The sequence below is a fragment of the Cibotium barometz genome, chromosome 29 (genome assembly GCF_041138505.1).
Source record: "Cibotium barometz isolate CiBa-2024 chromosome 29, ASM4113850v1, whole genome shotgun sequence".
NCBI lineage: Eukaryota > Viridiplantae > Streptophyta > Polypodiopsida > Cyatheales > Cibotiaceae > Cibotium > Cibotium barometz.
Genome location: NC_141074.1, coordinates 14,581,982 through 14,654,070, shown reverse-complemented (window position 1 = coordinate 14,654,070; position 72,089 = coordinate 14,581,982).

The window sequence follows — 72,089 nt, the reverse complement described above, 5'->3', positions numbered from 1 at the left end:
CTACATGTTTTTTTGGCATGCCATGTAAATGCCTTAGTGTAACATGCAAAAACACACACACTACATGTTTTTTTGGCATGCCATGTAAATGCCTTAGTGTAACAGTGTTCACTTGAGGTTTTTGGCTAGGGAAGTTTTTGAGGCACAATAAGTTAAAAAATTTATTAAATCACGTAGCCATCTCTTCATGATGAGCCCTTTTTAAAATCCTATATATATATATATGTATGTATATATATATATATGTATATATATATAGATACATATATATATATATATATATATGTATATATATATATATATGTATATATATACATATATATATATATATGTATGTATGTATATATATATATATATGTATATATATATGTATATGTATATATATATGTATATATATATATATGTATGTATATATATACATACATACATGTATATATATATGTATATATATATGTATATATATATATATGTATGTATATATATATATATATATACATACATATATATATATATACATACATACATATATATATATACATATATATATATATATACATACATATGTATATATATACATACATATGTATATACATACATATATATGTATATACATACATATATATATATATATACATATATATATACATATACATATATATATACATATATATATATATATATATATATATAGAAAACTACCTTTAAAAATAGGGTGTCAAAAGAAGGTGGCCCAACATAGATTCTACTATTAATGGGTCTCATTTGAAGACCAAATTACCTTCTTCTTCTTTTTTAAGCCCCCATGGTAGGGTTGCAAATTCTCGCCCTATGCTATATGAAAATTATAAATGCCGGATGGGTTTATTTTCCCTGCCACCATTTAAGGAGAAGTTTGCGCAATGTTTGAGAAAGATTTTTATTGTAACTATGCACACTTAGATTTTTATTGTAATATGCACATTTCCCCCTGTGAGATCTCACTTGGACAATGAAAAGGCACATATTGTGACACATTTCCCCTAGTGAGATCTCACTTAGAGCAAATTTATTTTCAAAATCACACTATTGATGTCATTTTTACTAGGGGCTAGATTCCTTTTTGAATTGAGATTAATCAGTAATTTTGAGATTTTAGACAGCTCTAGGAGGCACCACTCTCGTGAACGTTATAGCTAGTCTTTATTCTAACACTCACACATTAATGAATTTTATAACTAAAATTACCAATCCCATCAATCAATTTTTTAACTTTTTTTCTTTGTTATGAGAGATGGTAGTGGAATTACATGCCATTGGGGTAGATTTGAACCCAATACCTCCAACGCTAATGTTGGGCTAACTAAAATTACCGATTGCATGACCAACCAAAATTTTAATCAATCTCAACCATGAAAAATACATTAAAGGGTCTTCTTTTCTAGCCACAAACTTTTATTGAATGGGTGATTGAATGCTATTTTAACAATTGAAAAAGGAAGATAATTTAACAAAAGAATAATGGTAACTTATCACCGCAACATTTAAAAGCATCAAAATAATCTTAGCACTATTAGATACATCCTCATTTTTCCCAACCAATTAACAAGAAGTCTCAAACTTAACCAATTTTTATTCCAAAACTCTGCACACACTGACCAATTAAAATTACCAATCTCATTAGTCAATTTTATAGCTAAAGTTATCTATCATTCAACCAAAATCTCAACAAGATTTATTTTTTTCAATCTAGAAAGTTAAAAAATATGTCAAAGAGCATTCTTTCTAGCACTTCTCAGGGCTCAGCATTACTTTGCACAGTGCAAAAGAAATGAAAACTTTTAAAAAAAATAAGTTATTAGTTGCTATTTTAACAATTGAAAAAGAAAAGATACTTTAACAAAATAATGATGCAAACTTGTTAACACAATATTTACAAGCATTAAATTAATGATAGGACTATTTTATAAAATTGATTGAGCAAATTTGTTGCTATGTGCTTTTGAAAAGGGAAGGCCTTAGAGCCCTTCCCCATGGAAAGGGGTGTTTTAACATTTGTAACAATTTCAATGTGCATGTTACAATTCCTAGACAAATCTTAAAAATTCCCAAATTTGATAGTGCCATGGCAATTCCAAAAGTGCCACAATCATTCCGAATGTGCCACGTCTGTGCCATTCCCTCTGTGGCCACTTGATTGAGGAAGCAAACGCCCGTTCCTTTCTCTTTCTGAGAGTGAACGTCTGTTTCATTCAGCCTTTGGAAGCGAACTGTTGTGCCATCGCTACCACGCCCATTCCATTCTTGACCCAATTCGGAATGCCCGTTCCTTTCCATACTTGAGCAAATGCCTGTTCCTTCCTTCATTTCAAAGCGAACATCCATACCATCTTCCCTAAGAAGCATATGCCCGTTCTCTTCTCGTTTTAAAAGCGTACGCCTGTTTCACTTCAAAGCGAATGTTTGTACCATCTTTCCCTGAGAAGCGTTAGCCCATTCCTTTCTCATTTTGAAAGCGTACGCCCATTCCACTTCAATTCGTATGGCCGTACCATCACAAAAAAAACATAAAAAACACTCTTTCCACAAAGGGATTCTGCACAACAGTTCCACATTTCCATGCACCTACATCATTTCTCATCACTCCATATCATTCCACATCATTCCATGTCATTTATCATTATTCCACATTTTTCCACATTGTAAGACCCCCGACCCGTAGGGTGGGGGAATCCTTTTGATAGGCGGTCAAGTCTCGTGTTATTTTCCGATTGACGACACCTCGATCTTGTAGAAATACGAGGTTACGAGCAAACGGATGGACCTAACTCTATCTCGCAGGGGAAGCGTAGTCATACTAAAGGAAATTCTAATCCCCAGCACGAAATGTGCGTGGAGATGGAACAAGACGCCTTTTTCCCCCGTATTTCATGAGGCACGGCCGCTGGCTCGGTCCCCTAAACAAGTCCTGTTCGTGACTCTACTATTCCCTAAGTATCGTAAGTTACGACTAGTAGAAAGCTACCCGACTGATCGGGTCCACCCATCCTTAGAATGGTACCGTCAGGGCATCCATTCTCCCACTTTCCACACACTCACCCGTTCAATTGTTTTCTAATTAAGTCCTACCACACTGTGAAAACACTTAAAAACAAATTCCTTTGTTAATTAATTACACTTGATTCCTTAAAGAAAATCTTCCTTAGCACAACATTGAAATCAACGAACATACTTACAGTGAAAAATATTTACAAAGACCCTGAAACCGGGCCGATATTCCAATCCAAACTTCATGTCCAAACCATAACCATAACCACAACCACAATCCAATCACAACCACAACCACATCCACATCGATGATCTAGAATTCGATCTTCCAGCCTCAACCAGCTGGGTAAACCTCACGGACCGTCTCCCCTCGTCGTCAGCCAGCCCGATGAGGGCCAAGCCGTCCTGTCACCCCCTCAGGTACTGTTGCTTGTACCAAACCCTCTCGCCCTTCGGAGGGGACGTCTCCTCATGAGGTGGGGGTTAAGTCACCGCACTAGCCTGGACCCACAGAACTAGGCAGCATATATACATCACCCTGGTGGTGAAATCCAATTCCCAGTGGCATAGGAGGGGATTACCCTGGGCCGACTCCCGGCCTCGCTATATCCTCCGCCCGGCTACACAGGCAAGCACGGAGTTAGCTAAGGGGGGGGAGAAGCTGTACCTGCATGTTAGCAATAAACCAGTAGTGTATCCAATAAAAAGAGACATAGCCTTTATTCAATGAATTCACACATTAACAAAAACCATCGTTTCGGAAAGACAATGATTCAAAAGCAAGATTATTTTCTTATAACTTTACTTAAGAGTAACCATAAGGTACTTTAGGCCATCTATACTAGGGGTTTAACCTTAGTCCCTTTCCTATTATTTCAAATCTTTGCATTAAGCTTCATAAGAGAGAATTTTACTTAAACTTGTTAAATGACCAACCTGGTTATCATTTTCGTGCCTATTCGCTTCAAGAGGGGCGAAGTCGATTGCAGGGACGCGATTCGCTTCATTCCCTCCTTGGGCAGCGCGTGGTTCTTCAATTCGATGGCGTTTCGACGCCATAGGAGCACTAAAGTTTTAAGAGGATAGAGAGAAAACGAGGTGAATATAAGAGGTTGGGAGCGTGGAGAGAAAAGAGAGAATTCTACTGGTTCAAACGGATTCGAAAACGGAGTCCGTTTGGGGTAGGAAAAGCTTGTTGGGCTTATGGGTAGGAACGACCTCTTAGCCTAAGTTTAAGTCGCCGCATATGGGGGGGGGGGGGAATTGATTCTGACTGAAATTTTATCCATGATTTCTCAATGCATTCCAATGAACATTTTCACATTCTTATCTCAATTTTCCCAAAATAAAATATGCTTAATATTCCTCTTTTTGAATAAATGATTTATGCATATGACCTCATGGGATTTACAAAATCAATTATACCCATAATTCCTCTTTCTGATTAAAAATTTATCCATGTTTTCTCGATGCACCCCTATGAATATTTTCACATTCTTTTCTCTATTTTCCCAAAATAAAATATCATGGAAATCCCTCTTTTAGCATAAAATATTTATGCACACCTACTAATCCATTTTTATCTAAATGAATTATATTCATAATCATTTTCATAATTCTCATAAATTGAATGAATCTAGAAAATTTTGTGCATAACCTTGTTTATTTTTTATGGTAAATGAATAATGCTCAAAACTCCACTTTTAGCATAAAATTTATTATGCAAAAATTCATTTACTAATGATACAAATTCTGCGATAGTTTCCTCGCATTTACTATGAAATGAGAATGCTCAAAGTTCCTCTTTTAATATAAAAATTAGTTTATGCAAATCCTTCGTTTTCTAATTATAAAATTTTGCCATAGCTTCCCCACATTTTCTATGAATTGAGAATGCTTAAAATTACACTTTTAGAATAAAATTTATTATACATAAACCTTCATTTTCTAATGATAAAAATTTGCCATAGCTTTTTCACATTTTCTATGAATTGAGAATAGTTAAAATTTCACTTTTAATAGAAAGATTAGTTTACATGAGGGAGTTTAGGAAGAAAGATTAATATAAAAAAGAGAGAATAAACTTCATTGTTTAGGCTTGCCCTTGGTTTGCTTGATTCTTTACCTTGCAAAAGTTGTGTAGCCCTCAAGGAAGAGGCTTGGCCACCAAGACAAAAGGGTAATCTTCAAGAGAAGAAGAGGTTTAGTGAAGCACCAAAGCTTCACAATGGAGGACCAATGAAGAGGGAAGAGGAAAATACACTAAATTAAAAATTACACTAGAATATAATTACTCTAAGATGAAAATACAAAGGAATGGGAGTCTATTTATAGGTGAGGAAGGCCACCAACCAAGTCCAACTGGGATCTAGAGGCTTCCAGCTTCAGTTTGATCCAATTTGGACAAGTTTTGGACCAGCTAGGCCCACTTTTCTGATCTAGTTTGAAAGAGGTGAGATGAAGTATCTCATTTTTTTGATTAAAAAATTGGGGTAATGATGGAGATTCTATGCACCTCCTTCATGAGCTCCACTCGCCCTCCTGAGGTTTCAAAAATCCATTTTTTAACTAATAAATCCCAATACTTAATCAACTCTTCATCTTATGTGAGAATTTACACCTTTTTGGGGGATTTTCTTTTATTCTTGCATTTTTCATATTCAAACACTTGGATTAATCCTATAGGCCCATTAGAATACTCTTTGGACCTTAATCCATAATTTTCAAAAAATAGGTACCCTTAGGCTAAGGTGTCGAGTGCACATTTCAATTAATTTCTATAATGCACATTGGAAAAATCTTTTTAAACTTCTGTTTTAGCAGATCATTTCCTATTGACTGGAAGAAAATACTTATCTAAAAATATTTCAAAACTGTATTATCTCTCTCTAGAATATTTTCTCTCTCTAGACCAAAAACAAGGAAAAAATAGATCTTTTTCCATTCTGAAGGGGGAAATGTTTACAAGAGACTGAAGGGGAGGTTCTTACATCTTTATATCTCAAAAGCTGGAGAGAGGAATCTTACAGCCTCCTACAGTCTTGAGCCATGCCCATCGGTCTCAAATCTGAGACCTGCAGAAGAAGCTCAAGTACAAGCTCCCAGACCAGCCACCCCCACAAAGGCTAGAAGAAGCAGCAGCTTCCACTACAGCAACTACCCCCTAGCAGGGAGACAGGGTGGCCGAATATCTTAGAAACCTAGGGGATGACCATCTTAGGAGAACAAGCACAGAAATCCCTGTTCCCATCCCACTCAAAAGAGCTTGAGACTAAGCCAAACCAACCGTCCTCGCCGTAGAACAGCCCCTGCTCCAAGAGACATTGCAAGTCTCTATTCTTTCCTCTCTTCTTAGATCCAAATCCCTATCAGCACCTTCCTCCAAGGTAGCCCAAGTTTATGGAATGATTTGAAGGATTGGATGGAAGGACACCTCAGGGTAGGCATGCACGAATCTATGGAGCCTAACATCTCTAATGAATTCAAAGAAAAATAATCTCTTATACCCCATAAGGTGAATGGTACCCCTACGGTTTGAGTGAATAAACTTGGATAATACTTTGAAGGAGATGAACTCAATGCAGCTTGGACAATACTTTGAAGGAGATGAACTCAATGCAACTTTACCGATAACCTTTGATGGCCTCCAAGTTATAGCAATCTTGGATGGAGGAGTAGGAGTGAGCATTGTTACAAAACAATGCTGGGAAAAATGGGGAGCACCTGCCTTGGTGGATGACACCACATTGTTGGTCAAACTTGTTGATGGAGCCACAGCTAGATCCATCAGTCTACTGAGGGATCGCAAAATTAAGATCCTTGTAACTACTTACCGCCACACCTTTGTGGTGATGAACTTTGGACGTCAGCCAGTTTCTTACAACTGCATCCTTGGCAGACCATTCATGAGAGAATAAAAAATGATTCATAATTGGGATACCGACAAAATCAATTTTCAATCAGCATTTTTCAATCAGCATTTTCAATCAGAATCAAAATCAATTCATCAATTCTCAAACAGAATTAAAAATCATATCAATCACATTCGAAATCATCATCTAGATAGCATTAACGCTTATAATTTCAAGTCTTAGATTTACTCGTATATACTGTCAGTAAAGAGCTGCAGTATACTCTCGGTATATACGGGTAGTCACGGCCCTTGGAATTATAAGGTAAATACTATTATGTCTAGGCCTCAAGCAAGTCAAGGATTCTATATAATTGCGGCACTTCCATCTGAAGACCCAATTACGAATTTCCGTTTGAATATCAAATTGTATGAATTATCTCACACAATTATAACCTTTTTGTGTTTCTTGATAAATTTTTGACATATTTGTCTTCTCAGTTGATCTTTATTAACCAAATGCTCTGATACCAACTGTAAGATCCCTGTTCCCACCGAGCAACAGATTCGGGATACAGGTAGCGGAAGTAGCACTTCTCGCGCGGGACAGGGGTCCCACATTCGGGGCCTCACCCACGGATATCCGGATAAGAGACTAATCCGTCGGTTGTTCAAAAACCGAACCCGGAAAAACTTCCTTTACCGGAAAGCACGGGCGATTCCACCAAGATAACTTTTTACTCTAACGTAGTCAAGATCATTTCTGATCGAGCTGATCCAATTACATCTATAAGATACTTGGTCAGATCAAGGGAAAAACTTGCACTTGGATCATTGGGATCAACGCTTTTTTCCCCATTCAAGAGGCACAGCCGTTGATTTCTATCCATAGAACAGTTACTGTCCGGGATTTATTTTATCTATCGTAAAAACAAAAGTTTGAGTCTCGATTTACAGATCCATCAGTCCAGCCTAACCCCATCCAGTCCCATGGGTTAGCCAACCGCCCAACCACTGTAGTGATGGGATCCAATTAAGAATTTGGTTAGGTTTTGTCCCGGGTACCAAGGAAAAGAGTTCCAAGGCCCCCTAGCCGGATGTTCATGCAAAATAAAACTAGTCACACCACTCACACACCCAATATGAAATTACCTTTTTCACAAATTCAACCAGTTTAAAACAATCCTTTAATAAAACCATAGTATCACTGATCACCATCTTCCAATTTATCCAGTTGATTCTTAATTTTCCCATCATTCATCAGAGTATCTATGGCATCATTGGCAACTAGAACGCTCAGGAGCCGTTTCGATAGTTCCTAGCCCTTAATACTCGGCAATATAATCACTTATCAAGATGGACTCTCGTTGAAGATCAGCAAGATCAACCAACAGATCCATATAAAGAGCCATGGACTCATCCATTGAAGACCAGCAAGGTCAATCAACCAGATCCATGCCCGATTTCAGAAAACAACTCCTACTCTTGTTCCAATATCTTCCTCGACGCACGCGTGGGTATCCTAGGCGACCCAGAGCCCGAGCACCGTATGGTCAGCACCCTCTAGGATCCTTCGCAGGTGACCTAGCGCTTCACTCATAGGCCGCTTCCTTGGCCCCTCATCCACCGTACCGGAAGCTCACCATTTTAATCGCACCGAGGCTGGTCAAGACCTTGGCCGACCTTGCTACGCGAGACGTCCTTCATTGACTCTCCGTCAGCAGTTGCAACTTTATCAGTTAGGTCCACGACCTTAATCACAAGATGGTCAAAATGCTCCCCCAGCATTCTTGACATAAAACAGTCATTTACAAACAGCATTTACAAACAGTTTACAATACAATTTCTATTTTAACTTTCATTTTTCCACATTATCCCTCATCAATCTACATTACTTATTCCCTATTTCCATTTATATGTATACTCATCCCATCACATCATTTCCATCTCATCACTTCAGATTCCCTCACATCACATATCGTATATTCACATCCATACATCCACATCTATATGCGTACATTCACATCTACATGCATACATCTACATCTCTATGCATACATCCACATCCACATTCACATTCACCTCCATACATCTACATCTACATGCATACATCCACCTCCATAGTCACATCCACATCTATACATCTACATCTACATGTATACATCCACCTCTACATCCACATCTACATCTATACACCTACATCTACATGCATACATCCACATCTCCATTCACATCTACATCTATACATCTACATCTACATGCATACATCCATATCTCCATTCCCATCTACATCTATACATCTACATCTACATGCATCCATCCACCTCCACATCCACATCTACATCTATACATCTACATCTACATGTATACATCCACATCTCCATTCACATCTACATCTATACATCTACATCTACATGCATCCATCCACCTCCACATCCACATCTACATCTATACATCTACATCTACATGCATACATCCATATCTCCACATTCACACTCACATCCATACCTCTATATCTACATGCAAACATCCATATCTCCATGCATAATAATATTCTTTTAATTAATCTAGGATGATAGTTCCTAGAATATGGTAGGAAGTCCTCTTTTTATGCTTTGAATGAAATTATTTTATGCGTAATTTCTATAAAAATTTTGCCATAGCTTCGCTACTATGACTGATAAATCTGGATTTTTTTCTAAGGGATAAGGCTCATTATTAAAGAATAATTAGAATGGTCTCTAATTGGATCATCAATCCATAATGGTCAATTGGATCATTAAGAAAATAATTAGAATGGTCTCTAATTGGATCATCAATCCATAATGGTCTCTAATTGGATCATTAAGAAAATAATTAGAATGGTCTCTAATTGGATCATCAATCCATAATGGATTGAATCATCAATATACATAAACTAAAAGCATAGAAAAAAGCCATTAATTTGGCCTCAAGCATAGCTTAATCTTGGATTAAGGAAAAGCCTTATGAAAAGCTTCATTTGGATTGAGAAGGGTCGTGAGTATGATCATTTCTTAAGTGAGAGAGAGAGAAAAACCATTAGAATTAAATATAAATAGAATTTTATGTAATTCTTTACTATCATTACTTAATTAACTTCAATAGCATTTCAAAAACCATACCAATTAAGCTTCTCAAGCTTGAGAGGGGTTGAGAAGAGAGAATCATTGAGAAATTATAGAAAAGATCAAAATTCACTATACTTATCTTATAATTTGCTTGATTCTTTGATCACGGTAGAGGCCCCCAACCAATCAATTGGTTTAGTATGTTGATGGAGCCACCAATGGGGATTGAAGAAAGAGAGAAGTATCAAAAAAACTATTGAATTATTAAAGAATTCACAGTTCTTGGCTTAGGTAGAGTAGAGTAACAACGCATAAGACACTATATCCTTTTTCAACAAGGGGAGGCTTCTATTTATAGGAAAAATTGAGCTCTTAACCAAACAAACTGATTCTAGAATTTTCCAAGTCAGTTTGGTTGAATTTGGACTAGATTTGGACCTAGTTTGGTTACTTTTTTATTCGATTTGGTTCCATTTTGATTTGGTTTGGTTCAAGAGATATGAGAGATAAAAATATCACATTAATTTTTGAGTTTAAAACTCATTCAAGCATGTGAAATATGCACCTCCTTTAAAGAATTCCCTTTCCTTACATATGTGTCAAAATTTTATTGCTCATAGTTTTTTACTAATAAACCTTGTACATTTTCAACTCTTCATCTTATGTGAAATATGCACCTCCTTTAAAGAACTCCTCTTCCTTACATATGTGTCATAGTTTTTTTACTAATAAACCTTGTACATTTTCAACTCTTCATCTTATGTGAAATATGCACCTCCTTTAAAGAACTCCCCTTCCTTACATATGTGTTTATTTACTAATAAACCTTGTACATTTTCAACTCTTCATCTTATGTGAGCATTTACTCATTTTTGGATACCCAAAATATCTCATATTTTTAATATTGCTCATAGTTTTTTACTAATAAACCTTGTACATTTTCAACTCTTCATCTTATGTGAAATATGCACCTCCTTTAAAGAACTCCTCTTCCTTACATATGTGTCATAGTTTTTTTTACTAATAAACCTTGTACATTTTCAACTCTTCATCTTATGTGAGCATTTACTCATTTTTGGGTATCTTCTTTTTCAAATTGGATTTATCTCCTCCCTACACATGGATTGATGCTATTGGTCCATAGGAACCTTAATTGGACCATAATCTAAAATTTTTTGAAAATCTAGACCCTTAAACTAAGGTCCTTTATACCCATTTCCAATTAATTCCAATTGCACTTTGAAAAATTCTTTTTGAATTTCTGTTTCAGGGAAACTTATTTTAATAAGATGAGTTATTTTTCTATCCAAAAATATTCATAATCTGAATATTCTCTCTCTAGAATAATTTTCTCTCTCTAGGCCAAAACAGCTAGAAACAAGGTCTTTATATTTTTGAAGAGGGATTGATTACAGGGGAAGATACTAGACATCAAAAAAGGGGGTTGGGGGAGGAATCTTACATTCTACCCCACTTAAAAAATGCGAGATGCCCTCATCTCGCAACTTTTGGGATAATTTCGCAAGATGCACGAATATGAGACTTAGAGAAAAATTTTAATCAAGATTAACCACCAAGAAAAGTCTTAAAGAGAGCAAGATAAGAACAAGATTTAAACTTTATTCATTCTCGGAACTTATACAGTAAAGATAGAAGAACTCTTTACACTTCCATAAGCCCGTCCATCATATGGTCACAAAAGCAGCACTCACAAGCTGCACAAGTATAGGGTAACTCATCTATGGGAATGATCCTGCAAGTTATTGCCGCACCTATCTCAGTGGTATGGGGTGATCTAACAAAAGGACCTCTGAGAGGCAAGCCAAAAACGGGATAAAGGCATATCTTCTCATGAGGAAGAAAACACGCCAGTAAGAAGACCCACTCAGAAAACCCAAGATGTCTTGATCTCATGACGCAGTAGTATCGGGGACCCAAACCCAAAGCTTCAATAACCATGGCCAAGCGGACATTGTTACGAAAGTGCTGCTGACCCCAGGGTGTTACCCTAGTTATGTTTTGATAGGTCCACCATTTGGTCTGCACTACAGAAGTTCCTAGGTGAGGAAAAAGTGAGCGCTCATACTGTTCTATAAAGTCTTTCTTCACAGACTCTCTTGCGTCTTGAAGGTGAGAAATCATCAGGGATAAAACTAATTCCTGTTGCCAAGCCATGAAGGAGATTAAGAAAGAAGGGAGATCGATGGGAGTAAGATTACTGTGAGCGACAAGTAAAAGTTACGACTTATATAAAGGAGGAAGCTAGCGTAACCTAGAAGCCAACGGTAACTTGCCACTGAAGTTTTACCGTCTTTCCATGATTTGTGTTTGACACATTTTTCTATAGAAGGCATTAAGAATTTTGAGATGAGGAGATAAAAGAAGCTTGTAGGCTAAGTCACCTACTTTCGTTGAATTCAGATATAAAGGTCACAATATCTAGGGGATAACTTCTTATACTCCCCAAGAGATAAAGAACTTCTTTTGGGCCGTACTCGAATGAAAACCAAAACCTTGGTATCCAAAACACCGATTCTCACTTCTGAACTCATTGTTCTAAATCCTTAAAACAGGTGGGACTCCTGAGAAGTATTCTAGGAAAAGGGTCTTCCTTTTTTAAACAGAACTTTCTTTTATTTTAGAAAGGGAATAATTATAAGATCAGAAAGGGAGATTCTTACTCCTGTATACCTCGAAGGCTGGGGAGGAATCTTACATTCTACCCCACTTAAAAAGTGCGAGATGTCCTCATCTCGCAAGGTAGAGGACAGCTCTTTTTCTTAAGATCCAATTTTATTCTGGGGTTCCTTATATTCTGGTCAACCCAACAGAACACTGGGATAAATATCCCTTATATAGAACTCATCATTAAATAACAATTCATTCAGATCATATCATTCATATCTTTAACATGATAATGGTCCATTAGACCGAAAAGTTTCCTTCGGAACATTCCTCCACGGAAATTTTAGTCAAGCAGGTTCTCAATTTGACATCCCTTAACTTGATCTACCGGTCAAGTATTAACAGTAGCAATCTGACAACACAACCCACTAATCTCATAGTGATTTGCTGAATTCGTTATCATCATTCTAGTTATGAATATCATCACAGGGACTCGTCCCATTCCCCCTCATTGTGGTTTCATTATATTTCAACTAATTTTTTAAAAATCAACATTTTTCAATCAGCATTTTCACTCAGAATCCAAATCAATTCATCAATTCTCAAACAGAATTAAAAATCATATCAATCACATTCGAAATCATCATCTAGATAGCATTAACGCTTATAATTTCAAGTCTTAGATTTACTCGTATATACTGTCAGTAAAGAGCTGCAGTATACTCTCGGTATATACGGGTAGTCACGGCCCTTGGAATTATAAGGTAAATACTATTATGTCTAGGCCTCAAGCAAGTCAAGGATTCTATATAATTGCGGCACTTCCATCTGAAGACCCAATTACGAATTTCCGTTTGAATATCAAATTGTATGAATTATCTCACACAATTATAACCTTTTTGTGTTTCTTGATAAATTTTTGACATATTTGTCTTCTCAGTTGATCTTTATTAACCAAATGCTCTGATACCAACTGTAAGATCCCTGTTCCCACCGAGCAACAAATTCGAGATACAGGCAGCGGAAGTAGCACTTCTCGCGCGGGACAGGGGTCCCACATTCGGGGCCTCACCCACGGATATCTGGATAAGAGACTAATCCGTCGGTTGTTCAAAAACCGAACCCGGAAAAACTTCCTTTACCGGAAAGCACGGGCGATTCCACCAAGATAACTTTTTACTCTAACGTAGTCAAGATCATTTCTGATCGAGCTGATCCAATTACATCTATAAGATACTTGGTCAGATCAAGGGAAAAACTTGCACTTGGATCATTGGGATCAACACTTTTTTCCCCATTCAAGAGGCACAGCCGTTGATTCCTATCCATAGAACAGTTACTGTCCGGGATTTATTTTATCTATCGTAAAAACAAAAGTTTGAGTCTCGATTTACGGATCCATCAGTCCAGCCTAATCCCATCCCAGTCCCATGGGTTAGCCAACCGCCCAACCACTGTAGTGATGGGATCCATTTAAGAATTTGGTTAGGTTTTGTCCCGGGTACCAAGGAAAAGAGTTCCAAGGCCCCCTAGCCGGATGTTCACACCACTCACACACCCAATATGAAATTGCCTTTTTCACAGATTCAACCAGTTTAAAACAATCCTTTAATAAAACCATAGTATCACTGATCACCATCTTCCAATTTATCCAGTTGATTCTTAATTTTCATATCATTCCTTCATCAGAGTATCTATGGCATCATTGGCAACTAGAACGCTCAGGAGCCGTTTCGATAGTTCCTAGCCCTTAATACTCGGCAATATAATCACTTATCAAGATGGACTCTCGTTGAAGATCAGCAAGATCAACCAACAGATCCATATAAAGAGCCATGGACTCATCCATTGAAGACCAGCAAGGTCAATCAACCAGATCCATGCCCGATTTCAGAAAACAACTCCTACTCTTGTTCCAATATCTTCCTCGACGCACGCGTGGGTATCCTAGGCGACCCAGAGCCCGAGCACCGTATGGTCAGCACCCTCTAGGATCCTTCGCAGGTGACCTAGCGCTTCACTCATAGGCCGCTTCCTTGGCCCCTCATCCACCGTATCGGAAGCTCACCATTTTAATCGCACCGAGGCTGGTCAAGACCTTGGCCGACCTTGCTACGCGAGACGTCCTTCATTGACTCTCCGTCAGCAGTTGCAACTTTATCAGTTAGGTCCACGACCTTAATCACAAGACGGTCAAAATGCTCCCCCAGCATTCTTGACATAAAACAGTCATTTACAAACAGCATTTACAAACAGCATTTACAAATAGCATTTACAAACAGTTTACAATACAATTTCTATTTTAACTTTCATTTTTCCACATTATCCCTCATCAATCTACATTACTTATTCCCTATTTCCATTTATATGTATACTCATCCCATCACATCATTTCCATCTCATCACTTCAGATTCCCTCACATCACATATCGTATATTCACATCCATACATCCACATCTATATGCGTACATTCACATCTATATGCATACATCTACATCTCTATGCATACATCCACATCCACATCCACATTCACCTCCATACATCTACATCTACATGCATACATCCACCTCCACAGTCACATCCACATCTATACATCTACATCTACATGTATACATCCACCTCTACATCCACATCTACATCTATACACCTACATCTATATGCATACATCCACATCTCCATTCACATCTACATCTACATGCATACATCCATATCTCCATTCCCATCTACATCTATACATCTACATCTACATGCATCCATCCACCTCCACATCCACATCTACATCTATACATCTACATCTACATGTATACATCCACATCTCCATTCACATCTACATCTATACATCTACATGTACATGCATCCATCCACCTCCACATTCACATCTACATCTATACATCTACATCTACATCTACATGCATACATCCATATCTCCACATTCACACTCACATTCACACTCACATCCATACCTCTATATCTACATGCAAACATCCATATCTCCATGCATAATAATATTCTTTTAATTAATCTAGGATGATAGTTCTTAGAATATGGTAGGAAGTCCTCTTTTTATGCTTTGAATGAAATTATTTTATGCGTAATTTCTATAAAAATTTTGCCATAGCTCCGCTACTATGACTGATAAATCTGGATTTTTTTCTAAGAGATAAGGCTCATTATTAAAGAATAATTAGAATGGTCTCTAATTGGATCATCAATCCATAATGGTCTCTAATTGGATCATTAAGAAAATAATTAGAATGGTCTCTAATTGAATCATCAATCCATAATGGTCTCTAATTGGATCATTAAGAAAATAATTAGAATGGTCTCTAATTGGATCATCAATCCATAATGGATTGAATCATCAATATACATAAACTAAAAGCATAGAAAAAAGCCATTAATTTGGCCTCAAGCATAGCTTAATCTTGGATTAAGGAAAAGCCTTATGAAAAGCTTCATTTGGATTGAAAAGGGTCGTGAGTATGACCATTTCTTAAGTGAGAGAGAGAGAGAAAAACCATTAGAATTAAATATAAATAGAATTTTATGTAATTCTTTACTATCATTACTTAATTAACTTCAATAGCATTTCAAAAACCATACCAATTAAGCTTCTCAAGCTTGAGAGGGGTTGAGAAGAGAGAATCATTGAGAAATTATAGAAAAGATCAAAATTCACTATACTTATCTTATAATTTGCTTGATTCTTTGATCACGGTAGAGGCCCCCAACCAATCAATTGGTTTAGTATGTTGATGGAGCCACCAATGGGGATTGAAGAAAGAGAGAAGTATCAAAAAAACTATTGAATTATTAAAGAATTCACAGTTCTTGGCTTAGGTAGAGTAGAGTAACAATGCATAAGACACTATATCCTTTTTCAACAAGGGGAGGCTTCTATTTATAGGAAAAATTGAGCTCTTAACCAAACAAACTGATTCTAGAATTTTCCAAGTCAGTTTGGTTGAATTTGGACTAGATTTGGACCTAGTTTGGTTACTTTTTTATTCGATTTGGTTCCATTTTGATTTGGTTTGGTTCAAGAGATATGAGAGATAAAAATATCACATTAATTTTTGAGTTTAAAACTCATTCAAGCATGTGAAATATGCACCTCCTTTAAAGAATTCCCTTTCCTTACATATGTGTCAAAATTTTATTGCTCATAGTTTTTTACTAATAAACCTTGTACATTTTCAACTCTTCATCTTATGTGAAATATGCACCTCCTTTAAAGAACTCCTCTTCCTTACATATGTGTCATAGTTTTTTTACTAATAAACCTTGTACATTTTCAACTCTTCATCTTATGTGAAATATGCACCTCCTTTAAAGAACTCCCCTTCCTTACATATGTATTTATTTACTAATAAACCTTGTACATTTTCAACTCTTCATCTTATGTGAGCATTTACTCATTTTTGGATACCCAAAATATCTCATATTTTTAATATTGCTCATAGTTTTTTACTAATAAACCTTGTACATTTTCAACTCTTCATCTTATGTGAAATATGCACCTCCTTTAAAGAACTCCTCTTCCTTACATATGTGTCATAGTTTTTTTACTAATAAACCTTGTACATTTTCAACTCTTCATCTTATGTGAGCATTTACTCATTTTTGGGTATCTTCTTTTTCAAATTGGATTTATCTCCTCCCTACACATGGATTGATGCTATTGGTCCATAGGAACCTTAATTGGACCATAATCTAAAAATTTCTGAAAATCTAGACTCTTAAACTAAGGTCCTTTATACCCATTTTCAATTAATTCCAATTGCACATTGGAAAATTCTTTTTGAATTTCTGTTTTAGGGGAACTTATTTTAATAAGATGAGTTATTTTTCTATCCAAAAATATTCATAATCTGAATATTCTCTCTCTAGAATAATTTTCTCTCTCTAAGCTAAAACAGTTAGAAACAAGGTCTTTATATTTCTGAAGAGGGATTGATTACAGGGGAAGATACTAGACATCAAAAAAGGGAGTTGGGGGAGGAATCTTACAGATAGAGGGTTCTGGGAGGAGGGGGTACGTGTAGGGGTGTGCTGGAGGGTGCGTCTAGGTCGTGTACACGCTTGGGTGTCCTGGGCGGATTGTCGGTTTTTTTCACGGGCGACGCCCGTGGTGGGGCCCACGCCGGCCGCCCGCCGCGTCGTTCCGAGGGGTCAAAATTTTTTTTTTTGACGGAAATGTCCGGCCTTGCCCCATGACCATGGAGGCGTGTTCCGTTCGTTGATTAGACGCCTGGATAGTTACTATTTTAGGTCGGAAGTTCACAGATTAAAGGCTTAAAAGCTTAATTAAACCCATTCCGAGTACCCGTTTTTTGTTCAGAAAAAACTATTTTAAGCGTAAAATTACGCGTAGATCCCAAATTCGGATTCAGAATTACAAATTTCTAAGCAAAAATGGCTCATTTTCCAAAAATAGAAGTTTTTTGATCGTAAAAATGACAAACTAAGTTATATTTTTCAACTCTGAAGCAAGTACATTGTTATTTACAATGGGTATGTTACATCCTTCCCTACTAAAAGAACTCGAGATGTCCTCATCTCGGCACGAACTCTGGGTAATTCTTTTGGAGGGTTGACTCTTCCTCCCAAGTGGCATCCTCCTCAGGGTAATCTTTCCATTCCACTAAAATGTTCCCTAAGGATTCTATTGCGAAGCACTCTTTCCCTAGAGTCGATGATTCTATTAGGTCTCATTTCAAGGACTCCCTAAGTTGGCATTACAATTTGTTCATCATCAAGAACATGATTAGGATGAGGCACATATGGCTTTAGTAAGCTTACATGGAATACATCATGGATTTTGAGGTGGGTTGGGAGGCGAAGTTTGTAGGCATGTTTTCCCAAACATTTGATGACTTCATAAGGCCCACAATACCTTGGACTCAGCTTCCTAAATTTTCCAAGAGATAAAGAACTTCTCTTTGGCCGCACTCGAAGAAAAACTTTGTCTCCTTGCTGGAAAATTCTTTAAGATCTTTTGGTATCAGCATAATGCTTCTGTCGATCCTGGGCGGCTTTAATATCCTTACGAATAGCTTTGGTTTGTTCTTCCATTTCTTCAAGCATCATCCTAGAGGCTTCAACCTTTAGTGTGGGGTTAGAGAAATTTAAGGGAGACAAACATTCCTGACCATAAAGAGCTTTGAATGGTGACATCCCTATGCTTTGGTGATAGGATGTATTGTAAGAGAATTCCACTAGAGGGAGATACTGAATCCACTTCTTTGGTTCACGCCCACAATAGGCTCTCAGGATGTCTTCTATAACCTGATTAACTCTCTCAGTTTGACCATCTGTTTCTGGGTGGTAAGCTGTACTGAAACAAAGTTGTGTTCCAATAGCCTGGAATAATGATGTCCAGAACTTTGAAGTGAAGTCAGAGTCCCGGTCACTGACTATTCTTTTTGGCAATCCATGAAGCCTAAAGATTTCCTTGATGAAAAGGCGGGCAATATCAAAAGATTTAAATGTCTTCTTTACTGGGATAATATGGGTCACTTTGGTAAGCATATCCACAACTACTAAAATAGAATCATACCCTCCTTGTGTTGTGGGAAGACTTGTGACAAAATCCATACATTCCCACTTCATCTGAGGAATGTCCAGAGGTTGGAGTTTCCCGGGCATTTTGATTCTTTCAGCTTTAATCCTTTGACATGAAAGGCATTGTTTGATGTATTGAAGGATATCTCTCTTCATTCCAGGCCAAAAGTAACTTCTCCTTAAGGCATTCAAGGTTTTTGCATAACCTGGGTGTCCTGCCTACGGGGCTATCATGAGCTTCATACAAGATCATCTTCTTCAGTGTAAGATCTTTGGGAATACATAACCTATGCATGAAGTAAAGGCATTCATCATCGAGGGTGTATCCCTTGATCAATACATTTTCCTTTTCTGTGGGTGTCTCCTTGTGAACTAGGCTTATTAGCTTTTGGTAATCAGGGTCATGAGGTGAAACCTGCTTTACCTTCTCTAGGATGGGGTTATTTGGCATAGAGATTGCACTTAGGAAGGATTTGCGGCTGAGGGCATCTGCTACAACATTATCCTTTCCAGGACGAAATTTGATATCAAAATCAAACTCTTGTAGAATCTCAATCCACCTCCTTTGCCTCATGTTGAGATTGGGCTGGGTGAAGATCCACTTTAAACTCTGGTGGTCGGTTACAAGTAGAAACTTACGGCCTAGGAGGTAGTGTCTCCATAACTTGAAACAATGAACAACTGCAAGGAGTTCCAAATCATGGGTGGCATAATTGACTTCATAGGATTTAAGCTTACGAGAAGTGTAAGCCACGGGCCTTCCTTCTTGAATTAAGACACCACCAAGTGCAAGGCCACTAGCATCAGTGACAACCTTAAACTCTTTGGTGAAGTCAGGGAGCTTCAGAACTGGTGCTGAGGTGAGGATAGTCTTAAGTTGGCTAAAACTGATTTGGTGGATTGGTAACCATACTATCTTACATTCCTTCTTGAGGAGATCAGTTAAGGGTGCGGCTATCTTGGCATAATCCTTGATGAAGATCCTATACCATCATGTGATGCCTAGAAACCCACGGATTTCTTTGACTGTCCTAGGGGGTGGCCATTCCAATATATCCTTGACTTTGGCAGGGTCTACTGAGATGCCCTTTGAGGAGACAATGAAGCCTAGATATTCAATTTGGGAAGTGAAGAAGGTACATTTGCTTTTCTTGGCATAGAGCTTATGTTCGCGTAGTATTTGCAATACTTTGCGTACATGCTCCTCATGTTCCTCTTTTGACTGAGAATAGACCAAGATGTCATCAAAGAAGACAAGGACAAATTCATCCAAGTAGGGTCGGAAGATATCCTGCATCAGGCGGTTGAAGGTGGCGGGAGCATTGGTTAATCCGAATGGCATGACTGTAAATTCATAGTGGCCATAGCGGGTATTGAAAGCGATTTTGGAGATATCTGATTCCTTGATCCTAATTTGATAGTAGCCAGACCTTAAATCCATCTTGGAGAAAACTTTGGATCCATAAAGTCTGTCAAGAAGTTCGTCGATGCAAGGAATGGGGTATTTGTTTTTGACAGTGACCTTGTTTAGGCCTCGGTAGTCAATACAAAGACGAAGCGTGCCATCCTTCTTTCTTTGGAAAAGAACAGGCGCTCCCCATGGGGAATTACTAGGGCGAATGAATCCTTGCTCAATGAGCTGCCTAAGTTGTTCCTTGAGCTCTATGGCTTCAGGAAGAGACATTTTGTAAGGTCTCCTTGAAACCGATTCAGCACACCAGGGAGTAACTCAATCCCATGATCTACTTCTCGAGATGGGGGTAGTTTTGTAAGTTCCTTTGGAAAGATATCTGAAAACTCATGGAGCCAAGAGGGTTCTAAATCTGAGCTGCTTTCTTCTACCTTGTTGAGTTTGACAAGGAAGATCTGTTGGCCCTTGCGCACTCCCTTAAGAAGGCGATTAGCTTTGACCAAATGAAATTTGGGTTTACCTATTTTTCCCTGGGCTGATACTACCTGTCCTTGACTATTCTTAAAGGTGATGCTTCCTTCAGCACAGTGAATGTCAGCATTGTTTGCAATTAACCAGTCCATACCAAGGATTCCATCATAAATCCCTAATGGTAAGCTTCTGAAATACCCATGGGTTGATTCACCACCCAATTCAAATTCCAGATCTCCCACACAATGTCGGGATACTTCTTCTTTTCCACTAGCTAACTCAACAATCATTGCTTGGGCTAGTTTTTGATCTAACTGTAACTTATGCAAGCATTTTGGAGAAAGAAATGAATGCGTACTACCACAATCAATCAAGAGCTGGAAAGATCTACCTTGATAAGTAGCCGGAGCTTGGATAACAGAAAACTGCTGATTAGGTCCTTGATGTTCTATAGCTGCATGAATGGTGGCTTGCTCTTCTTCTTCCATCTCTAAAGTCGGTTCACCAATCATAGAGCAGACACGGGCAGTCACTCCACGACCTCTACCACATCCACCACCACCTCGTCCAGCCTGGCGGTTATTAGGAATCCCACGACCTTGAACTACCCGGCCACCTTGTGGAGCAGCAATGACACTAGGATTGAGAGAGGGTTTTGCAAGTTTGGGGCATTCATTCCGGAAGTGGCCAACTTCATTGCAATAAAAGCACCTTTGGTCCCCATAGGATTCTGAAGTGGAATTAGCATAACTGCGGGGGATAAAATTATTGGGGGTACTGACCAATAGTGTTGTGGCAGAAATTCGATTGGTAATTCCTCTGAAGGCGCCCCCTTGGGTTAGACTCAGGATAGACTCTCTTCTTTGCTTGACCACTCTTTACTTCTTTAGCCAGAGGTTTGGCTCGGGTAAGAGCATCTTGTAAGGTAGTTGGCCTCATTGCTTCAAGGCGAGAATCCAAAGGTTCATTCAGCCCTTGGCAAAATCGGGCCACTTGTTGAGTGATCGACATAGGTGGGGCATATTTGCCAAGTGTGACAAATTTTGAGTAGTATTCCTCCAAGGTCAAACTAAGCTCCTTGAGGCTGAAGAACTCGTTCATCTTAATAGATTCATGAGATGGGGGAAGATAACGGCCCTTCACAACTTGCTTAATGTCACTCCAGGTTTGGGTATCTTCAGTGACGCCCTTATCTCGGCACCATTGCTTCCACCAAAGTTTGGCGTCCCCGGTAAGACGGAATCTGGCAAGCATGGATTGATTCCCAATTCCTGTACCAGCAGCCGAAAAGTAATCGTCCATGGCTTCTATCCAAACTTCTGCATCCCTTTCAATCTTTGAACCTGCCCCATTAAATGAGGGAGGTTGCATTTGTTTGAGGAGAAGCTTCTTCTCCTGTGTATCTGTATATAATGCATTGGGAGCAAGAAGTTGACGATCCTGGTTATCAATATGAAGCTAAATTTAGAATCATGTCACTTAGGCGGTTTAATACACATAAAACAATGAGTGTGAAAATCAAAACCTTTTATTCCAAGCTTTAATATTTACAAGTAAACCAAGCCATTTATAAGGATTGGACTAAATCCAATCTTATTTATTTACATGGTAGTCCTCTAGGGAACCTAATAAAGATCTGCGGTGGTAGCATTGAAAAAGCAGGGGGGTTCTCCCATGGTTTCAAGAATTTGATGTCTCTGGTAGGGGAGGTAAACCTCGTCTAGAAAGACGGGTAACGGCTACTCTATCAGGGGATACAACTTGAGTCACCCTATCATAAACCCATCGATTCTGCAACATGCGATTCCCATCGATAGTGACATAGGTGTTACGAGGAGTGCCAATAAACCAGAACAGGCGAACCATCCGCAACATCTCGGCATATCGGATCGACCTCAAGTCGTTGGTGAGATTGCCGACGTGCTCAGCTCGAATGATGAAATAGGTAGATCGACGATGCCAATACTCAGCTCTATTCCATCCCCTTTCGATGCGAGTGTAAAGAGGAAGGGTTAGCATGTCTACAATGTGCATCATAGTGTCACGGAACTCAAATTCGGAAGAGCGACAAGCAGTCATGAACATGCATTGGAATACCAGGAAGCGAGAATAGGGATCCATCTCGTCCTCCTGCGTCCAGCCGTAACTAGATTAGTTTAACAAGAATTCCTAGAGCAACAAGAGAATACAAATATAAAATCTCCCAAGTCTAAACCTGCTCTGATACCACGTGTAAGACCCCCGACCCATAGGGCGGGGGAATCCTTTTGATAGGCGATCAAGTCTCGTGTTATTTTCCGATTGACGACACCTCGATCTTGTAGAAATACGAGGTTACGGGCAAACGGACGAACCTAACTCTATCTCGCAGGGGAAGCGTAGTCATCCTAAAGGAAATTCTAATCCCCAGCACGAAATGTGCGTGGAGATGGAACAAGACCCACACTTGGTTCAAGGAAGCCAACGCCTTTTTCCCCCGTATTTCATGAGGCACGGTCGCTGGCTCGGTCCCCTAAAACAAGTCCTGTTCGTGACTCTACTATTCCCTAAGTATCGTAAGTTACGACTAGTAGAAAGTTACCCGACTGATTAGGTCCACCCATCCTTAGAATGGTACCGTCAGGGCATCCATTCTCCCACTTTCCACACACTCACCCGTTCAATTGTTTTCTAATTAAGTCCTACCACACTGTGAAAAGACTTAAAAACAAATTCCTTTGTTAAATTAATTACACTTGATTCCTTAAAGAAAATCTTCCTTAGCACAACATTGAAATCAACGAACATACTTACAGTGAAAAATATTTACAAAGACCCTGAAACCGGGCCGATATTCCAATCCAAACTTCATGTCCAAACCATAACCATAACCACAACCACAATCCAATCACAACCACAACCACAACCACAACCACATCCACATCGATGATCTAGAATTCGATCTTCCAAGCCTCAACCAGCTGGGTAAACCTCACGGACCCTCTCCCCTCGTCGTCAGCCAGCCGATGAGGGCCAAGCCGTCCTGTCACCCCCTCAGGTACTGCCGCTTGTACCAAACCCTCTCTCCCTTCGGAGGGGACGTCTCCTCATGAGGTGGGGGTTAAGTCACCGCACTAGCCTGGACCCACAGAACTAGGCAGCATATATACATCACCCTGGTGGTGAAATCCAATTCCCAGTGGCATAGGAGGGGATTACCCTGGGCCGACTCCCGGCCTCGCTATATCCTCCGCCGGCTACACAGGCAAGCACGGAGTTAGCTAAGGGGGGGGAGAAGCCGTACCTGCATGTTAGCAATAAACCAGTAGTGTATCCAATAAAAAGAGACATAGCCTTTATTCAATGAATTCACACATTAACAAAAACCATCGTTTCGAAAAGACAATGATTCAAAAGCAAGATTATTTTCTTATAACTTTACTTAAGAGTAACCATAAGGTACTTTAGGCCATCTATACTAGGGGTTTAACCTTAGTCCCTTTCCTATTATTTCAAATCTTTGCATTAAGCTTCATAAGAGAGAATTTTACTTAAACTTGTTAAATGACCAACCTGGTTATCATTTTCGTGCCTATTCGCTTCAAGAGGGGCGAAGTCGCAGGGACGCGATTCGCTTCATTCCCTCCTTGGGCAGCGCGTGGTTCTTCAATTCGGCGACGTTTCGGCGCCATAGGAGCACTAGAGTTTTAAGAGGATAGAGAGAAAACGAGGTGAATATAAGAGGTTGGGAGCGTGGAGAGAAAAGAGAGAATTCTACTGGTTCAAACGGATTCGAAAACGGAGTCCGTTTGGGGTAGGAAAAGCTTGTTGGGCTTATGGGTAGGAACGACCTCTTAGCCTAAGTTTAAGTCGCCGCATATGGGGGGGGGGGAATTGATTCTGACTGAAATTTTATCCATGATTTCTCAATGCATTCCAATGAACATTTTCACATTCTTATCTCAATTTTCCCAAAATAAAATATGCTTAATATTCCTCTTTTTGAATAAATGATTTATGCATATGACCTCATGGGATTTACAAAATCAATTATACCCATAATTCCTCTTTCTGATTAAAAATTTATCCATGTTTTCTCGATGCACCCCTATGAATATTTTCACATTCTTTTCTCTATTTTCCCAAAATAAAATATCATGGAAATCCCTCTTTTAGCATAAAATATTTATGCACACCTACTAATCCATTTTTATCTAAATGAATTATATTCATAATCATTTTCATAATTCTCATAAATTGAATGAATCTAGAAAATTTTGTGCATAACCTTGTTTATTTTTTATGGTAAATGAATAATGCTCAAAACTCCACTTTTAGCATAAAATTTATTATGCAAAAATTCATTTACTAATGATACAAATTCTGCGATAGTTTCCTCGCATTTACTATGAAATGAGAATGCTCAAAGTTCCTCTTTTAATATAAAAATTAGTTTATGCAAATCCTTCGTTTTCTAATTATAAAATTTTGCCATAGCTTCCCCACATTTTCTATGAATTGAGAATGCTTAAAATTACACTTTTAGAATAAAATTTATTATACATAAACCTTCATTTTCTAATGATAAAAATTTGCCATAGCTTTTCCACATTTTCTATGAATTGAGAATAGTTAAAATTTCACTTTTAATAGAAAGATTAGTTTACATGAGGGAGTTTAGGAAGAAAGATTAATATAAAAAAGAGAGAATAAACTTCATTGTTTAGGCTTGCCCTTGGTTTGCTTGATTCTTTACCTTGCAAAAGTTGTGTAGCCCTCAAGGAAGAGGCTTGGCCACCAAGACAAAAGGGTAATCTTCAAGAGAAGAAGAGGTTTAGTGAAGCACCAAAGCTTCACAATGGAGGACCAATGAAGAGGGAAGAGGAAAATACACTAAATTAAAAATTACACTAGAATATAATTACTCTAAGATGAAAATACAAAGGAATGGGAGTCTATTTATAGGTGAGGAAGGCCACCAACCAAGTCCAACTGGGATCTAGAGGCTTCCAGCTTCAGTTTGATCCAATTTGGACAAGTTTTGGACCAGCTAGGCCCACTTTTCTGATCTAGTTTGAAAGAGGTGAGATGAAGTATCTCATTTTTTTGATTAAAAAATTGGGGTAATGATGGAGATTCTATGCGCCTCCTTCATGAGCTCCACTCGCCCTCCTGAGGTTTCAAAAATCCATTTTTTAACTAATAAATCCCAATACTTAATCAACTCTTCATCTTATGTGAGAATTTACACCTTTTTGGGGGATTTTCTTTTATTCTTGCATTTTTCATATTCAAACACTTGGATTAATCCTATAGGCCCATTAGAATACTCTTTGGACCTTAATCCATAATTTTCAAAAAATAGGTACCCTTAGGCTAAGGTGTCGAGTGCACATTTCAATTAATTTCTATAATGCACATTGGAAAAATCTTTTTAAACTTCTGTTTTAGCAGATCATTTCCTATTGACTGGAAGAAAATACTTATCTAAAAATATTTCAAAACTTTATTATCTCTCTCTAGACCAAAAACAAGGAAAAAATAGATCTTTTTCCATTCTGAAGGGGGAAATGTTTACAAGAGACTGAAGGGGAGGTTCTTACATCTTTATATCTCAAAAGCTAGAGAGAGGAATCTTACAGCCTCCTACAGTCTTGAGCCATGCCCATCGGTCTCAAATCTGAGACCTGCAGAAGAAGCTCAAGTACAAGCTCCCAGACCAGCCACCCCCACAAAGGCTAGAAGAAGCAGCAGCTTCCACTACAGCAACTACCCCCTAGCAGGGAGACAGGGTGGCCGAATATCTTAGAAACCTAGGGGATGACCATCTTCGGAGAACAAGCACAGAAATCCCTGTTCCCATCCCACTCAAAAGAGCTTGAGACTAAGCCAAACCAACCGTCCTCGCCGTAGAACAGCCCCTGCTCCAAGAGACATTGCAAGTCTCTATTCTTTCCTCTCTTCTTAGATCCAAATCCCTATCAGCACCTTCCTCCAAGGTAGCCCAAGTTTATGGAATGATTTGAAGGATTGGATGGAAGGACACCTCAGGGTAGGCATGCACGAATCTATGGAGCCTAACATCTCTAATGAATTCAAAGAAAAATAATCTCTTATACCCCATAAGGTAAATTGTACCCCTACGGGGTTTGAGTGAATAAACTTGGATAATACTTTGAAGGAGATGAACTCAATGCAGCTTGGACAATACTTTGAAGGAGATGAACTCAATGCAGCTTTACCGATAACCTTTGATGGCCTCCAAGTTATAGCAATCTTGGATGGAGGAGTAGGAGTGAGCATTGTTACAAAACAATGCTGGGAAAAATGGGGAGCACCTGCCTTGGATGACACCACATTGTTGGTCAAACTTGTTGATGGAGCCACAGCTAGATCCATCAGTCTACTGAGGGATCGCAAAATTAAGATCCTTATAACTACTTACCGCCACACCTTTGTGGTGATGAACTTTGGACGTCAGCCAGTTTCTTACAACTGCATCCTTGGCAGACCATTCATGAGAGAATAAAAAATGATTCATAATTGGGATACCGACCACATATACATTTGGAGAACAGATCAAACATTCAAGATCAATCTAGGCACGTCGAAGGTACACCCCCCATGAGCTGCAAACCATTCGCAGAGGACTTTATCAAAACAACACAATCCATGATTTTAACAATATAGTTAGCCACATGCACAAGACACTGGAAGATGAGAAGGATAGTGAAGAGTGTGCACCTCTTCTAGAGCCGGAAGACTCTGAGAACTAGTTACATATCCTTGCTACCCTAGACATTTTGCCTAAGTGCACCAGTACAAGGTTTGCTATACGACAGACGAGCAGGAGACTAATATGATTCGGCTCAAAGGTCTGATATTGGGGAACCAGGGACCTCTTCTAATGGTCCAGCCAAGGTCAAGGATATAAATTTAGCTGGACCAGGAATTCTATTTGGACCAGGGACCAAATAGAATTCCAGCATTGCTTCACCTGGAAGTACACGGACATGAAAGGTGTACCTCCTGAAGTAGTCCAGCACACCATTCCAATGGTTGATGGAGCCGGTCTGGTCAAACAACGGGCTTATCCGATGAACCCAAGATACTCCAAGATGGTCCGCAAAGAGATCGCCAGATTCATTGATGCTGGAATCATCTACAAGATCGAGCATACGGAATGGGTATCACCCATTGTGATAGTTCCCAAGAAGAACGAAAAAGTCACAGTGTGTGTAGACCTTAAAAAGATCAATGCCACCACCATCAAGGATCATTATCCCTTACCTTTCATAAAACACATGCTAGAATGAGTAGGAGGAAAAGGAAGCCTACAGCTTCCTTGATGGATTCTTTGGATACAATCAGGTGTGCTGATCGATCCCAAGGATCAGCACAAAACAACCTTTGCCATCAAATGGGGCACATATGCATACCGCGTTATGCCCTTTGGGGTGACCAATGCCCCCAGTACCTTCCAACGTCTCATGTGCATGACTTACAAGGAATATCTTCAAAAATTCCTTGAGGTATTTATAGATGCCCTTTGTGTCAACTCTTCTTGGAAGGAGCACCTCGCATGTTTGTGTAAAGTGTTAGAAAGGTGCAAGATGTACCACATCTCATCCTAGATACTCTCCCAAAAAGGTTGTGTTCTTGCACAACCAAAATAGACAAATCCCAAGACTTCACTAAATCCCTAAATATAGCATTTTTCTTCTTGTCTTTAATCACTTTTTCACATTCCATGTGCACCCTTTGAACTCATTACTGCTCATCATATTAATATAGTTTCCGGGACCATTTCCATTTCCTCACCATCCTTCTAACTACTCTGAACAAGATCAATCTCCTTTCTTGTTTCACTTAGTGCCCTCTCAGAAAACTACTCTACCAGTAAAGAGTTATCTCTCTCACAAGCAGTGGGCTATAGGGGTTAGAAAAGATGATAGAATCCGATTCTCACCCCTCTCGTTCCTCCTCTCATAACCTCAACTGCTTTGGGCCTTCCTAGCCTTAGCCTTACTCTGCCTAACATTGGCATTGGTTTTAACTTTATCCCAGCCCCCTTATTTATTATTCTTCCCAGTTTCTAACACTACTTCCTTCCCTTTAGAATCTACTTTCTGAGTCTCTAGAGTGGAACACTCTCCTTGACACTTCCCCCTCGACTCACCACTTTAGGTTCCTCCCTTGTGGATTCTACAACAGGGAAATCTTTGGCAATATGCCCAAAGAACTAAAACAAACACCAAGAAATGCACCAAACTTGAGGCCTAACTCCAATTTACCTAGTTAGCCTAAGTCTACCTCCACAGATTTGGGAGTCTCATTAGAGGGGTTCCATGTGATGCACAAAATGTTACCCTGCTTTTCTCTTACCTCATCACCAGGAACAAACAACACCGGACCAAGGGACTGGGCTATGCCGCGCAGCGCGGGTCTAAGCCAGGGAGGCAATCTAATTACTTCAAACCAAATCGGGCATGCATTCTGTAGGCTTTTATTGACATCAAACAGAGGATCAAACGAAAAGACATGTATCCACCTTTGACCAAAAATCAAGGGTCTCTTGGGAAACAACTCAAACACAGACTACCCTTTGATAAACAACACATTGAAAAAACCCTTACCTAGATTGTTGAACTACAGATAGAATACCTAATAGTTACCTAATAGTTGCTTAGTCGGATATATGTATCTTTGCTCAGTCGGAATTCTACTCAGTCGGATTGTTGATCAGTCGGAGTTTGTTATGATCTGGTTAGTCGGATATCATCTGTTAGTGTCTTGTGACATTCTAGTTACAACCGTCTAAAACTGTCTGAAGTCGCCTATTTATAGGGGCTTTGTAGTCGTCTTTTAAGAGAAGAGAAGAAGGAGAAAGCAATGTATGATTCATCTTGATCAATCAAACATGGTATTTCAGTTCAGTTCTGTTATTCTCTATCTTGTTTAGCAAATCTCTGTTCAATCCGTGTTTTCTATGCTCTGTTTGTGTTTAGCCTGATGTGGGAATTGAAGTTAGTGTTACCTAATGGGAGTGTCTTTGCTGTGTCAGAAGTAGTTAGTTGTGTTGTGTTTGAGAACCCCAAACTCATTGGCGATCCCGCTGGTCCCGTTCTGTTACGAGAAGGGAAATGAATGTCAGAGGGGGACAGAAGAGTAGGAAGGGTTTACTATACCAGGGCTCAGGCCCGAATTGGTAACCCTGACCCGTTTCATTATGCTGACGAGGGTGAAGATGATCAGGAACACCAAATCCCTGAAGAAATTGTTGTAGGCCAAGGGGGGGAAAGTTCAGTTGCACCAGAGAGGAGGCTAGTGGGGGGACTTCTAGGCGCCCTAATCCTGACAGGAAGGTCTGCAGGAGTTAGAAGGAGTCTTCAGTTCAACCCATTAAGGGGGGCTACCAGGCAAAGACCTAGGAAACCACCTCAGCCAAATCCGATGGCTCAACAACTACCCAACCCTAGGGTGAAAGCAGCTAAATTCAGCGGAGGATCTAAGGAGGATGCTGATTGTCATGTAGCTCAGTTTGAGACAAAATGGGAAGCAAATGGGTATACTGTGTTGTACAATGATGCAGTTAAATTGCAGCAATTTGCAGCAACTCTAGAAGGGAAGGCCATGAGTTGGTTTAGCCAATATGGGATACCACACTTCCCAACATATGATGATCTTAGAACAGCCTTTTTACAGAGATTCAGGAGGGAAAAGACTCCAACAGACATTTTAAGAAAACTCCGAGACATCAGACAGAAGAAGATGCTTGTAGAGGACTATGCTCAGAAATTCAGAATTCTGGTTGAAAGGTTACAGGGAAATGAGAGACCCACCAATGAGATGCTGGCAGGTTATTTTTTGAAAGGATTGAGAAGTGGGCTGAAAAATGCAGTGGCTAGCATTGATATTGCAGGTGGAATTAATGATTTGGTAATTGCAGCAGCTAGAGTAGAGAAAAGACTTGGAAGCGGCAAGGGCAAACACACCAGAAAGAATGATTCGGATTCAGATGACCAGCCAGAGTCAGCATCAGATTCTGAGGAGGAGGATTCAGAAGCAGGATCCGACAGTGAGGAAGAAGAGGTGAAGACAAAGAAAAAGCACAAGACCAAAGCAAAGCAATCCAAAGAGGAGGATTTGGTAAGTAAATTAAGAAAGATAGGTTATTCTGTTGCAGCACCAAAAGAAAAGAAGTTCTGTGAAATTTGTGACAAGGATGGGCATACGACAGCTTTATGTTGGTATAATCCCAAGAACAGGGGTCAGACTACACCTTATGCAGGTAGAGGCAGGGGTGAGGTTGCAGCAAACCAGGCTGCTCCAACTAGGGGCAGAGGAGTATTTCAGAGAGCAAGATCTGATAGACCACCATGGAGGGAACAGGAAAACAATGAAGGAAGACAGGCAAGAGTCATGCCTTGTGTTTATTGTTCAGCACCAGATCATTGGATAGGGCCAGGATGTGCCTTATGGGTGAAACATAGAGAAGAAAGAGGTGTCCCAGTGATTAGGTACAATCAGAATAACCAGCAGGGGCAGCAGCAACAACAGAATCAACCAGCAGCTCAAGCAAATGTAATCATGATTCAATTAGAAGATGAACAGGTACAGGTAACGCAAGGTCCAAACATACAGGAGCAGCAAAGCAAAGAGCATACTGAGGATATTGAGGATATTGAGGTATTGGCTGTTACCAGGTCTAAACAGAAAGGACCAATTGATTGGAAGGAACAAAAAGGCATCAGGGACCAGGTACAAAGAAGAATTTTGAAGCATCAGGACAAGCAAGAAGAATCGGAGTTGGAGGATGAAGAAGAGTTAGTTCTGCATCAGTCAGAAAGCCATGTGCAGATGAAGGATGAAAGGGACAAAGATTGGTTTGAGGTACTCATAAATTCTCCCTTGCAATTGTCATTAGATCAGTTGTTAGCTTTGGTTCCAGCATTTAAGGAAAGATTGCTTAAAAGACTGCTCACAGGAAAGATTATGGTGCTTATGATTTTACTGTCATGAGCTTTCATCACTGAGAAGTAGTCTCTAGGTGATGGTGATGGTGGCGATTGTAAGGTAACATAGGATGGAGAGATGAAGAGGTGGCAAGGATGGAGAGATGAAGAGGTGGCACAAGAGACGGTCGTTATTGGATTGGGGGGGACTGAGTCAAAGCTGGGGAAGCCGCACAAAGCCTTTTGGCACTGAGAGGATCACAATACTTTGGGCACAGGGGGAGGGGATTTGGGCGCCGATGCCCATATATGCCCCCCTACCACCCCTTTTTTTCCCATTTTCCCCGTGGATCCTTTGATACCTACATGCTAGCCAACTTGATACCTGCACCACCACCACTCACCACCACTCATGGTATAAAGTCATAGACTCCCTATGCACATTTCCAACACTTGGTAGAAGTCTTTTGTATGTCAACTATGGTTATTACCAGCAGAGTAAGACTTGTCTTCTGAGCCTCTCAAATTTTTATGTATATGCCTTGTATAAGAAATGAGTTGGGGGGGAGGGGGGAGGGGGGGCTCATATTTTTTTACATATGCTTGCTTATTGAATTGTCCTCTTCTCATTAACGTTTCAAAGCAGGCAAACAAATTGATTGTTTAAATTACATAATGGGGTCTTAGAATTTCAATGTTTGAATCTATTGGAAGCATTATGTTTAAAAGGAAAATGAAACATGGTGTTAGAAGTCTCTCCTTTGCTTATCAATGAGATGAAATGAACTATGGCATTGGAAGCTTGGATATAACTCAAAGCATCTAATGGATAATGGCATGATTGATTGTGTGTTGCTCTAGTACCTAGTACAAAAATTATGCATTACTGTGTCATTATATTGATGCATGTAAGCTTGCCTATTTGTGTAGATGAGAGATTTTCCCCTTTGTTGTTTTCTGAAGCTAGGTTAAAATTGTGCTTCTATGTACATTTCCTTTATGTCCATTACCATCTTCTCAAGCTACAACAAAAGCTAAGGTAATTTTTGATTTACACCCATCATCAATGATCTCACATGCTAATAATTATTGCTGCATAAAGAGTTGAAGCCCCATCATCAATGATCGCAATCTTAAAACTCTATATTATTTCTTACAATTCCTCCTTGTAAATGTTCACTAGTTCTACTCAATATGATCACTACATTAGGATATTTGAACTTGATTCTTTTATTGTCTCTTGAGTTTGAGTCTCTTGATTGTCTTCTTAGATTTGTTGAAATGCATCTTGTGTTAGCTTTTTGTCAATTTATTCATAGCCATTGTGAAAAGCCCAGTGGACTACAAACCCTCTCTTGCTCATAAGAAGGCAGAGCAGAGACCAATCAAGGCAGCTAAGGAGACTCTCCCTAGGTGCATAAAAGTACAAATAAACTGAGAGGTTATATCATACAATAGGAGGGGGGAAAATCCAAACAGGTAGCCTGTAGTGCTAGCTGGGGGTACCCACGTGTAGAGTATAGAAAGGGCCGCTGCGCCAAGTGGTGTGGAAATCCTGGCGTCGCAAGATCACTCAATCCGGCGGATGCAGTCATACTGTCCTCGCAAGGTGTGAATCAACTCCTGCCAGATAGCCTGAACAGTCTCTATTGGTGGCTCCAGTCTCCCCTCAAAAGCCCTGAAACAATGGGCTTTCCAGGTGAACCATATGGTGAGGCTGCTGAGGAGCTCCCATCGTAAATCCCTCTCCTGTGTCCAACCGGCTGTATCGAGAAACCCGGTGAAGGAACAAGGCGAGGCTAGCCCCCAATGAATCTAATGGCGTGGCTGGCCTGCTTCGTCTCGTATCCCATAGCTAGCCCTGAGGAAGTCTACCAAGTAGCGGCTCCCCACATATACATTCCCTCTAGAGAGAGAGGGGGGCCAAAACGTGCAAAATCCTCAGCAAAATCTACTGCGCTTGGGCAATGGGTGGCCGCATCGGACGTCGGCCGGCGGAAGGCCACTGTAGAGACAAGCCAGGTGCCAACTACAGAGCCCCTGTGGGCAACTAGCTGGAAAGCCGATATCCTGCGTGCCTGTCTGCTAGCTGGTCCAAAAATCCTCCAGGAACTCCTGTGAGAGTCCCTGTATAGCTGCCAATGCTCCGATGCAGCAGCTGGAGAGACCATCCTCCTTGCACACAAAATATACCTCCCCAACCGAACAATGTACTGGAAAAAGGTGATCTCTGTGGCCTCGGGGGATGCATAAGGATCATGCCACTCGTACTCGCCAGGGTCCCACTCGTCGAGCCGGGCCAAGGGGCACACAGCATATGCCCATATGCACCAATCAGAGTCCACATCTACAGGGTCTGGCTCAATATGCCACTTTCGAGAAGCGGTAGCCACTACCCGTATCCTCTAAAAGATGCACTCAGCAACCAAAGGCGACTCCGCCTCCACTCTCTGAAGTCTGCCCTCATCCTGTATCTCATAGTAGAGGCATCTACCATCCTCAGTGCAAGCTCTGACAGCAATCAGGATCTCCAACTGTGTAAAGTCTCCCATCCATCATGGGGCCACCGTGGGTGAGGCCCCGAGTGAGGGACCCTGGCCGCCCGCGCAAGAAGTGCTACTTCCGCTGCTAGTGGCATGTTCATAAAACTCTTCATAGATCACAGGCTGGATCTTTCAAGGGTGAAGGGAAAAACTTGGGTGAGGCTGTGGAAAAGTGGATCGAAGCAATGGAAGAGTACTTCAATGTCATCGGTTCAATGTCATCGGGTACAATGAGAAGAGCAAAAAGGCTCTTGCAAGACTGAAGATAGTAGAAACAGCCAGAGTGGCATGGAGAAACCACTGAAAGACAAACCGTCTGGATCAAAATACCCAGACATGGAATGATCTCAAAAATTACCTAAGGACGAGGTTATGTCCTCCCGGCTTTTTGGAAACAAAGATGAACGAATTCTTAGAGTTAACCCAAGGGAGCAAAACTATTAAATTATATCACCAAGTGTTTGCTCTCCTCTTCAAATGCTCGCCACCGCTGGATGAAGAACAGCTGATGGCCAGGTTCATTTGGGGACTAAACGAACCTTTGAATATCCTAGTGAAGAATGCCAAGCCAGTTTCCATGGCTGAAGTAGTGCGGATGGTAAAGGATTTCACCAAGGCCTTTGATGTCAAAGTCCCGCCGAAGCCAATACCATCACCTTTAAAAAGGTTTTTAATTCTAGAAGGTGATTCCAACATTCCGCCGCCTAAAAGATATCAAGGTCAAGCCCAGGATATGGGAAGTTCCAAAATAGAAGAAATGTCTTTTTCCCGAAAATTAATCCTCTGGAATTCAACTTCAGAAGTTCCACCCTTGAACAAGGGAGTGAAATGCTATAACTGTCAAGGATTTGGACATCACAGTATGGATTGCCCAACACCTTTTGGATCAAGGTTTCGGGGTAGGGAAATCAGGGATCAAGATTCCAGACTCCAGCTCCTTCCTTCCAGAGTAATCAGGTTTCCAAAATCAAAAAAATCCCAGAGGTAGACCCTCTAAACAACCTGCAGTCTCAATCCAAAGTAATGCAAGACCTCCGCCTCAAAATAGGGGAAAGCAAAGAGAGATATTTCCAAATCAGCCATCCACTTCCAAGGCAGTAATGCTGGAAGTAATTGAAGAGGAAGAAGAACATGAAAGAGATCATACTCCACCTACGAGATGAGGACATCTCGCGTTTTTCAAGTGGGAGAGAATGTAAGATTCCTCCCAGCCCCTCAAGATGTCCAGTTTCTTCCCCTGTAAAATCAATCCCCTTTTCAGAATAATAAAAGATCTTGTTTCTACCTGTTTTGGCCTAGAGAGAGAACATGTTCTAGAGAGAGGTAACTCAATTTTTAGATATCTTTGGATGGAAAAATATCCTTTCTTATTAAACTAAATTCCCCCAAAACAGAAGTTGAAAAATAATTTCCTAAGGTGCATTAGAAATAAATTATAATCTGCTCAAAAGGACTTAGCCTAAGGGTCCAGATTTTTTGAAAATTTTGGATTAAGGTTCTGAGGGACCAATCAGATTAATCCAAATGTAGGGAGGAGATAAATTAAAGAAATAAAGAAAAAACCCCCAAAATGAGTAAATACTCACATAAGATGAAGAGTGGACTAAGGACTAAGGAAAATAGTTTAAAAAACTGATTTTTGACACCTCAAAATGGGGATTCCCCCTCATGAAGGAGGCACCTTTTTTCTCATCATTGCTTTCCATTTTAAATCAATAAAATGAGATATTTCATCTCTCCTCTCTCCTAATTCAAGTCTAGTTCCAAAAAGTAAGCTGAACTGACCCAAAAACAGTCAAAAAATGACCAAACTGATCTGGAAAATTCTAGAATCAGTTTGCTTGGTTTGAGGCTCACTTTTTCCTATAAATAGAAACCTCCCCCTTTGTAAAAGCTTAATAGTGTTTATGCACTGTTACTCTACTCGTCCCCATAGCCAAAAACATTGAATTCACTTGTTTTTGAATAATTCCTCTACAAAGAATTGGTGGCCACTCTTGATCCAAACAAGAGAAGAACCCTCAATCCCTCAAGCCAAAGAAAAGCTCACAAAACTCCATGTAAGTTATTAATTCTACTTTTTTTTATTCTAATCTATGGTTTTCTGAATTCTTTGCTTTTTAATGTGATTATGGATTATAAGCCTTGATGAAAAGGCTTCCCCCTTCTCTTCATTAAGAATTTCAGCCTTTCTTTATCCTAAAATGAGTAACAAATAAATTGAGTTAAAATTTTCCTATTGATTACTCTTTAGAAGTGAAAATTTGATTAGATTAGAGTGCTTTATTTCATCTTGGGATAAATTTTAAAGTAAATTTAGAATGTAAAAATTGAGAAATGGTCAGCCATACAAAGGAGGTTATGGTAAAATTTTCCTAAATTTTGTGGAAATAAGTTTTATCTTTATGTTATTCAAAAAGAATCCCCACCGTTTGTGCATTCTAAAAGAAATTCTTTTATTTTAAAAGTGTTATTCCTATTTTATGCATAAATAGATGTATAAAAGGATTTTCTTTTATTATAAAAGTGTTATTTTCATTAGATTCAAATTCTATGAATAAAAAGATGCATATTGGATATTTTTTTACTACTATAAAAGTGTTATTTTCATTAGATTCAATTTCTATGCATAGAAAGATGCATATTGGATTTTTTTAAATTACAAAAGTGTTATTTTCATTAGATTCAATTTCTATGCATAGAAAGATGCATATTGGATATTTTTTTATTATAAAAGTGTTCTTTTGATTAGATTCAATTTCTATGCATAGAGAAAGATGCATATTGGCTATTGTATTAATATAAAAGTGTTATTTTCATTAGATTCAATTTCTATCATGGAAAGATGCATAATAGAAATATTTTTATTGTAAAAGTGTTATTTTCATCAGATTCAATTTCTATGCATGGAAAGATGCATAATAGAAATATTTTTATTATAAAAGTATCATTTTCACCAGATTCAATTTCTATGCATGGAAAGATGCATAATAGAAATATTTTTATTATAAAAGTGTTATTTTCATTAGATTCAATTTTTATGCATAGAAAGATGCATATTGGAAATCTTTTTATTTTAAAATTGTTATTTTTATTAAATTAATTTTATACATAAATAGATGCATAAAGAATTTGTATATCAAAATTAGATTCTCTTTAATTATATGTTTAATTTCCATGAATATTTGATTAATGAATAAGTAAATACTCTAAGAGGGAAAATTCTATTGTTTCCTATTCACTCGGTTTGTAAAGAGAAAATTCAAGAAATCTATCGAAGTCAAAATATTCAGATAAATGATTAATTTATGGCTCATCAGAATTCGTGATTAATTTAGAAATCAGTTAAGTGAATATTCAATAAATGAAATTCAGTAAATTAGTAATTGAAATATCACTCCCTTTTTGAGAAAGATAATTCAAGAAGAAAAAGAGATGTGAGGTAAATAGATGTGAATGAAGGGATGAATAGATGTGATGAGATGTGAATGAAGGGATGAATAGATGTGATGTGAATAGAGGTGATGAGATGTGAGGTAAATAGATGTGAAGAGATGTGAGGTAAATATATGTGAAGAGATGTGTGATGAGAATCAGATAGATGTGAATGAAGGGATGCATAGATGTGATGTGAAGGAGGTGACGAGATGTGAGGTGAATAGATGTGATGAGATTTGTGATGTGAATCAGATAGATGTGCATGGATGGATGGATGTGATGTGATGTAATTGAATGTGATGGACGGCAATTGATGTGGTGTCATGTGAATTGTGATGTGAATGATTATGATGTGATGAGAAAGGGAATACAAATGAAATAAATAAGGAATGATGTGGAACAATGTGGAAAGATGAGAGTTCGCTATAGAAACTGTATTTATGACCAGTTTTTTAAAATGACTGTTTTATGTCAAGAATGTTGGGGAAGCATTTTGACCGTCTTGCGAATGAGGTCGTGGAGACCTAATCTGATAAAGTTGCAATAGCTGACGGAGAGTCAATGGAGGCAACTCGCATAGCAAGGTCGACCGAGGTCTTGACTAGCATCGGTTCGATTAAAATGGTGAGCTTCCGGTACGGTGGATGAGGGACCAAGGAAGCAGCCTATGAGTGAAGCGCTAGGTGACCTGCGACGAAGGATCCTAGAGGGTGCTGACCATACAGTGCTTGGGCCTCTGGGTCGTCGAAAATACCCACACGTGCGTCATGGAAGATATTGGAATAAGAGTTAAGAGTTGTTTTCTGAATTCGGGCATGGATCTGGTTGATTGACCTTGCTGGACCTCAACGAATGAGTCCATGGTTTTTTTATATGGATCTGTTGGTTGATCTTGCCGATCCTCAACAAAGATTCCATTTTGATATGTGAAATTACTGAGTACTATGAGCTAGGAACCATTGAAAAGACCCCTGAGTGGATAGGTGGTGAGCGTTCTGGTTTTGCCAATGATGCCATAGGTACACTGAGGAAGGAATGATTGGAAATTAGAATTCAACCGGATTTTTGGAGGATTATGATCAGTGACTATGACTTCACTAAATGATTGTTTTAAAGACAGCTGAATCTGTGAAAAAGATAATTTCATATTGGGTGTGTAAGTGGTGTGACTAGTTTTAAGTTTGCATGAATATCCGGCTAGGGGGCCTGGGAACTCTTTTCCCTGGTACGCGGGACAAAACCTAACCAAATTCCTAATTGGATCCCATTACTACAGTGGTTGGGTGGTTGGCTAACCCATGGGACTGGATGGGGTTAGGCTGGAGTGATGGATCCCTAAATTGAGACTCAATTCTGTTATGGTACGATAGATGAAGTAAATCCTGGACAAAAATTGTTCTGTGCAAAAAAATCAACGGCTCTGCCTCTCAATGAGGAAAAAAGCGTTGGTCTCTATGATCCAAGTGCAATCTTTCCCTGATCTAACTATGGGACTTACGGGTTTGGTCATATCAGTTCAGCTAGTTAAGACTTTTTGACTACGTTAGAGAAAAATTATCCTAGAGGAATCGCCCGTGCTTTCCAAGCAATGGGAAGTTTTTTCGGGTTCGATTTTGGAAGAACCGATGGATTAGTCTCGTGTCTGGATTAGTCTCTTGTCTGGATATCCGTGGGGCGAGGCCCCGAGTGAGGGACCCTGGCCCATGTAAGAAGTGCTACTTCTGCTGCTAGTGGCCCTGAATTCGTTGCGCGGAGGGGACAAGGACCTTGCACACACTCTCTCACTACCTATCTCTCTATTTCTCTTCGTCCTTCAACACGCACCCTTATGTTGTCTCCACCTCTAACTAAGTGAAGAAAAAACTCCATATAAATGAGAGTTCTTTGACTAACCAAAAAGTGTAAATCCACATATTTATGTATTGTGTTTGCCATGGTTACTCTCCTTTATTCAATTAACGAGCAACACTACATGGTATGCTTCTAATAGTACCAAACTATGCATCCTTCTCGTTAACTACCTTCCCAAGATCCTCTCTCTCTCTCTCTCTCTCTCTCTCTCTCTCTCTCTATATATATATATATATATATATGCATATTCAAATTCACAACTTTAAGGAGACGAGAGATATTAAAGGAAAAAATGAACGATATCATACTTGCTCAAAAACATTTAGGTACACAGTGAATTTTTCCTTAGTTAAAAAAACTGCATACAAAGAAGAGTTCTCTAACCAGAAAGAGAAAATTTATAACTTTAAGAAGAGTACTGAAATTGAAGGATAAAAAACAAATGATACCATACTTGCTCAAAGAAATTCATGTACACAATGAAATTCACCAAGGAAACCCCACATACTTGTAAAGTTCAACCACCATCATACGTGGTTTGGGAAACATTTGATGGTGGGCTAAACTTTGCAAGTGTGTGTAGGGTACTCCTCCCCACATACTTGTAAAGTTCGACCACCATCAGACATCGTTTACGAGATATTGTTGTAAGATTCCTCCCTCCAGATTTTGAGGTGTAAAGGTGTAAGAACCTCCCCTTCTATTCTTGTAATTATTCCCCTCTCTAAAATAGGAGAAAGATCTTGTTTTACCCTCTTTTGGCCTAGAGAGAGAAAATGTTGAGATATCTTTGGATATAAATATCCTCCTAGTGTCTAAAATGGTTTCCCTTGAAACAGAAGTTCAAAATGAACTTTCCAATGTGCATTAGGAATCAATTAAAAATGATATAAGGGACCTTAGCCTAAGGGTCTAGATTTTCAGAAATTTTTGGATTATGGTCCAATTAAGGTTCCTATGGGCCAATAGGATTAATCCAAGTGTTCGGATGAGATAATCCAAAGAATAAAATAAAATACCCAAAAATGAGTAAATGCTCACATAAGATGAAGAGTTGACTGAGTACAAGGTTTATTAGTTAAAAGTTAAGAGATATTACTAAAAAAAATGAGATATTTTGGAGAAATGATGAATTTTTGTCACCTTGGTAAGGAGGGGGAGACCTTTGAGGTAGGCGCCTCCTTCACATGTGTGGGAAGGTTTTTTAATTCAAAAAAATTGTGATATTTTTATCTCTCCTCTCTCTTGAATCAAACTGGATCAAAATGTGAGCTAAATTGGTCCAAATCTTGTCCAAATTGAGTCAAACTGAACTTGGAAAATTCTAGAACCCAGTTGGACTTGGTTAGTGGCCTCCCTCACCTATAAAAAAATCCTTAGTCTTTTGTAAAAAAATCTATGAACTATACCATGCCAGTATTACATTAAAATAATGATATTTTCTATTATCCCTTAAAAATCCTCTACTTTTGGAGGACTTGGACCTTCTCTCTCTCTTCAACAATTCTTGGAGCTTTCTTCTCAACATACTAAACTAATTGATTGGTTGGGGGCTTCCTTCTAAGATAAAGAAGCAAGCCAAACCTTGAGGTAAGAAGTAATTTCATGGTTTTTGATTATATTCTCAATAATTTCACTTCTCAACCCCTCTCAAGCTTGAGAAGTTCCTAATTAACTGTTTATAATGCAAATCAAGTTTTCCCAAAGAGTTGTAATGAATAATTAAGAAAAGTTTAATCTTTACGCTTAATTAGGATGCTTTTTATATATATCTCTCTCTCCCAAAAGAATAGTCAATCCTATGACTAATTCTTAAGCAAATGAATGCTTCTCATTGATAAATTCTTAATTCAAAATCAATCTCTAAGCTTGTTAAGCTAGAATTTAAGAATAGCTTTTTATGCTTTTATGCTAATAAAATTATGGTAAACTTATGATTTAATTCCATAAATTGGATTTAAGTGCAAAGATAGTTCTTCTATCATAATTGTATTACAAATTCTTATTCTTTCTAGAAATATTGAAAATTATCAGTAATAGCAACGAAGCTATGGTAAAATTTTTAGAAATTAATACATAGCTCATTTTTATGCATAATGTGAAAAGAGGACTTCCTACCATATTCTAGAATTGGTCATCATATGCTAAAAGAATGATTTTCATCACATTCATGGAAAACTAATCTTTAGTGTTTATGCATAAATAATTAATTAAAGAAAAGAGAAATTTTTGGTAATTTTATTTTTATGCAAAAAGAGGAATTCCCATGATAATGGAGATCCATGTAATTAAATGAAAAAATAGAAATTTTGGTATATTAAAATAATGAATATTTATATTTAAAGAGAAATTTTAGATAAATTTATTTTATTTATGAGAACATTTAAATGATAAAAGAGGAATTCCCATGACATTTGGAATTCAATCATTTAAATGGTAAAAGTGAAATTCTTGGCATATTTGAAATAATGGATATTTTTATTAAAGAAAAGAGAAATTTTAGATAAATTTATTTTATGATAAAAGAGGAATTCCCATGAATTTTGGAATTCAATCAATGAAATGCAAAAAGAGGAATTCCATGATATTTGAGATCCAAGAAATTAAATGAAAAAAGAGGAATTTCTAGCATAATTCAAATTATGAGGATTTATCAAAAGTGGAATTTTGAGCATTATTGGGAAATATGGGTAGAATTGATTTTTGTAAATCCCATGAATCTTTTACTCAAAAGAAGAATATTGAATATATTTCACTTGAGAAATTTGAGAAAGAATATGAAAATATCCATCAAGAAAAAGTACCTTTAACTAGGTCAAGCAATTGGCAGAAATTTAGAAAAAGTCCCATCATCCGGTATCGAAGTAGAAAAAGCTACTAAATGTGATTACGATGTGAATGCGATGTGATAGGATGTGAGTGGATGTGATAAGATGTGAATGTGATGTAAATGGATGTGGATGTGAAGAGATGTGGATGGGATGTGATGTGATGTGGATGTGGATGTGAAGAGATGTGGATGTGGATGTGGATGGGATGTGATGTGATGTAAATGGATGTGGATGTAAAGAGATGTGGATGGGATGTGATGTGATGTAAATGGATGTGGATGGGATGTGATGTGATGTAAATGGATGTGGATGTGGATGTGAATATGATGAGATGAGATTGAAATGTGATGATATGTGAAAGGATGTGATGTGAGAATGAGATGTGGACGTGATGTAATGTGGATGGGATGTATGTGATGTGATGTGGATGTAATGAATGAGATGGATGTGAATGGATGCAATGAAATATGAATGGATGACATGTGATGTGATGTAAATAGATGTGAATGGATATGATGCGATGTGTGAAATGGATGTGAATGGATGAGATGTGATGTGAATGGATGTGATGTGATGTGATGAGATGTGATGAGATGTGATGTGATGTGATGTGATGTGATGTGAATGGATGTGATGTGATGAGATGTGATGTGAATAGATGTGATGTGATGAGATGTGATTGAATGAGATGTGATGTGAATCAGGATAGATGTGAATGGATGAGATGTGATGTGATGTGAATCGGGATAGATGTGATTGGATGGGATGTGATGTGATGTGATGTGAATCGAGATAGATGTGAATGGATGAGATGTGATGTGAATCGAGATAGATGTGAATGGATGAGATGTGATGTGAATGGATGTGATGTGCTTGAGAATGGATGAAGGACGATGGGAATACATATGATTGGATGTGGATTAAGCAAAGTGAATTGATGTAGAAGAATGTGGAACAATAAGAAATGATGTAGAACAATGTGGAAAGATGAGAGTTCATTAGAAACTGTATTTATAACCTGTTTTTAAATGATTGTTTTATGTCAAGAATGCTGGGGAAGCATTTTGACCATCTTGTGAAATGAGGTCATAGAGACCTAATTGATAAAGTTGCAACCAGGTGACGGAGAGTCAACGGAGGATGTCTCGCGTAGCAAGGTTGAACCGAGGTCTTGACCAGCCTCGGTTTGATTTAAATGGTGAGCTTCCGGTATGGTGGATGAGGGACCAAGGAAGCGGCCTATGATTGAAGCGCTAGGTGACCTGCAAAGGAGCCTAGACGATGCTAACCATACGGTGCTCGAGCTCTGGGTCGCCGAAGATACCCACGCGTGCGTCGAGGAAGAAAATGGAACAAGGAGTTAGAGTTGTTTTCTGAACTCGGGCATGGGTTGATTGTCCTTGCTGGTCCTCAACGGATGAGTCCATGGCTCTTTTATATGGATCTGTTGGTTGATCTTGCTGATCTTCAACGGAGAGTCCATCTGGATTTTCTTATATGATTATGTTGCCGGGTACTATGAGCTAGGAACTAATGAAAAGGCCCCTGAGTGAACAGGTGGTGAGCGTTCTGGTTGCCAATGATGCCATAGGTACACTGATGAATGATTGGAAATTAGAATTCAAGCTGGAGGATTATGATTAGTGATACTATGGTTTCATTAAAAGATTGTTTTAAAGACAGCTAGATTTGTGAAAAAGGTAATTTCATATTGGGTGTGTAAGTGGTGTGACTATCTTGAACTTTGCTTGAAGCGCCGGCTAGGGGGCCTAGGAACTCTTTTCCCTGCTACTACCCGAGGCAAAACATAACCAAATTCCTAAATGGATCCTATCACTACATTGGTTGGGCGGTTGGCTAACCCATGGGATTGGACACCATCGTAGAGAACCAATAGCAATATATGAATCTCATGACCCCTGGGGTTAAATGGAAAAGATAAAGGACTCATGTCGCGATGAGACTAGTCAAGTATACTCCAAGATCAAATGAAAAAGATATGAGCTGGATATGGGGTAATCTATATAGCCACCATGATTGCATGGATGAAGTGTAAATCCATGCCATGTAGACTCCAAAGCAATATCTCTCAAACCACCTAGATTGAATGGAAAATGTAGAGAGACAATGTCAATGAAGTGGCCAGCCAATCCTCCTAGATCAAATGGATAGCCACCCATGTCGATGACATAACTTGCGATATATCTGCCTGGGTCAAAATCAGCTTCAGGACAAGAATCAATAATGTCTTCTTCTTCTTCCTTATAGCTCTTTTAGCTTGGGTATGAGTTAAAAGTAGACCTAGGTCACCCTTAGTATGACATTGGAGATAAATTTCTTTGTCACCTTTTGTTAACCATATTCTATGGGTGTCATAATGAATCTGAGGATTATGTTCATGCCTCCATGGCATTCCTACAAAATTACATCTACAACTTACAAAGGAGCAAATAAAACTGTTCTCTTTTCTTTCAATAAGTCCATTTCCAAATCTAAACTCTTCTCTTTAGTGAATTTTTGCTTAGTTCTTGAAATGCAACTTTCACTTTATAACTAGAGTACGATGCATCTAGGTTTAGTGCTTTCAATGCCTTTTTGGAAATGAAATCACGGGAACTACCATCATCGTGCAAAAGGAAATTTTATTTTCATTTTATTTTTTCTTGAATTCTCAACAAAGCATGAATAGGGATCCTACCTTCGTCCGAATATTCAGGATCAGAATTATCCTCTTGCTTGAATGAATCGTCGTTGTCCTCATTAAACATGTTAACATGAGCCATAGGTGTAGTTTCTTCTCTAGACAGTCTGGTACAAGGTGACCTTCCTTGTGACATTTAAAACACCTGATGGTATGATTCTTCAGCTGACCATTTCAGGGTTTTTTTAATTTTCTTTGCAAAAATCTCCTTTTGGCTACATCTTTACACTTATGCTTCCTAAATTTATCACAATTTATCGAAGGAAAAGATGGTTTAAAATACTTTGTATAAAACTTTTCTTGCATTCTCGAATGTCTAGAAATAGAAGTTTTGCATTCAGAGTTTAGAGGAAGATCCATAGAGGATGAAACATATTAACGTCGACTGTAATACTAGGCGTGTGAGATTGGACATGAGTTTTCTTCTTTTCTCTCTTTCTTTGACCTTCTCGATCACTTGAACCTGTAATAGAATATCCCAGAATTTATCGATATAGGCTTGGACGTTCTCTTTCTCAACCTGGCGTTAAGTATCCCACCATTGATGACAAGCTTTAGTCTTATATTGTGAAGGAAGAAAATGTTTTTTTTAAAACTTTTTTGGAACTCCTTCCATGTAGTAGGTCGATGTTTACCTTTCTTGTTGATCACATTCCACCACAAATCAGCACTTTCAATCAAATGGTTACAAAGCACATTTAAATCGTTCTTTTTCGAGAATTGTTTGCTTGAAAAATAGTCATCTAGTTGGCTAAGCCATGCAATAAGCACTCATGTGTCCTTCTTGCCATCATAATTTTAGAAACCGAACACTTTTCGACTCATTCATGAGTCTTTTCGGGAACTCTGGGCATGCAAAGTAGCTTTCATAGTGCACCTAACATGATCACTTTCCTCCTCATTAGAGTCGAAAGAGTCAGCTTGTACCTAGAATGCTTCATATGTCGCTCTAGCTCACGTCGGAGTTGTGATTTGCTCTTGCAGTGCGAAAAATTACTCTTGCATAGTGGGTTATGCAGGTAAATTGCTCACTACAAATAAATAAATAAATAGAATGTAAATTTAAGATGCGGATAAATAAATAAAGACGGACAACTTATGTCACGTAGCCATTAACGGCATGCGTCAGTCATCTCTGTAGGTGACGGCAGAGATTGATCAAACGTGGAGTCCACACGCCGGAGTGCGTGTAGTGAGTGTGTCCGGAGGTCAGAGAGGTGAGGCATCTAGGGTTGAAGGACCATGGGTGGATGGACTTGTGTCGGCAGACAGCAGGCCACTATATAAGCCCGACAATGTGGACACTTATCCTTATTCCTCTATGTTTGGGAGGTGACTAGAGCTTGGAGCCCTCCTTGGCTATGGTAGCGACTAACGGTGATGTAACATTGGTATCAGAGCTGAGAATCATTGCTCTCTCTTGCTTCTCCTGTTGTGAACAAGCTTCGAAAGAGATAAACCTTATCTTCTTCTTCTTTTCTCTCTCTTTTTTTTTCAGTTGTTTTATTTTTATCTCCAATTTCTTCTCTGCGTGTCTCTCCGCATGTGTATGGAGAGGATAGGGTGGAGAAAGTAGAGGTGCTACATGAAAGTAGTGTGTATAGAAGCACTTCCATGACACACGTGTGGGTATCTTCGGCGACCCAGACCGAGCACCGTATGGTCAGCAACCTCTAGGATCCTTCGCAGGTCACCCAGTGCTTCACTCATAGGCCGCTTCCTTGGTCCCTCATCCATCGTAACGGAAGCTCACCATTTTAATCGAACCAAGGTTGGTCAAGACCTCGGCCGCGACCTTGCTACACGAGACGTCCTCCATTGACTCTCCGTCAGCTATTGCAACTTTATGAGATTAGGTCTCCACGACCTCATTCACAAGACGGTCAAAATACTTCCCCAGCATTTTTGACATAAAACAATCATTTTAAAAAACAGGTCATAAATACAGTTTCTATAGCGAACTCTCGTCTTTCCATATTGTTCCACATCATTCCTCATTTATTTCATCTGTATTCCCTTTCTCATCACATCATAATCATTCACATCACAATTTGCATGACACCACATCAATTCTCGTCCACATCACATTCAATTATTACATCACATCCATCCATCCATTCATGCACATCTATCTGATTCACATCACAGTTCACATGACACCACATCAATTCTCGTCTATCACATTCAATTACATCACATCCATCCATCCATTCATGCACATCTATCTGATTCACATCACACATCTCATCACATCTATTCACCTCACATCTCATCACATCCTTCACATCACATCTATGCATTCCTTCATTCACATCTATTTGATTCTCATCACACATCTATTTACCTCACATCTCATCACCTCTATTCTCATCACCTCTATTCACATCACATTTATTCATCCCTTCATTCACATCTATCTGATTCTTATCACACATCTCTTCACATCTATTTACCTTACATCTCTTTTTCTTCTTGAATTATCTTTCTCAAAAAGGGGGTGATATTTCAATTACTAATTTATTGAATTTCATTCATTGAATATTCACTTAACTAATTTCTAAATTAATCATGAATTTTGATGAGGAATAAATTAATCATTTATTTGAATATTTTGACTTCGATAGATATCGTGAATTTTCTCTTTATAAACCGAGTGAATAGGAAACGATAGAATTTTTCCTCTCAGAGTATTTGCTTATTCATTTATCAAATATTCATGGAAATTAAACATATAATTAAAGAGAATCTAATTTTGATATAAAAATTCTTTATGCTTTTATTTATGCATAAAATCAATTTAATAGGAATAACACTTTTAAAATAAAAAGATTTCCAATATGCATCTTTCTATGCATAGAAATTGAATCTAATGAAAATAACACTTTTATAATAAAAATATTTCTATTATGCATCTTTCCATGCATAGAAGTTGAATTTGGTGAAAATGATACTTTATAATAAAAATATTTCTATTATGCATCTTTCCATGCATAGAAATTGAAGGTGAAAATGATACTTTATAATAAAAATATTTCTATTATGCATCTTTCCATGCATAGAAATTGAATCTGATGAAAATAACACTTTTATAATAAAAATATTTCTATTATGCATCTTTCCATGCATAGAAATTGAATCTAATGAAAATAACACTTTTATAATAAAAAAATATCCAAAATGCATCTTTCTATGCATAGAAATTGAATCTAATGAAAATAACACTTTTATAATAAAAAATATCCAATATTCATCTTCCTATGCATAGAAATTGAATCTAATGAAAATAACACTTTTATAATAAAAAAATATCCAATATGCATCTTTCTATGCATAGAAATTCAATCTAATGAAAATAACACTTTTATAATAAAAAAAATATCCAATATGCATCTTTCTATGCATAGAAATTGAATCTAATGAAAATAACACTTTTATAGTAAAAAAATATCCAATATGCATCTTTCTATGCATAGAAATTGAATCTAATGAAAATAACACTTTTATAGTAAAAAAATATCCAATATACATCTTTCTATGCATAGAAATTGAATCTAATGAAAATAACACTTTTATAATAAAAGAAAATCCTTTTATACATCTATTTATGCATAAAATAGGAATAACACTTTTAAAATAAAAAGAATTTCTTTTAGAGTGCACAAACAGTGGGGATTATTCTTTTTGAATAACATAAAGATAAAACTTATTTCCACAAAATTTAAGAAAATTTTACCATAACCTCCTTTGTATGGCTGACCATTTCTCAATTTTTACATTCTAAATTTACTTTAAAATTTATCCCAAGATGAAATAAAGCACTCTAATCTAATCAATTTTTCACTTTTAAAGAGTAATCAATACGAAAATTTTAACTCAATTTATTTGTTACTCATTTTAGGATAAAGAAAGGTTGAAATTCTTAATGAAGAGAAGGGGGAAGCCTTTTCATCAAGGCTTATAATCCATAATCACATTAAAAAGCAAAGAATTCAGAAAACCATAGATTAGAATTAAAAAAAGTAGAACCGGCGGCTCTTCCAAAACCGAACCTGGAAAAAACTTCCCTCGCTCCCAGAAAGCATAGGCGATTCCTCTAGGAAAAATCTTCTAACGTAATCAAGGGCCTTAACTAACCTTTGTATTCTGATCGAACCCGCAGGTCACATGGCCGAATCAAAGGAGGAACTTGCACTTGGTTCATAGAGACCAACGCTTTTTTTCCCCATCAACAAAGAGGCACAGCCGTTGATTCTTTTCCATAGAACAAGGATTATCCTGCGACTTACGTCAACTATCGTAACTTGAACATAATTGAATTTTATTATAGGAATCCATCAGTCCAACCTAACCCCATCCTATCCCATGGGTTAGCCAATCACCCAACCACTGTATTTGATAGGATCCATTATAAATATTTGGTTATGTTTTGTCCCGGGTACCAGGGAAAAGAGTTCCCAAGTCCCCTAGCCAGCTCTCATGTAAAAATTAAATAGACAAACCACTTACACATAAAACCACAGTGTTTTCATCCTAATTCCTCAGTATTCAATTTCCAGATCCAATTTCCAACTTTTACACTTTCCAACCACAAAATCCAATTTCAATTCCTTCCAAGCTTACCTATGGCATCATCGGCAAAACCAGAATGCTCACCACCTACTCACTCAGGGGCCTTTTCATAGTTCCTAGCCCATAGTACCTAGGAGTTTAATCACATAAAAACCATATGGACTCTTAGTTGAAGATCAGTAAGATCAACCAATAAGATCCATGTAAAAGAGACATGAACTCATTCGTTGAAGACCAGCAAGGCCAATCAACCAGATCCATGCCCGTGTTCAGAAAACAGCTCCAACTCATTTTTCTTCCTCATTGCATGTGTGGGTATCTTGGGTGAGCATCGTATGGTCAACACCCTCTAGGTTCCTTCGCAGGTTACCTACTAGTGCTTCACTCATAGGCCACTTCCTTGGTCCCTCATCCACCGTACCAGAAGCTCACCATTTTTAATCGAGCCGCGGCGGCTGGTCAACTGACCTTGCCACGCGAGACGTCCTTCATTGACTCTCTGTCAGGTGTTGCAACTATTTCAATTAGGTCACCATGACGACATTCCACAAGATAGTCAAATGCTTCCCTGGCATTATTGACGTAAAACAATCTTTAAAAAATAGGTGTCACAAACAAAATTCCCATCTTTCCTCACATTACACATTCACATAATTCCTCATTAGTTCTCATCATTCCATATCATTTCTCATCATTCCATATCATTTCTCATTATCCCACATCAATTTACATCCAATCACATCACTCCCACATCAACTCACATCACTCCCACATCAACTCACATCCAATCACATCATCTCACATCAATCCAAGTTTTCTAAGGTGAAGGCATTCTGGCTAACCGGGTCCTTTACTATGAATGGTCCTATCCACCGGATTTTGAACTTTTCGGAGTGAAATCCCAGCTTGGAATTGTAGACCAATACAAGGTCTCCTTTGTTAAAAATCATGTGCTTGAGATTCCTTTTAGTCCAAGCCTCTCTTCCGCGTTGCAAAAAATTACTATGACACAAAAAGTGAACCTTGTTCTTTTGGTTGGATGATTACACATCCCCAAAACCTAAAAGTGATGCAGAATATCACCATTTGTATAAGGAACAATTTATTTTATCAATGTGTTCACCGCTTAAGAGATTGAAAATCTCATCCCAAAACTCTATAATACTCCCTCTAAAGCATAGTTATATAGATTAACCTGATAAATCTTTGGCTACATGTATCTTCAACCACTAGGATTGTAAAAAATTATGGAGTTATAATATAAAAACACAAAAACTTACAGCCAGTATTTTCCCAGATGACATAACATATCATATACCTTTCCAATTTATTAAACAAATGGAACATACGTAACATAGACTCAGATATAAACACGATGAACAAGAAAACAATAAATGTCCTTGATACTTGGGTTTTACATACTCAAAGTCTATTAATTCCAAGCTTGAGATTACTATGAAACCCACTGACTATGAGCATGGGATCTATGAATCCTATTAAAAGGACCGAAAAAGAGCTTTTCACCTTTCTCTTCCCATAAATGGGTCAAGATCCAACCCAAACATATTTGCAACCAAAGATTTGCAAACATCTTCCCATAAATGGGTCAAGATCTAACCCAAACATATTTGCAACCATTCTCTCCCATTGGCACATTAGAACCCACACAAACTTGGGCATGCATCTCTATAGAGACCAAGCCAACAACACTCTGGCTGTTAAATGCCCAAAGATGCTTTCTTATCATTTAGTGATAAGAATAGTGGGCCTAGTTTGGTCTCAATCACACTATAGTGAAGATTAGTAGTTTTAAGTTGGTCTAAAACCTATACTAATTAAGTGAGGCTGATTTCTCTATATAGTGTGTTAGAACCCATGCAAAAGAGAACTTGTTTCTATAGACCATGTGTGGACACTTGCATCTCTATGGACCAAGAAAATAGCACTACGCCTATTAATATCACAACACTTTGGTTGTTTAAATTTCTAAAGATGCTCTCATGCCATTATCTAATGAGAATAGTAGGTTTGTTTTGGTCTCTGTGGCAAACCTGGAAAACACATGCAAGGCAACCTTGCAAGCACATTCCCTCGTCCATAATTTAAACCATAAGAAAGCACATTACCTCATGGATACTGCACCCGAGCTATGTCGCTACCAAAATGTTTCTAGTCTGTGTGCTAGAAACTTGTAACTGCTCACTTGCATACCTCAACACCCATGCTCTAAACCTCAAAGTGCTAGTTCTATGCCCAAAAATGAGCCCTCTAATCCTTGCAAACTAGGAACCACAATATCCATGTATCTTTTTGTCTCAACAAATCCCATCAAAATCAGTTAAACAATAAAAAGTGTCTTTGTGTACAGCTTCATACCACACAAGAAGTTCCTTTAGCCTTGTGGGTCTTAGAAGATCTATAAAAAGGATGCTTGAAACACTAGCCATTGCAAAGCGAGCATGTATTAGCTCATCTTGCACATACCACCAGAGAGCATCCGGTTTGCTAAGTTCTAAGGGATTAATACCAAAATCTCTTGGAAGAGATCCATTAAGGTAGGCGGGAGGGTCCAATCTAGGTAGCCAAATGCACCTCTCTTCCTACTGCTTCTCTAGAGGTGATAAGTCTGCGCCCTCACTAATGCATACAAGGCTTTCATGATGCGCTTCCCACACTACTATTGATGATGCTATCCAGGGAACCTCCACCCCTTGCATGGTAGGGGTTCATGCATCTTCAACATCCCCAAGCTGTAGCCACCACCACTGCATGTAGCCATCATCACCAAGCTATAGCCATCATCACCCCATATCTCCCTTGTCTCGCATACAGTATATAAGGGACTCCTTCTAATTGCCCATGAATGTGTGTGTGAGACCATGAATTGTCTATTACCACTTGATTGAGAAGCTTGCCCAAAAATTAACAGATGTAACACCTAACAACCTAGCACAAAGGCAAGAGATTGAGAAGCTAGCCCAAAAATTCACGGATGTAACACCTCACAACCTGGCACAAAGGCAAGAGAAGATAGCATGAGGTATCACTACAACAAGTTGGGGGCATAGCAACGTTTTCTAGCAACATTTATTTTGTCAGGATCTCGGGGATTCCATTCGTTGCTTTGCATCAAAATTTTGCTGCTGAGCAACTCTTCTAAAGCCGTGAAATTTCGCTGCTCCACAGCACTTATAGCAATAAAATTTCATTATTGGGCAGCGTCTAGCAACAAAATTTCATTCATTGCCATATTGTAATTTCGTTGTTGTAAAGCAAAAATAGTAGCAAAACTATGCTGTTATTTTCACTGCGTGAAATTCCAAAGAGTTGTTAGATGCTAAATTTTAAAAAATACATGTCACATACACCCAAAAAATGATGTATAGTTTAAAAAAACGTCCATTAGAACCCTTGGAGCCATGTTTTGAGTAAAACTGAGTCTCCTTTGCAGTGGACATTGGGTTTAATCTTCCCTCTACCCAGTCCATATTGCGGTATTTTGACGGTGGTGGACAAAATGGTTGCAAGACTACCTATGTCTCTAGGCTCCCAAGCAAGTGAGGGTTCCTTCCATGTGTTTGATGCATATTCAACCCTAAGGAATGACTGGATGGACAAATCTTGCTTTGGTTCCTCAAACATTCTTGCCACATGAGGTCACTGTGAGTCCCCTTCTCAGATCCTTCTGGAATTGGAGTAGGCACATCCAATTTCCTTTCCTTTATCATCTCGTTTCTTGGATACACTATATCACTAGCCATTTTAGCCCTTAACTTGCCTTCATGATTTTGTTGGTAGCACTCCTCAACCAGGGCCTTAGCTTCTTCAAGCTTCCTTATCTCTTCGTTAGCATTTGGATATTCTCTAATTCCCTTAGGGGTTTCTGGTCTCTCCTTTATAGTTTCTTGGCCATGCCCATGCTATTTTGGCACTTGGTCGTCTCCTTCCTTTGATTGGGTGGATCCGGTACCAGTGGGATCTTCTTCGGATCCATCTTGAATTATGACCATGGTATCACCTCTACCCAATTTCTTCACTCTTCTCCTTCTACCAGTTTTAGAGGTTGTAACATCTACTGGGTTTTTCCCTTTGTCCACTTGCTTTGCTTGCGCTCATGTGAGGACATTTAATGGCATGATATACCAAGCTGCACATTTATAGTCCTGATAGTGGCATGGTTAGAAGTGGAAGCAGAACCATTGGCGCAATATGGACATTCTTTAATCAAATGATCAACCCCACATTGAACACAAGAAAGTTTTGGCATGATGTTGGTCAGTGCTGCTAAGGGTTGGACTTGACCCACATTTGCCTCATTCTTATGAGGACACTCCACTATTCGATAAGGACCATTACAACCTAAACATTGTATTGGTCCCCTTCTCATAGTTTATCTCATGGATATGATGCTTTTATGGGTAAAGTCCACCTCTACTCCAAGGTGTGTGGTTAGCACGGAATATGTGGTAAGAGTTATGGTATACAAGAATTATGGTATATAGGTCTATGGATTCGTGGTTTTCTTTTTTCTAGGGATTTGGATCCATCCTCAGGTTTATGGATTATGTTTATGACTCCCTTTTACTGGGATGGATTATTCTTTATGGCTCCCTTTATTTGGGATGCATTGGACTTATGGAACTCATGGCTCACATACCTTGTGTAGTGTTCTCTTGTCCTACGTGCTCTCTTGAAGATTGTTTCTACCATGTGTGGGTGGAACAATAGATAGCAAATGGAAGGGAACATGGACACTTCAAAGGGTAGTGACAAGCACAACATACCTTGTGTAGTGTTCTCTTGTCCTACACGTGCTCTCTTGAAGATTGTTTCTACCATGTGTTGGTGGAACAATAGAGAGTAGATGGAAGGGAACATGGGCACTTGAGAGGGTAGTGTGAGTTGGTGGCCGAAATGCCCTCAAACTATTGGTGGCCAAAATGCCTATAAACTATATGTAGCAAAAATGCTTATGGAACACCAGGTTATCTACGAGTGATTGTTTTATCTTGTTACTTGAGCCCACCTCTCATCCAAGGTGTGTGGTCAGAGTACCAACAGAGAGTGTAAGTGGTAAAGTGGACATGACGCCTGGTTGGCTATGTCTTTACCTTTTCATTGTACCATGGTTTAAAACACTAGCACTGGCATGTTGTTCTGTAAGACATAAAACACTGGCGCGTGATCTCCACGGGCTCCTTGTAGTAATCATTATTGATTTCTACCCCACACATGACTTTCCCTCGTCCAAGGGCTTCTCAATCAACACCTGCTTGATTTTAGCCTGTGGTGTAGAAAAGGTAGTTGCAAAGGTGACATGTCCCGCATTCAGAACATCCCTCTTGGTAAGTAGGATGGGTTTGGTTGGCCTGCAAACGTGGTGGTTTGCACTAGTGGTGCTCGTAAGGCTAACGACACTTTGGGTGTTGGAAGTTGCTAAGGGCTGGACCCTTGAATATCTGCACACACAGCAATGTCATGGTTCCCCAATCTCACACAGTGAGCACAATAAAGTAATTTCCTTAGTCTTGTGAGGGCATTCGGCACTAGTGTGATTTTGTCTACAAATAGAGTACCAAATTAGCTCTCTCTGGGGGTAGAGATGAGCATTCCCTGATGCTTCTCTCCCATCCCTGACCTTTAGTTTCTCCAGTGATATCACATTATTGAGCTCTTCTATTGTCATATTTCCAACTTGCTTGCTCTTGGTTCCTATGTCTTGGTGACTTGAGACTTGCAATGATGCAACTATCGATGCCTTAGCATCTTCTAGTTGTGGCAACTCAAGCATATTGTCCTCATATTCGATATTGGCCGCTTACACACATCTAGAGTAGCCGATCGAGCTAACACTAGGTAATCATGCATCTTATGATCTCGGACTCCTCTTCGGAAGCAAGGTAGTAAAACTGATCATCAGTTAGTCTCTCCCTTAACTTGCATCTTGAATTCAAGTTCTTGAGCCGAGATACATAATCTCACATGGACTCATTTTCTTTCTACTTGATATTGTGGAGCTGAGACATAGGACTCCATCTGTCACCACTTCAATCAAAGCTTGGTATGAACACATTCTTAAGCCTAGTGAAGTTCACTTTATCCTTTGGCTTTGAGATTCGATAGCATTGGTGAGACTTTCCTTCTAGGGTTAGCAAAAAAAGCATGGATCATGGTTACATCACTCATTGGCCCATAGTTTTCATAGGCTGACTCAAAGACCTCTATATGGTGGATCACGTCCACATCACTCGAGAACTTTTGCACAAGCTTGGAAATGATATGTGGCTTCATTTGGGATGGTCTGAATTCCACAGCGGTGCCTAGTTCCCAAACCATACCTCAATCCATTTCCATGGCCATTTTATTTAGCAGATCCACCCTCATGACCACATTAAGATCTCTTTTGGATCCACAATTGGTCTTTGAGGAGCTACTCCCCCCTACCCAGACCACATCCTCTTGCAGGATAGGTTCTTCTATTAAGTTCGGGTCTATGGCTGGGTCTAGGTAATTCCTCATTTTTGGGCTCATTTTTAGTAGCCTCAGCCTGTCTTTGTTTGATCAGGAGTTCCATGCTCTGCAAGGATGTGGGATCATTGATGATTTCTTGTATAGAGACGATCCTCATCATCTGCAGATACCCTTGGTAGATTTTCCTTCTCTTCTTGCATCTCAAGGCCTTCGTTTGCCTTTGATTCCTCATTGATGGGTTCTAGAGTTGGTATTGCTCCTTTCGTTATCCCCATCCACATGTTATCAATGGCATTTCTAGATGTTTCTAGTTCTTTTCCACACGATCAAAACTAATTTACATTCTCCATTTCCCTCTATTGGTCGTATCAAAGATTCCACTGGATCTAGCAAGGGAAGATGGTTTTTCTTCCTCTCCAAGGCCAGAGAATTATAGCCCTTCTTCCATGGATTCCTTATTACTACTTGTTTCTATGGTGATCAGATTCCTCCAAGTTGAAACACTCAATTAAGTGCTCAGTCGAGCGACTTGAACTAACACTCCTTTGGTAGGAAGAACCTGGGTGGTTTGATGCACTGTTGTCAGGAGTAAAATCGTCTCCAATGAGTTTACCGGAGTGTATTTTGACACGTGAGATCACTCCAACTCTTTTAACTAGTTTTCTACCGAGATATCTTTTTTGGTCAGGAAATAACAGATATCTGTGAAACCGTAGGAATTGGTTCACGTCGTGAAGTAGCAAGGAGCAGTTCACATGTCGGTGAAGTCACAGGCAATGATTCACATCGTGAACTATTTCTCATGTTGCGGAAACTTATGTTTGAAGTTGCGGAAACTTATGTTTGAAGTTTTGAATTTTTAGCTCAGAATTACTTGAATTTGAGTCGGATAGACCCAAATGGTGTAATTAGAGTACCTCACTTAACACTGGTCTGACAACCCTTAATTTGTGAACTAGCAGTCCGTGAGAGCTTAACTCGTGAATTGCTAACACATGAAGTGTCAAGGCGTAAAGACTTATCCCGTGAAGTAGCAAGCAATGGATCATGCCATGAAGTAGAAAATGGTTCACGTCGTGAAACAGTTTGTGGTTCACGTCATTGCTGTTACCATATTATAGTAGTGATGTGTGTGAACACACTTAGGACCGCCGGGGCACTTTTTCCCTCACTAGGAGGTTTTTTCCCCCGTGCATTGTATATACGCCCATTATCTTCTAGGGCTTGTTATCTTTCATTTTAGGCACTCATAATACACTACTGTGTTGTGCTCAAGCTTCCTCATCTTCTTGAAGTTGTGTGTGCATTCCTGCAACCCTAATTCCAACAATTGGTATCAGAGCAGGCTTCCTTCTCCCGGGCAGCATCACCGGCACCTGCCGCTTCATCTCCTCCGATTGCAACGAGGTTTCACGAGCGTCTGCAGATTTTCTGTCAAGATTAAAATCTGCAGGACAGGTGCCCATTCGTCTGTTTTGGGCTGTGCTGCATAGCACAGGTCGATTTTATACAGGTTTACCTCTTACAGACAGCATTTACATCTAGTAGTACAGTCATTGGCCATGGCTGACAACAATGATGTATTCCGCATGTTGGCTGCTGAGGATAAGTTGGATGGCACCAACTATCCATTGTGGGCATATATGATGCGACATGTATTGGTAGCAAAGGGGTTATGGAACATTGTGCAGGGTATTGATGCACGTCCTATTGTGGCTGGGAATGCTGCAAACACATCAGAAACAGGTACTGTAGATGATGGTGCAGGCACAAGTGCTGTAGCAGCTGTTCGAGAACCACCACTTTCAGCAGAGCAGATTCGTTGGGATGGTAGAGATGCGCAGGCTCATGCCTTGATTGCGCTGTCTGTCAAACGTACCATTATCCCACATATTCGCTCCTGCAGGACTTCTAAGGATGCTTGGGATGTACTTGCCACATTGTATCAGGCAAGAAATGAGGCTCGTGTTGCTTACCTCCGAAAACAGTTGGAGAATGAGCATATGAACGAAGGTGATTCTATGGATAGCTTTTTGACAAAGATCAAGGATTTCAAAGAGCAGCTCATTTCTGCAGATGAAATCCTGTCAGACAGTTCACTTGTGCAGACTGTTTTGAATGGTCTACCAGATTCTTATCAGGGTTTTGCTTCCACTCTTCGCTTGATGATGAAAGGCAATCCCAATGCCTTATCATTTGAGGAGTTAGTTTCTGTTTTGCTGCAAGAAGACCAGTCAAGGCAAAACAGGAATAATATGCGTGTCGCAGATCAAGCTTTCGGTGCTAGTCAGAGAAGCGGGAAAGGTAAAGCTGGCTTTTCTTCTAGTAAGCAGAAATCTGCAAATGCTGCGCAACCAAAGAAGGAAGACAAAGATGAGAAGAAGGGTGACAAACAGAAGACATTTTGCAAGTACTGTAAGGGAAATGATCATGTCATCAAAGCGTGTCCTAAGCTGGCTGCGAAAGAGGCTAAGAAGAAAGAGGCTGGTATGGCTGTTGCAGATGCCTCTCCTTCTAACAATGAATCTGCTAATGTTGTGCTAGATACAGAATGGGCATTCAATGCGCAGTGCAGTTATGACCCATCTTTGCATGACACATGTATGTCTGCAGTAGATTCAGATGTATGGTACTTTGACAGTGGTGCCACTAAGCATATCACCTCGCAGCGCAGTTTATTCACTTTCCTTGAGTCTGCTCCCACAGGGAATACTGTCACTTGTGCCAATAACTCCTCTTATCCCGTTAAAGGAGTTGGACAGATTGTGCTGAATGTTGCAAATGGCAACACCTTTACACTTTTTGATGCATTGTATGTGCCAGGGATCAAAAAGAATCTGCTGTCAGTCTCCGCATTTGCCAAAACAGGTTTGGTTGTAAAATTTGTGGATGACAGATGTACTGTTCATGATCTCTCTTGTGGTGACATCATTGTAGCATCTGGTTCACTATGTCGAGGGCTGTATAAGCTCAATATGGATGGCAAATGTGTAGAGGATTCAGCATGTGCTATTATGGATACGCAGGCTATTTCAAATGCAAAACTGTGGCATGCACGTTTTGGTCATCTGAATTTTGCAAGTTTGCTGCGCCTGCAGAAATCTGAAATGGTGTCTTCTTTGCCTAAGCTTGAGGCACCTGTCAAGCATGTTTGTGAGGGCTGCATATTGGGTAAAATGCAGCGTGCTTCCTTTCCCAAAGATGGATCAGTGAGAGCTGAACGCAGATTGCAGCTTGTTCACAGTGATGTTTGTGGTCCCATGCAAACTCCATCATTTGGAAACTACCTTTACTTCGTGACTTTCATTGATGATTTTACCAGGCATGCATGGGTATATCCTTTGAAGGCAAAGTCCGAAGTGTTTTTGTGCTTCAAACAGTTTTTGGTTATGGCTGAAAATGTGTCAGAAAGTAAGATGGGCACCCTCCGTTCAGATCGAGGGGGGGAGTATATGTCTTCAGAATTTAATGCATTTCTGGCTGAGCGTGGGATAAAACACCAATGTACAGTGCCGTATACACCACAGCAAAATGGTGTGGCTGAGAGAAAAAACAGGTCTCTCATGGAAATGGCAAGATGTATGGTTAAGAGTCAAAGTCTACCACATGGTTTTTGGCTTGAGGCTGTCATGTGTGCCACTTATGTACTAAACAGGTGTCCCACCAAAGCATTACAGGTTGTCACTCCATATGAGGCTTGGCATGGCCGCAAGCCATCTGTTGGCCATTTACGTGTTTTTGGTTGCCTGGCATATGCATTAGTGCCTGTGCAACATCGCAGAAAATTGGATGACAAAGCTGTCAAATGTATTTTTGTTGGATATAGTGCTGAGAGCAAAGGCTATCGTTTGTATCATCCACAGACAAAGCGCATTTTGGTTAGCCGTGATGTTGTATTTGTGGAAGATGCAGTTCAGCCCTTGGTTTCATGTACTAAGGAGACAGATATCAGCTCACGTGATGTCTATGATACATTGTTGCCTCTTTTCAGTGGTGCACAGTCAAGTGCAATACCTCATGAGGCAGTTTTTCAGCCTATGCAGGTTTTAAATGATGGCACAGATCAGCCTATATCTGATGCAGATGTGCATGATGCACTTGAGGATGAGAGACAAGAGATTGAGGGCTCTAGGAATATGCCTAGATGGCTGGTGCAGACTTTGCGTGACAGCAAGTTGGATGCCCCTTTGTCTAGTCGCACTCGTTCTGGCTCTCATGGTGCCTCTTATGCGTCAGATTGTTATGCATTGGCTGTTTCTAGTATGTGCGATGAAAGTGAGCCTGTTTCATTTGATGAGGCACAAAGTTCAGAAAATTGGATGGCTGCTATGCAAGCAGAATACGATGCTATTATGAAGAATGGTACATGGTCTTTATGTGACTTGCCCCCTGGCAAGAAGGCCATTGGCACTAAGTGGGTATACAAATTGAAGCGTAAGCCTGATGGCACAGTGGATCGCCATAAGGCTAGGCTTGTTGCAAAAGGTTATGCTCAAGAGAAGGGCATTGATTTTGATGAGACTTTTGCTCCCACATGTCGTATGACCACTGTTCGTAGCATCTGTGCATTAGCAGCTCATAATGGTTGGAATGTACATCAGCTGGACATAAAGACTGCGTTCTTAAATGGAGATTTGCATGAGGAGGTGTATGTATCGCAGCCTCGTGGTTTTGTTCAAAGAGGGCAGGAAAACAAAGTGTGCAGGTTAAAAAAGGCTTTATATGGTTTAAAGCAAGCTCCACGAGCTTGGTATGAAAAAATACATGCATATTTGACTACACATGGGTTTCAGAATAGTCCAACAGAAAGCACTTTGTATGTTAAACGTGTGGATCGTGTACATCTAATCATTGCTCTCTATGTCGATGACATGCTGCTCACAGGACCAAATGAGAGTCATATTGCTGATTTTAAGGCTGATTTGAATGCCTCTTTTGAGATGTCAGATTTGGGGCATTTGCATCATTATTTGGGGATACAATTTAAGCAGTGTGATGGAGGTATTGCTTTGTGTCAGACAAAGTATATTGAAACATTGTTGCGGAGATTTGGCCTTGAAGACTGCAAGCCTATTGCTACTCCAATGGAGACAGGTTTGAAGTTGAGTCTTCATGATGCTGGAGATCACTTTGATGTCACACTCTATCAGACAGCTGTTGGTTGCCTCATTTATGTATGCATTACGAGGCCAGACATTCAGTTTGCAGTCTCACAGGTGAGCAGATTTATGCATAGCCCAGGCATTAAGCATTGGCAGGCAGTGAAGCGTATCTTTCGCTATTTGAGTGGTACTCGGCATCTTGGGTTGTTTTATCCCAAGGGGGGATCATTGCCGCCAGATTTACATGCTTTTTCAGATTCTGACTGGGCTGGTTGTTATGACACACGCGTGTCCACGAGTGGTTTTTGCTTCATGCTTGGAAGCTCATGCATATCATGGTTGAGCAAGAAGCAGCCTACTGTGGCCACTTCTAGTTGTGAAGCTGAGTACAGGGCAGCTTTCACAGCTACGGTTGAGTGTGTGTGGCTCAGACGCCTTATGGCTGATTTGGGTGTTGGGCAGCCATCTGCCACCACCATCTTCACTGACAGTCAGAGCGCATTGGCAGTTGCGCGGAACCCAGTGTTCCATGCTCGTACGAAGCACATTGAGGTGCACTACCATTATGTCAGGGAGAGACTCTCTGCAGGAGAGATCAGTTTGGCTTATGTGCCAACACAGGATAACCTTGCAGACCTTTTCACAAAGGCTCTGCCTCGTGAGAAGTTCGAAGCTTTTCGCAAAGCTTTGGGCTTACTCCCTTTTGTGGATTCGTCCACATAGCTAGACACTTCCCTATACATGAGTGCTAGCTCTTGTTCACCGCATCACTCCAGGGGGGATTTGTTACCATATTATAGTAGTGATGTGTGTGAACACACTTAGGACCGCCGGGGCACTTTTTCCCTCACTAGGAGGTTTTTTCCCCCGTGCATTGTATATACGCCCATTATCTTCTAGGGCTTGTTATCTTTCATTTTAGGCACTCATAATACACTACTGTGTTGTGCTCAAGCTTCCTCATCTTCTTGAAGTTGTGTGTGCATTCCTGCAACCCTAATTCCAACAATTGCTATTTCACGTGTGATAAGTCTTTTCAGTTTCGTTATTTCATATATGTGAGGATAAGGTATCCTATTTTTTGCAAGGTAATCTTGGCTCTGATTGCGAAAGGCATTTCACGTCGTGAAGTAGTAGGAAATGGTTCACATCGTGAACCGTTCTATGCACTTTCACGTATTTAGCTACCAGTCAACAAATTGATATTTTGGAGTGTAATTTCCCTATCTAATTGATCCAAAATGGTTATGATAAGGATTAGGAATGCAATGCAAATCATGAACAACACTAACATGGCTCTTTATTTGAATATTTTTGTGGATTTTTGAAAAAAAAAAACAAAGTGTCACCCCTGCTAGCTCACGGTAGAAAAATTGGTAACAAAAAACAACAAAATTGAATGTAAAAATGAGTGTAACTTTTCTCTAGGTTCTCCCAAGTACTCACCCACAATTTCAACACACGATTTTCTACAATTCCTTCTCTACCACTCAAACCTTATCTACACAATTTCTTCACATTGCACCTTCCAAATGCAAAGGCAATGGTGAATCTTGCATAGTGGGAGCTGAAGCTCTAAGAGGGTGGAAGAAACAAAGGTGTCTCCTCCGCAGCGCCAAAAACGTTATAGGCTACTGCATCTCCCAAGAGGGAACTCCACACAACCGCATACGAGTGAAGAAATAGACACAACAATCATTGGGTACTTACCAATTCTTTGATCTCACATCCCTTAAGGCTCCCCAATCTTGCTTTAGAATCTCCACTCCTCCGAATTCCACCTCCATGCTATCACCGCTCACACCACGACGCTCACACCACGAATACAAGGTACCTCTCACTCTCTCTCACACATGCATGCATGAAAGAGGCACATGTACTAGAGCACACTCTCACTCTCTCTCCCTGTCTCTCTCAAGACAAAGCACAAGAGTTCTCATAGCACAAAGGGGGATTGTATCATTTCATATGAGAATTTCCTTTTATACAACTAGCCCTTATTCACACTTGGGCGCCCAAGACTTACTAACTAAGGCCTTGGGTGGCGAGCTTCTCAATACAACTTTTATAATACCTTTACATGACACTTATTTATCCTCATTTGGAGCATCTTTGTTAATCCAAAATGGGATTAACAGATCATTAGTCAAAGTTTCTATGAGATAGGAGGATTCGGTGTTATGACCATTGATGATGGAGTTCCTCATATTGAGGTGGTGTTGGGTTTGTATTCCGGATTGTTGGATGCACCATTATGTCTTCCTTTTGATCTAGGAGGTCACACAATCATTTCATATGGTGGTTGGATGGTCTACATTGGTTATCCATTTGACCCAGGGGAGGATTGGCTATTTGTGGACATGGGCTTTCTATATTCTCCATCCAGGGAGTTTGATAGCCATTGCTTTGGATTCTGCATGGCTTGGATTTACATTTCGTCCATGTTGTCATAGTTGTGTGGATTACCTCATCTTTGGGGTGATACTCATAGCTTTTCCACTTGACCCCAGTGGTTGGAATAATGGTCACATTGTGGGGATGAGAAGGCATTTCAAAAGGATACATTTCCATTCGACCCCGATGGTGGGATTCATCTATGAGAGGATTGTTCACATTTTTAGTGGATTTACTTGTGGATGAGGATGCATGGAAACCACTTTCTTAGGTGAAACAACAAGCTCTATTTTGTGAGGATGTGGTTGGGCCATTTGATATTCATTATATGAGCTTTTATGACTCCTACAATGGAAGATGTGCATTCTGGAATTTTCTGGACAAATTTGGTAGAGGCACGTTTTGGAGTCTTTTGGTGATTTCAATGAGCTCTAATGGTGACTATGATGGTAATTTATGATATTTAGATGCTTTGGAATCATTCACATGTCATTTGGGGCTCAATTTGAATTGTTTTCATGAGAGATTTGCAAGTGATTTCGACATCGACATGGGCTGCCATAACAATCCACTATGCTTCAAGAGCACTTCATGGTTGGAGAGAGTCTAGTTCCACATTTCTCATGAATGAAGCTACTTGGAAATCTTTGGAATATGTGCAACAATATGGCATACTTGAGGAAGGTGTTGGTTGACCAAGTGGCATGATTGGTATGGGGAAAATGGAAAATAGTTGGGATTATAGGCATGCTGTAATTTATGGATAGTTTTGGTGAGGTCCATTGTTAGGGTCGATGCTCTACTCCAATAAGCTTCAATGGTTATCAAAATGGAAGAATATGATGCGGGACATGTTTGGCTAAAGTGTATACATCATTTGCAGCCTATTTCATGGAGTTTTCATAAATAATCTTTCAAAGGATTCATCTACAATAAGGGTTGCCACAACAGTTCCACACATGCATTGGAGATGAAGTTTCATGGACATCCTTACATTTGGAGAGAATATTGGGACTTTTACCACTTCCCATTGATTTCATTTGAGGCTATGTTTAATTGTATATATCTTGTATGATTTTGAGGACAAAATCTTTGGGAAGGGATGGTTTGTAATGAAGCAAAACTAAGGTCAAAAATATGTAAATGATGGGCCATGGGCAAGGCTACTATAAATAGGGCCTTGGGTTCATTGTAGTGATCTTTTGATCATTCATATCTTGGACACTTACATGTACTCTTGGCTCCTTTCTTGGAGATGGCCTTTCATGGTCTATGTCTCATGGCAAGCTTGATAGCATCCTTAGGCCTTATGCACATACCTTCCTTTGCTACTTGTGCATGTGGATTTCTTCTCTTTTCATCATAATCACATGGATTTATCATATGTGGTGTTTGATGCCCACCATCAAATAGATTCTCGATTTGGACCTTATGTGTTGATTTCTTGATATTTGATCTAGATCCATTTCAGTTACCAAACCTATTGGGATGTTACAAGATTTAAAGATCAAGGTTCGTAAACAACGGGTTAAACATATTTTCATTCTTATGGACTTTTCCAAAAAACCCAAATCATATGAGATGATCTTAGAATACCTCTATAAGAGAGGCAAAGATCGTACATGACTAGTCTAAGAACCTTTTCTACCTCTAATTCGATGATTCCACATCAAGGTTGATCTTGTGATTGGCCTTGTACATCCTATGGATAGTGAAATACCACCACTCATTCAGCCCCATTTGCAATAATGTTATACTTACAAAGAAGAGACCAATGTAGGGAAGAACCTACCCTATAAGGATGCTGAAAAATAAGATATTGATCTTGAAAATAATCTAAATTGGATACATATGATGGCTACAATCGATAGTTAGGAAACTAGACAATATACATGGGTTACGCCTGATGGTGAAGTGCTCCCCAAGGTTGTGCCATTACAAATGATTCATGCTTTGCATTTACATGCCAAAGGGATTGGTTAAAGTGAACTTGCTTCCACATGGGATGACTCTGACACAAGCATCAATGGTGGTGAGGAGTCTAAAATAGAGAACGGAAGTGACACCAACTCCCCAAATACTACGAGCAAAAAAGAGTTGACAACATTAAGAGAAACCATGGGAAGTGAAACAAAAAATACAGGGAGTATCTTTGAATCTGATACTGAGTCCCAATCTAAAGAAAGGGATGAAATTCCTCAAAACACGAGTATATTCGAAAATGGTGGAGACAAAAATGGCATGTAGCCAATCATCATAAAAGGCTTCAAGAGAGAACGACTACTAGTATGTTGGTACATTCGATGTGCATTGCAAATTCATTAATGATTAGGGAGAGGAACTACAAAGGGTTATGTACTGCAACCCTCCTCCAATTGAGTTGATAGCCAAAATTGATGTCATCGATGCACCAAAACTTAATCGTTCTTCCGGTAGGCAGAAGAAAAACAAAGAGTTGGCCCAAAAAGAGAAGGAAGCGAGAGACAACACCTAACTTGCACCCTACCCCAGAGCACTATAAATCTTTTACGATTAAGGACCGCAACTTAGTGTTTAATAATGCCACATGAAAACCAACAAGTGAGGTAGAAAGGATCTATAATGGTTTGGCAGTAAAGGAAGTACATTTGGACCCTAAGTCTTTATATCAAAAGATCTCACTCCAAGTTAGGAAGCTGAACTCATTGACCTCCTCACGAAATATGAGGATTGCTTCACATGGACTTACCATGATATGAAGGGAGCACCTGCTCAGGTTGTGTGGCACACAATGTTAGTATACACTCAATGCCCACCTCTCAGCATGTATCTCACTTTGATGTATAATGCACATTTGTTAGGCCCCCATTATGAGGAGTAGCCATGGTGCATATGTCTTTAGTCGGAACCCCATCTTAGATGCCGATGGGGTCATTATTGTGACCTTTGATGATGGTTAGGAGATGGTCAGGGGTACGAGCATTAGCTAGGGGGTCCGGGGCATCACCCCAATTAAAGGGTCCCAAGGGGATTAGCAGCCCCCCTCATGGGGGTTTGGAGGGAGCCCCCGAGGCGACGGTATAAGGAATATTCCCTCAGAGACTAGGTCCATCATTAGTGGGCGGTGGTCGATGGTCGGTGGGCTGCATTCTTGATATGCGGGCGGTGACCATGTCTAGTTGTATGCGCGTCTACCACACCACCTACAATACTATATATGGACATGGTTGCCATGAGCTAAGGTATCCAATGCTTGTGAGTATCCACCCCCTTCTACACCTTGTACATACTACATCCAGATACTACATCCAGAGTCTGTTCAGATCACCATGTAAGCTCTACTTGAGAGCGCACGGGTGGACAACACCATCACTTGTACCTCTTTGGTATAATTAGAATTTTAAATTCTCTCCATTGTGTATCTATTGCATTGTCTATTGTGGTTTTTCTTGCTATCTCTTTCCGTTGTGCTATATTCTTATACACAATCTCCATGGAACCTAATGCTAAACTTGTCCATCAACGATCTTATCCAATGAATCCAAAGTAAGCTAAAATTATTAAAGAAGAGATAGACAAGCTCATCAAATGTGGATTCATCTATGAGATTAAACATTTGGACTGGGTGTCACACATTGTCTTTATGCCTAAAAAGAATGGAAAATTGCAAGTATGTGTCGATCTCAAGAAGGTCAAATACAAAAACAAGGCAAGATAATTACCCCCTTGTTTTATTTAGAACATGTACTCGAGCGAGTAGCCTAGCAAGGAAGCATATAACTTCTTAAATGGGTATTAAGGATATAACCAAATTTCCATTGCTCTAGAGGATCAAGCTAAAATTGCTTTTGTTATAGAATACAGACTTTACGATTATAGAGTTATGCCATTTGGCTTGACAAATGCACTAGCCACATTCTAACGGCTTATGAACATTGCCTTTAAAGATTTTCTAAAGTAAATTTCTTGAAACTTTATTAGATAATTTATGTGTTCATTCGTTGTGGAAGGAGAATTTATCCTACTTATGAAAGATATTTAAATGAAGCAGACTTTATCGCATATCTCTAAACCCTTTTAAATGTGAATTTTGGGTTGAACACGAAGTCATATTAGGACATATAGTGTCCAAAAATGGGATTTCCATAGATGAGAATAATACAAAACTGCCTTGAAAAGGCTACTACATGATGTGATTTATCCTCTTCTATGCCAAGATTGCACGTCCCTTGTACAAGCTTCTCATTCTATTTGAGTGGACAGATGAACGCCAACAAGCCAATGATACATTAAAGCAAGATTTGGTTAGTACTCAAATTTTACATGTGCCAAACTAGGAGATTATCTTTCATGTGCACATTAATACTTCCAACTTTGCCATTAAATGCGTTCGAGCACCACCATGAGTGCTAAATTGGGAGATTATCTTCCATGTACACATTGATGCTTCCAACTTTTCCATTGGATACATTCTAGCACAACCAGGGGAACACAAGTTGGACTACCCTATTAGTTTTACAAGTCAGCAACAATTGGATGAGGATGAAGTAAATTATACTACTACTAAGCATGAAGGGTTAGCAATGGTTTTTATGCTATAAAGAAATTTTTGCATTACATTCTTGCTAACAAATTAGTATTTTATGTTAATCAAAAGCCTTGTTGTATCTTGTGAACAAACCATGTTTCACAGGAAGAATCACCAAGTGGTTGTTGATTCTTCTTGAATTTAACTTTATAGTGGTTATGAGGCTTGGAAAGAAACATGTCATGGCTGATCATTTATCTTGCATACCTAATGGGTGAAGCACCAACAAGAGTTGATGATGATCTATCGGATGCTACACTGTTCAAGGTTGGGGCTATACTGGAGTACAGTGAGAAAATTGTTAAATTTATAGCTAATGGTTTTCCAAAGGAAAAGAAGCTCAGATAAGAACTAACAAGGATGTTGCTTAAAGAAGAAGAACCTTACCAATTGATTGCTAGAACTCTATATAGAAGAGGTAAGGATGACATATTGAGACACTACTTGAGGGAGGATGAACTCCTATATATCATCAAAAAAGCACATCAATAGTGGACACTTTTCAATAGATATTACTACAAGAAAAATACTCCAATCTAGGTATTGGTGGCCCACACTCTTCAAAGATTGTGCACTATTTGTCAGAAGATGTTACAAGTGCCAACAATGTGCTAAACCACAAAAGAAGGACATGATGTCCTTGCACCGTATTAAAGTTCTAGAACCCTTTATATGAAATGGGGCATTGACTTTGTGGGACACATCAATCTAGCTGCACGTAGCACCCAAGAAAGGTACATTTTAATAGCTATAGATTATGTCACAAAATGGGCTAAATCAAGAGCTTCAAGAAAAGCGAACGTTGTGGCTATAGCTGCATTTCTTTATGAGAATATCATTACCTGCTTTGGTTGTGCTTTTGAGCTGGTGAGAGTGACCAAGTGAAACATTTTATAAATGATATAATCCAACATCATTTATAAAAGAAAATGTTATGGCTACAGCTGCATTTCTTTATGAGAATATCATTACCCGCTTTGGTTCCCGCTTTGGTTGTCCTTTTGAGCTGTTGAGAGTGACCAAGGGAAACATTTTATAAATGATGTAATCCAACATCTCACCACAACATTCATGATCTCACACTACAAGTCCACTCCATACTACCATAAGTAAATGGTCAAGCCAAGAGCACCAACAAAGTCCTCATTTCTAGATTGACAAAAACTGTTGAGGCTCAATGCAATGATTGGTAATTCAAGCTCACAATAGATTTATGGGCTTATAAAGTTGCAATTAGTTGCACAACACCATTTAAGATGGTATACGAGGTTGAGGCAGTAATGCCCTAAGAATTCATGATATCACTTAAAGGGTAGTAATGGTGGTGGACTAAGAGGCTTGAGGGTAACAAGCAAGTTAGCCAATCGGTTGTTCATTCTTCGTGAACAAATGGAGGAATAAAGGAAAACTTCTATGCAAAACATTTTAACAAAAAAGGATCACTAAAAAAAGTGGTTTGATAACAATCTCAAGGATAAGGAAATCAATAAGGGAGACCTTGTACTTATGTATGGAGCCAACATAGTGAGAAAAAGAAACTCAAGTATATAAGAAAAGGACCATTTCAAGTCTGTGAAATAATACCTCAAGGTACCATGCATGTTGAAACCCTTAACAGGGTTGAGACCATAGGCTTCCTTAATTCAGAAAGGGTTATGGTCCTCTTATCAAGGAAGCCTTATGGGTTGCACATGAAAAGACGATAGCCAAGAAAAAAGCAAAATTAAAGAAATCTTAAGCTCAATAAGAAGCTAAAGAAAGGTAAATAAGAAAATCTACCCTTGGATATGATTCGCACAAGCCTTTATTGGAGAAGTTGAAGGAGACACAGATGAGCACATAGCACTCTCTACGAATATCCATTTAATTGCCTAGCCCTTATGGTAAAGTGCTCTATAATGCATTGCTTGACACATGGGGGCTAATCACAATTTAATTTTTTTCAATGTGCATGGAACCATGTTAGGAAAACCTCAACTCATAGACACCTCTTTAAAGTTGAAAGGAACACCAAGGTTCTTGGGCTACTGCAAATTGAAAGGTATTAATGGTAGGAACACCAAGGTTCTTGGACTACTACAAATTGAAATATATTGTGATAACGGAGACTTCCGGGTGAGTGTGAGCTTAAAGCGGTTTTCTTCAAGGTGGGCTTTGAAGTGGGTTTTTTTTCACAACCAATCTCTCGCTATACCCTTGTCTTCTCTCTCTTCTCCCCTCCTCCCTACTCCCCCCTCCCCCCTACTCCCACCTCAACTCAGCCTAGCCCAACCCAACCCATCCCCCCTCCTCCCACTGCAACCAACTCAATCTCCCTCTCTCTCTTTCCATGTCTATCTCTATCCCTCTCTCTCTCATTGACACCATACGCTCTCCCTCTATTCTCTCTCTCTCTCTCTCTCTCCATGACCTCCCTCCCTCTTCTCCTCTCTCATTTTATCCCTCTCTCCACCTATCTTATGCTCATTTCTCACTTTCTCACCACCTTCTCCCCCCTTCTCCCCATTTATGGCCCACTGCAACCAACTCCCTCTCCCTCTCCCTCTCTATTCCTCTCTCTCCCTCACCCTCTCCCTCAACTCTCTCTCTCTCTCTCTCTCTCTCTCTCTCTCTCTCTCTCTCTCTCTCTCTCTCTACCTCTTTCAATACACACCCTCATGCATATTCTCTCCACCTCGATCTATCGTTCTCCCTCCCTCTCTCTCTCCACCTCTCTCCACTTGCCTTATGCTCAATCCACACCCTCATGCATGCTCTCTTCACCTCTGTATATCCTTCTCATGCTCTCTTTCTCCACCTCTATCTATCATTCTCCCTCTCTCTTTCTCCACGTGCCTTATGCTCATTTCTTTGTTATCCTACTCTTATGTCTCTTCTCCTTTTCATCAATGCCTCTTTCACCTACTCTCATGTCTCTATCTTCCCTATCCTTTTCTCTTTACACACTCTCCCTCTCCCTCTCCCTCTCCCTTTACACACACACACACACACTCTCTCTCTCTACCTCCTTATACGCGCACTCTCATGTGCATGCTCTCTCCACCTCTGTCTATCCTTCTCACTCTCTCTCCCTCGTTGGCACCATACACTCTCCCTTTGTGCTTTCTATCCTCTTCCTCTCTCTATCCATCCTCTCCCTCCCTCATTAGCACCATACGCTCTCCCTTTGTGCTATCTATCCTCTCCCTTTGTGCTGTCTATCCTCTCCCTCTCTTTTCCATGTCCTCCCTCCCTTGTCATTCTCCCCTGCAATCTCTCTCAGCTATCTCCTCTCTTTATCGTCCTCCATCTCTTTGTTTTATGTGCTTATCTCTTCTCTATCCTTGTCTATTGATACACATTAACTTGGAAACAATGGCTATGATTGAATCGACAATAAAGCTAACACAAGATGCATTTCAACAACAACTGTGAGAAGAGAATCAAGAGACTCAACTCAACACAAGATGCATTTCAACAACAACTATGAGAAGAGAATCAAGAGACTCAACTCAACACAGAATCAAGTTCAAAGATCTTCTTATAGTGAACAAATTAAGTACAGTTAGTGAAATGTTAAAGAGTAAAAGATTGTGATCATTGATGATGGGGATTGAACTTGTCATGCAATAATTATTACCAGTTGAGATCATTGATGATGGGTGTAAATTGTAA